This window comes from Malania oleifera, chromosome 1, assembly GCF_029873635.1.
Source record: "Malania oleifera isolate guangnan ecotype guangnan chromosome 1, ASM2987363v1, whole genome shotgun sequence".
NCBI lineage: Eukaryota > Viridiplantae > Streptophyta > Magnoliopsida > Santalales > Ximeniaceae > Malania > Malania oleifera.
In genome coordinates, this window is record NC_080417.1 from 132353540 (window position 1) to 132425628 (window position 72089).

At 38.0% G+C, this 72089-nt stretch overlaps 3 protein-coding genes across 5 annotated transcripts; 1 reads left to right on the plus strand and 2 right to left on the minus strand.

Annotated features, from left to right (window-relative positions):
• Nucleotides 1-6791: 6791 nt before the first annotated feature.
• On the minus strand, nucleotides 6792-8964 carry LOC131144554 (uncharacterized protein At4g28440-like). Its single transcript, XM_058093258.1, has 2 exons — nucleotides 8414-8964; nucleotides 6792-7251 (listed from the first exon to the last, which is right to left on the minus strand). The coding sequence occupies exons 1-2, from the start codon at nucleotides 8667-8669 to the stop codon at nucleotides 7061-7063; spliced, it is 447 nt and encodes a 148-aa protein (XP_057949241.1). The 5' UTR covers nucleotides 8670-8964; the 3' UTR covers nucleotides 6792-7060.
• A 3658-nt stretch (nucleotides 8965-12622) lies between these two features.
• LOC131144563 (D-amino-acid transaminase, chloroplastic-like) lies at nucleotides 12623-35071 on the minus strand. Of its 2 annotated transcripts, none has more exons than XM_058093268.1 (5): nucleotides 34933-35071; nucleotides 34658-34725; nucleotides 17827-18002; nucleotides 16580-17253; nucleotides 12623-13158 (listed from the first exon to the last, which is right to left on the minus strand). In XM_058093268.1, the coding sequence occupies exons 1-5, from the start codon at nucleotides 34967-34969 to the stop codon at nucleotides 13046-13048; spliced, it is 1068 nt and encodes a 355-aa protein (XP_057949251.1). In that variant the 5' UTR covers nucleotides 34970-35071; the 3' UTR covers nucleotides 12623-13045. The 2 variants fall into 2 exon arrangements, with proteins under 2 accessions (XP_057949251.1, XP_057949260.1); XM_058093277.1 differs by lacking the exon at nucleotides 34933-35071 and adding an exon at nucleotides 27687-27753 and having other exon boundaries at nucleotides 34658-34728.
• Nucleotides 35072-35208: 137 nt separating this feature from the next.
• On the plus strand, nucleotides 35209-37514 carry LOC131144575 (uncharacterized). 2 transcript variants are annotated; one of them, XM_058093290.1, is made up of 2 exons: nucleotides 35209-35673; nucleotides 36581-37514. In XM_058093290.1, the coding sequence occupies exons 1-2, from the start codon at nucleotides 35669-35671 to the stop codon at nucleotides 37206-37208; spliced, it is 633 nt and encodes a 210-aa protein (XP_057949273.1). In that variant the 5' UTR covers nucleotides 35209-35668; the 3' UTR covers nucleotides 37209-37514. The 2 variants fall into 2 exon arrangements, with proteins under 2 accessions (XP_057949273.1, XP_057949282.1); XM_058093299.1 differs by having other exon boundaries at nucleotides 35243-35461.
• The last annotated feature ends 34575 nt before the right edge of the window (nucleotides 37515-72089 follow it).

The following is a 72089-nucleotide window of genomic DNA, read 5'->3' on the forward strand; positions in this document are numbered from 1 at the left end:
CAGTACGCGGGGAGGTTCATCGAACTATCTCACTTTGCCCCGTACATAATACCAGTTGAGGCAAAAAAGATACGACAGTTTGAAAAAGTCCCGAGGAGAGAAATACATAAGCAGGTGTCGATACTGAAGTTACAAAATTTTACTGAATTGGTGGATAGGGCCACTATAGCAGAGGTTGGGGAGCGGATGGAGGCTGAGGAGCAGAGACAGAAGAATATATCCACACCTTCTGGTTCCCAGTATGGAGTCAGTCATGGTTTGTGGAAGAGAGGTGGCTACTATAGAGACTAGAGGTAGGAGACTGGGAATTGCGATTTTCAGGGTGTAAAGTCATCTCCAGAAGAAGAGATCCACACCTGATTCTTGAAAGCCCCTAAGAAAATTTGTCCTGCATCCGCAGGGTTCCTCGTTTAACACATTGAAAATGGCATTTCCCAGAACTAAAGTTTAGTATTTTTGCGCGTACTACGCTTTCTACAACTGTCAAAAAGCCAAATATTGAGTAGAAAACCTTACCCTAGATTTGGGATGGTTTCCAACTCAGCCCCACTAACGATCCGCTCTGGCAGACTTGCAGAGAACTTTCCCAGGAGCGTCGTGGTGGCTTTATATTGTCGAACCAGTGGAAATTCGGCCCAAAAACTTAGAGAGAAGGAGGAGAAACTGAAGGATGAGAGAGAGAGAGAGAGAGAGAGAGAGAGAGATTCTACACAGAAAATGAATTGAAAAATCACGTTTAACCCTATTTATACTACGGGATTTGTCGACGAGCCACGTCTGGCTCTTCGATGAGTCCTGTAGAAAGTTTGCTGACGAACTTCAACCCTCATCAACGAATTTCAGGCTTCCAAAAATCCTCTCTCAGTATCTTCTCATCGACGACATGGAACTTCGTCAACGAGATCCTGAAGAACCCTCGTCGACGAGGCCTGAAAAATTTCTTGGGATTATCCCATCCAAAATGCAACGTCATCGACTGCCTCCTTCTATCCCTATTTCCATTTCCCTTTCTTTTATTATTTAAGTACCATTATTCTTCGGGTCGTTACAGATAGGTCAAGTGATAGAGCTGCGTGACCATAGGAAGTTGGGACCCTGACACACAGGGTGAGTTTTTGGACTAGGGAAGGTGTAATTCCCCTAGAGTTGAGTTGTTTTTGAGTTTGTGATGGTAATGTGTATATATATATATATATATATATATATATAATATATATATATATATATATATATATATATATATATATATATATATGTATGTTGATACTCTAGGTATTGTACTTTAACTATATGTATATACTGTCTTCCACTGTTAGGTTGTATAAATGAAATACTTTTTACTCGGTACCCAATGCCGGTCGGGTCATATGAATGGTTAATAGGGTTGTTGATGTGACCGCTCCGATTTTATGAATGTTATATTGAGGACCAAGTGAATATTTTATGTTTATTATTGAAACAAAAAAATTTCCGAAAAAGCGTCACAATTTTTAAAGTTTAAAAGTTTTTAATTTAACAGTCACAAGTATATGGTTTATTAGAATTTTTATTGTTATAGTTTGATGGTTTAATTACAGTTTTATTTGTAGAAATTTTTAATTTATTTTAAGAAGTAAGTGTGAAATTATAGTATTAAATATTATTTTATGAAATTTTAAAAATTCATTTTGGCCACACACTAATAATAATCTTAATATCTTATTGAGTGTCGCCTCACCTCTATCATATTTTACATTTCAGATAACTCTGAAGGGCATACGGAAATCAGGCATAGCAAACATGCGAGTGAGGATAGAAAAATAAAGATTGATTCAAAATATTAGTATGATGCCAGATGATTATGTATTATATAATTTTTCTTTTTTTAGAATAAATGATTGTAATACGATTAATTAGCGCTCTAATTTAATAATAATTGAGTTTATTTACTTCCACTGTAAATCAATGGTAAAAAGTAAATATCCCAAATCTTTCGGGATTGGGGTATTACATGTCAAATATTAATACTGAGCAAAATTCCAAATTCCTCTAGGTTTTGGGTCTCCTTCATGAAACCTTCAAATTTAGGAATAATTGTTCCGTATTCTTTATTCTAATGGTAAAAAATTTCAATATTATTATTTGTTAATAGCATAATGGTGGTGCATGTCAAATACATTTTGATGCATATGGAATAGTATTTAACAATTTCATAAAATAAACTAATATAGTTTTAATTTGAACCACCAGTGTTATGGTCGTGTCTAAGACCGTATACTTTTTTAACAAAAAATAGAAAAGCTACCAAGTACTATTCAATACAAATATCAAAAATTTTGATACCATTTTCTAAATGTCTAAGAAGGTTCACCTTTCTTAACAATTTCAAAATAGATTGATATATAAACCAATATATATATATATATATATATATATTATAATATAAGTGGAATGTATATAAATTGCATCAATATTTCTTGGGCAAATAGTATTATTAATTATATTCTTATTGACCTAGTGATTGATCACATTTATGCCTACTTCCTTCACTAAATTTATGCTTGAATCAAACTTAATGATATGCTTCTAACTACATTTTTATACTTTAATTTATGGTAATGATAAAATATATGAATATTTAATAATAAAGTAAATAATTAAAATTATCATTTTATCAAACATAGAAATAATAATTTGCCACCAAAAATGTATATTAATCAATAAATAAATAGAGATCGAGAAGATTTTTATAAGGATAATGTTTCTTAAAAAAATTATTTTAAAATTTTCTTATAAATATTTTGTTTAAAATAATTAAAAAGTAGCGTGATATAATAAATCTGCAAGCATTTTTGCACTTTGAATATATCAAAATATGTGAATGCACTTTGTATGTATGAAAATATAGACTCTACATGCATGAAAAGACCATAACAAACTTTTGGAAAGTCCGTTTTGACTTTTTTTTTTTTCTACTTGGGAAGAAATGAAGTGCCGGGGGGAGGAGGGGGCAAGGACATCCATCATTCAACGCATGGATGTTTTTTTTTTTTTCTCTTTTATCTAAGTAATTTTGTTTTTTACCTTTATAAGGATTGACTTTTCAAAAATCGGTTTCGACTATCATCCATTTTTCCCCTAATGTTTCAATTTTTTTTTAATACTAAAGTCGACTTTTTAAAAGTCGGTTGAGTATATTTCGGCAAATTTTAGTCTAACTATCCTACTTTTGTATTTATATTATTTTATTTTAATATTTTCGTGAAAAACTCGAAGTGTGATATCAACATAAAATAGAAAATAAAAAATAAAAAATAAAATAAATGATAGATAAGAGGGATCCGGGCATCCCAATGGTGCTCATGCATGTGTAACCCTAGTCATAAAAGTCCCAATTATGATTCACATTCAAGGTTAATTCATTTGAGTGGTCACATTGTCACACTAGTATAATTAAATAAGTTCTATTTGCACGAAAATTAAGTATATCTTTTTGACAATTCAATTCATTTAACTTGTCTAACATTTCAAGGTGTAATGTGTAAAGGTTTGCAAACTTACACCCTCTTCACCAACTTAACTTAATTTTTCATGTTTCCAATGTGCAAACCTTTACACATTACATATATATATATATATATATATATATATATATATATATTTATGTGTACACATAATTAATTTGTAAGTCAATCAATTTATATATATTATAGATAATGCACGTAATATGTACATTACTACATAATGTGTACATCTAAATATGTGTATGAATATAATTAACGTGTATATTTTACCTAATTTTTCTGTATATTATGTTTCAAAAATGTTCTCCTATTTTATAAATTTATATTAAAAATAAAAAAAAATTAATAAATGTATTTTTTTTTTTAAGATTAATTGGAGGGTAATTGCTTGAAAGAAAAAGAAGAAAAAAAAATACAGAAATAATTTTAGGGAAGTTCATGCCCCTCAGAGTAACCCATATATGTTCAAAATACTACTAGGAAAATTTTGAAAGAAATGTGTCTCAATTGGTTGTAGAAAGGAGTACTAGCTATTCTAACTACTACTCAATTTCCTTTCAGGTACATGTGCTTAAAATTTAGAGTCCAAATTCTATTTGTGTGGTCTTTGCACTTAGAAGATAAACTAAATTGCCAAGTTGCATCATAAAAAAAAAATTCATGCTTAAATTTGACTCCATTAAGACCTAACATGCTACTTTCAAAACTTCAAGATCGAATAGCTCGAACCCCTAGTAACCTTACTATTAGAAAATTACATATAGGTATATACCAACATTCAAAGTGAAAGTGAAACCATATAACCAATGTCCTGAATTGTTAACATTCCAATAGTCATGCTTGATTTGCCTTGTGAGGTAGTGACTGTATTTAATTTGACTCAATTTATTAGGGCAAAAAATCACTTAATCGAATGCTACTTTGAACAAGCTAAATTCTATTTTTCGTCATATTTTTTGAAGTTGGTAATAATGTTGAGCATTATTCATGATCTACACAAATAGTCCGTGATTAATAGGAGACTCTTTAAAATATTTTAACAATTCTATCTTTCAAAAATCCATCATAGGGATGATCAATTTAAAATTACCTTCCATGACATGCTAATAATATTGTTCCTTTAGTTTTCTAGATATAAAAAAGTTCATTTTCAAGAAACTAGTTATATTAAACAACAATGGGAGCTTATATTGTACATTGACAATTAGCTCACTATGTCAACCCAAGTCATCCTAGCTAGTTTGATCGAGTTGATGTCTATTCACCTAATTTTTCAATTTGGAGACATCAATTGAAGCAGTCCAACTAATTTTGCATAGACTTAAATACTACTTCATGTGTGAATAAGCAAGTTTTGGATTGTCTTGGACTACTATATTAGTGGCATAAGTGGTAGTTTGATGTTGTTATTGTTTGGCACAAGGACATGTGACTCAATCACCCTCAATTTTACAAGCTATCATTTAATTTAACATTTACAAATGGTTCATGAGAGGTTTCAAGATTTGAGCACGGTTCTTAGGAAGCTGCATTTGGGTTTGGCTTTGAGTTTCGTTAAAGACCATGTGCTCAAAGATGTGTGTCACGAGCGACTTAAGATTAAATTGGGATCAAGTCTACTATCGGATCAGAGACAAGATTGGCTACTAGGAAGGATTTCTGGTTGTCGTTTGTTGAAGCCTCAAGTGTTGGGGTTCATCGAGTAATTCCTGGAAGTGGTTTGTGTATGTTCATCAATGAGAACATTTAGAGTTAGAGTTCTGTGATCCTAACATATGGTTTTGGTGCATGATTATTGAGTTGGAGGTATGGTCAGATTACTTAAATGCGATTGTACTATTGTCATGGGAATGATTTTAGTATGTCTTAGTGATATTGTGGTTGGTCCTGATAATTTTGATTGTGGTGTTTTTGAATATTAGATGCATGATCATTAGATCTTTGATGGTTACTTGAAAGTGACCGAAAATACTTCGGAAAATGATTCTTAGGAGTACACTAAGTGAGTGTCTTACCTCCCCTAGTATCTTTATGGATATTAAAAGAGCAACCTTGAGGAGTGCTCATGGGCAGGCTCTTAACTTTCCTGGAGGACTGTCTTGGGCTTTTGTATGAGATTGAGCCCCATGGAAGATCCATTTGGGTAACAGGATTACACGAAGTACTCTCATCCCGAAGGGTTGGATGCATGTCCTTCTTAACCGCCAGCTATACAGTTGGACAATATCATTTGAAACCCTGATTATGATGAGGTTATGAGAGTTACCTTCAATACTGGAGGAATGTGAGTTATTTCCCTCACCACTTGAATCTGAGTTCCTTTGTAATGACAGTAGGTGGTTCAAGGGTTGTTGTGTCATGAGTTTGACCACTAGGTTGGACACGAGAGTTTCCTTAGATAAGGATGTGTATGACTAGAATGCCTGTAGCCGCACAAAAGTGACTCCTTGATACGAGGATTTTGGCAAGAGTGATTCTTTTTGGCTATTGAGAACTCCACGTCCATGATGTTGCCTATTTGTAGGGATAAGGATAATTACAATAAACAAATTTGATTATTACAAAGTGTAATTTTATTATAAAGTAAATAATAATATAAAAACTCTGTAAATAAATAACCAGAAATAAACAAAAAGTAGTTATTCTCCAATAACTATTTCATGAAGTAAAACGTAATTATTTTAAATAACTATTCCACGTTGAATTGGAATAAAATGACAAAAAATAAATAAAATAACATTTTGAATGGGACGCGTGATGAAATTGAGAAAATTACATTTCCATGTACCATACATGTCAACACATGAACTATTTTTTATAAATTATTATAATTTTATATATTTATTTGACTATATTCATCTTAAAAATAATTGTTCTACAAACTAAGCATAATCTATTAAAAAACACTCACTAAAAGCCAATTTTATGCATGCATTCGTTGCACTGTCATCATCAACCCACCACCAACTGCACTGTGGATTGAAAAAGAATTAATATAAATTATAATTTGTCATAAGCGATGGGCAAATTAATCCCAACAATTCTATAATTTAAGAAACGGAGAAAGGGTTTCAATCCAGACCCCTCGAAGTATGGAATTCCATTTTCCCGAGATGTTCGGTCCGCAAGGAGCAAAAGGCAAAAGACAATGCCCCTCACCTCTTGCACGCGGAGCTTTTAAGAAAAGCATCTTCTTCGCCACTGCCCCCCTACTGTTTTCCACAGGAGACCCAAAAAAAAAGGCAGAAAAGTGAAAAGCATGGAAAACTAAAACAAGCGAGAGCATGATTGAAGCATAATTTTTTCCTGATAAACATTATCTTCCTTTTTTCCTTTTCTTTTCCTTTACATTTCCGTGATGGGTCGGAAGGACACAAAACTATACCTGCCAGTCTTCTCTATTCTATGCATAAAAAAGGTCAAGAACCACAGCACCAGGGCGTTCCCAAAACTATCCCAGCTTAAAACTTCTAATGCCCTTCTTATATATGGAGGGAGGGAGGGAGAGAGAGAGTTACATGCTTATATATCAAGGAAAAAAGATGAGGGTCAGTGAGTCACTCTTCCACAACATTCACCAGTTCATACTCCACCAGCGAGAGATTGTTATCCTCTTTAACCACAAATTTTGCAGGGTCAGCCAGCTCAACGCGCCCCCATTTGTCAACTGCTAGCCTCATCGATCCCTTGAACATGTCTATCTTTGCATTCCGCACAATGACTGTCGCGTCGGGCTTCATCAGATCAACTGCAGCAAATAAACTACCACATCACGCCTTAATGCACAAAGATGCATCGCATAAGAGATAATGGGCTGAATATAATCGAAGCATGATGTATACTGTTCAATATAGATGACTGCTGATAATTACAAATGGCAGGCAGACAGATTAAGCCTCAAATAAAATGAACAGAAAGAAATATTGAACCAAATGATCATCACACAGAAACACACATACCCACACACATAAGCCTGAAATGAGTTATGCTACAAAGAGAAGATGAAATTGATGCAACTTAATTCAAATCTTTGTATTCAAAAACGCAAATCAAATTATTTAGCACAAACATATGTACCGGCAGTGAATGTTCAAGAACCCAGCTGAAACATACTTCCTAAAAGTTTGCCGTGGGTAACATCGTTGTAGTTTTTCACTTATGGTTCTCTATAAAACAAGAATCTGTAATAAATCTTGAAAACACGGCTGACCTGAACAACACTCTTAATGGGAAAGTCACAATGAGAAATTACTCACTTCTTATATCATGTTTCATCATTCATCTACCAGAACATCCCATCCCAGGCATTTTTCAAGTACAAGGGAAATAGGTTCCAACTTCCAAGCTAAAGTCTTAAAAACATTGTGTATGATTCTATGAAAAATAACAGATAAGCCTGAAATAATGCGCAAAAATTATACAAAAAAATTCAGAGTTGACCGTGTAACCCTTCGCAACAATTCACACATTCAAAAATGCAATCTAACCACATTTCTCAAAAGCTACTAATCGACACACAACCTACGCTAATTTCCTGCACACCCGGGAACAGAACCTAAAAAAAAAAAATTACAAATTGAGGGGTCAAAAGCCATAGGGTTTGCACTAATTGAACGTTTAAAAAGACAGAGGGCAGAGGTTTAGTACAAATTGAGGGTTCAAAAGGACAGGGGGTTAGTGTAATTTCAGGGCTGCACCCACAACACACGAAAAATACGCAAAAGAACTCCTTTCATCGAGAAATAGATCATCTCAAAACATAAAATCAAAGAAATTTCCAGTCAAAAATTTAAAAAGATAATTAACTTTTAGGGCTCTCTACTTCCTTAAAACAGCTCAACCCGTTGCATAAATTAACAGACAGTTATAATTTTTTTACACATTCACACGAAGTGCGAAATGTTTTATACCTTGATCATTGCGTGCAGTGAAGACTATGGTGCCGGTCTCGTCCCCGACAAGGCACTCTGAGATTCGAGTCTGGCGGAGGTGGGGCGACACCGATCGGCCCTTCTGCAAGACAGAGGTTGCTGTGAGAACCTTGAGGGTGAGGGTGTGGCCGCTGGTCCCCGGCTTCAGCTGCTCCACCTTCGTGAACACCGGCTTTCTGAGCCCTGGCTTCGCATCGCTCTGATCCGCATCGCTCTGCTCCGCATTCTTCGACATGCCCGCTCCCCCTTCAAAGACTAACCCAAACCCTAATTCTCAGAACCACCAAACACTCGCTCTCACTCCCTTTCTCGGTGTCTGTCCTCTCTCTTCAAATCTCTGCTCAGCAGGAAATGAGATTTATGGGAGGGAGGAAGGCTCGCCGTAGTCGCTTCAGTTGCCAGAACGGAAAGTGATCGGATGGCTCGATCGAGCGCCACGTGTGAACTTTGCACTGGTTTACGTGGGAAAATGGTCGAAAGGGACTTCGGGTTCGGTCCAATGGGTTACGGGTATGTGCATGTCCATGATCGAAAATGGAATTGAAACATTTATGTAATTTAAATTGAAAATAAAATTGGGATAGGGAAGACATTAATGCCAAAAAATTATTATTGAGTTTGTATAAGAAAGAAGCTTCCTACTTCTAAGAAAGGACTCACCCTACTGACAGGGCAGCACTGTAGTCCTTCTACTTGCGAGTCTGGTCCACTCGTCTAACGGGATCACCTGACAAATGTCAATTTATTGGGATGAGACGACGTTCAGTAAGACGAAATATGCTATTGTTAGTGTGTGACAAGTGAGAAAAATACCATAAATAATACATCTGAATAAAACCTGTGTACCTGCAGCAAAATAAATCTTACCTAAGTTGTTTAACATAAACTAATTTTTTGGAATATTATTTTCATAATACTGCTAATATCTATATGTAAGATTATTTTTTGTAAAGTTGATCATACATATATATATAATAACTGAGAAAATTCCTTGGATGGATAACTGAAAGTCATGATTTAACCCCTCATGATAGGGTTGTGTGGCTCGAAGGTGGGACTTAACTTAGTTGGCTGACCAGGGTAAGTCAACTGAACTCCAATAGTCAGATCGGCCCCCTCAACCCATATCTGATGAGGAGCCTGTTCACAATATAGGCACGATCGACTTCTGAATATCATATACTATCTGAGTAATGGTTGCACTCTGAATTGAATATAGCTACGATATTGTGCTCTCCTGGCTGAATATGGTCCCTTAGGGTATGATATTATATATAAATAACTGATATTTCTAAAATACCGCTTTTACCATGATTTTGTAATAACTGAAATAACCATAACAATATATAAAGTGATTTGAATAAATTATAATAACTGAATATCTGAAGTATCTGCATAACTGAATAACTGAAATATCTAGTTAACTGTGATAACTGAATGTTATGGTTCTGAAATTGGTACATCATAATGTTTTGAGAATGTTGTGAAATACAGGTTTCTGTACGTATACTGTAAATCATGGTATTCTGAAAACTGTATAAATTTTGTGCTAATCTAATATTAAACTCATGTCACACAACTAAATAATAATATTATTAGGTTCTGAAAACTGTATATATAGTCTGAATAATAATTTGCTAAAAACATAAGATTTGTACTGAACCATAATAGAATTACCTAATATAACATATTTCCTTTACCTGATTCCTACTAAAATCCCCTACTGTGACGGGTCCTACACCTGCTGGGTTCCCCACTCAACACTCTGAAAGCAACATTTATCAAAACAAAATATCACTATTTCTTTGACTACTACATTTCCTACAACTGCTGGGAAGCCAAATATTGCATAAAAGGTCTTACCCTGAATCTGGGATGAAATCTAACTTTGTCCCACCAATGATTCGCTCAGGTAGACTTGGAGAAAACTTTCCTAGGAGCGTCGTGGTGGCCTCAGATCTTCGATTAGATGACTAACGAAGCCAGAATCGAAGAGAGAAGGAAGAGAAACCATAGAGGAGAGAGAGGGAAGAGATTTTCTGATTTTCCTGTGTAAAAATCTGGGTTTAAGACTATTTGTACCATGGGTTTCGTCGACGAGCCACGTCACCTCATCGACGAAGTCAAGAAGGCATCTCGTCGACAAACTCTCCTCCTCATGGACGAAATTCAGATTTGCCAAAAACATCCTTTTGGTATTTTCTTGTCGAGGAAGTGTACCCTTGTCAACGAACCTAAAACACCACGTCGTCGATGAACGCGAAGTGTTTGTCGACGAAGTCTGCTACTGCCTTTTTATTATTTCCATTTTCCCTCTCTCTTAATTATTTAAATACAATTATTCTTCAGCTTATTACAATTGTGTTTCTCACAGTTTATTCCCACTTAACCTACTCAATTTATGATATTATAATGGTCTGAAATATTATGCTTTGAAGGTGTTAATTGCCTACATAAGTGAATAGTAAATCTAGTGATACTTTTAAAAAATTATTTTAAAATAAATAAAAAAAACTTTGGTGAAATTTCAATTAACTTAACTTCACTCATAAGAAACATTTGTTCTATAAATCGCAAAAGTATGCCACAAATAATTGAATCCCAAAATGACAATTTGCTACTCCAATCAAATGACTAGCTTACAACCTTGCTAATCTAGCTAACTAGTTTACAAAAATAAAAATATTGACTAGTTGTTGTGGGTTGATTCCTTGCACAATCTTTTATTCTTTCTCTTAACCAACTGTAGCCTCATCTTTTTCATGTACAAATTGGTCCTCCCCTATCATTTTCCCTTTGCTTTGCTTTATTTATTTATTTTTTTCTAGAAAATTTTCATTTCTAAACATATGACAAAGCTACAATAGTAGGTCTCTCTGTTTATAGATTGGTGGGTACCAAATTGATAGCGTGAACAAAGGGTTTTTAAAGGAGTGGATGAGTCCAAGATGACTCATTCATATGTATAATGGTTTTTTTTTTTTGCTATATATATATATATATATATATATATATATATATATATATATTATTTTCATGCTTTTACTTCAATCAAATTCTACTGCATAAGGTATGAATGAATGTTCTCTCTTTAGTTAGGAGGTCTCTATCACTCAAGAAATGTAAAGAGTGAATAAAATACTGTTATTTGATGGATTCATCAAATCTCAAAGAAGCTCAAATACTATTGTTAAATACATATTAAATCACTTAGATAAAAAAGATATATTTTTCTAAAATTATTATTATTTTCGTGCATAAAAACACTAAATAGGATGAACATAATATATTCATGCAAGTATTTTATCTTTTTTATTAAAAAAAAAAATTTCAGGAGTTGCAATTGCCTTTCCACTTTATCTTTTCCCCCACCCTTTTAGCCAAAAATGCATTAAATAAAAAGATAGCAACTATATCAGAACTGTTGTGTTTTTGCATATTACATGCTTTTGACAAGCACATACCTTGAAACATTTGTTAAGAAATCAATTTACAATTTTCCCCTCCCTAAAATTTCATATTAGATATTGAATAAGATTTACTATTTTTGAGAAAGTAATCACGTGCAAAATACCTAGTAAAACTTTATCTGAGGATAAACCAATTATATAACCCATTACTTCCTGTCAATTTGTTGATAAATTTGGTGTACCTTTTTTTAGATATTTTTTTGCCATATTTACCTTGCCAAAGAAAAAGAAAAGAAAAGAAAAGAAAATTCTACCATATCCTAGCAGACAAAGGGTCATGGGTGTCGCTTTTCTTGGTACCAAAAATACATATACTGTGTTGGGAAATACAAATCCACTTATTTTCTTCTTTTCTATCTATGGAGAGAGGGAGGAGTTGTGCACATAAATAATTTTTATTTTTAATAAACGATGAAGAAGAAAACATAACATGGGCAAAGTCGAGCACTCAATTGGGTCCATTGCGGATGGAGATCTCCTGCAACAAGCATTCTTCAATGGTTACGCCAATGATTCTAGTGTGCATTTGACAGACATGATTAATTAGTGATGACCCACCCAAATGAGCTTTGAAATTTTTAGCACACTTGAATTGGTGAAAACGAACAATATCAAAGCATCTAGCTATAAACATTCATCAGTATCACAAAAATAAGAGGCATATATTTTCCAAGAAACCCAAATCTGCTTCTGCCCTTCAAATCCACAGAGCTTCCGATTGATTTAAAATAGAGTATAGTATATTTAAAACTTAATATGATATGAATGGCTCCAGATGCCCAAAGTGGGCTGAACTGGCTCCCTTTGTAGTGTTGGAAATGACAGCAGCTTTAACAAGAGAATTACAGAGAGCAAAAAGAGTTGAAGTCGGTTGTGGAGGACAATACCACATACTTCAATTACAATACAATGCTTAAGCAACCTCTTACTCTGCTGGAAAGCATCAACGGTACCTTTCACACAAATGGATAGCTCACAAATTTGGAAACTGTGAAGGACTAGCAGTAAACCAGCAGGCTCGACTCCCAGAGGTGCAGGATGCATCATGCCTTTTGGAGAAGAAAACTAATGAGTAAATTTCATGACAAAACAACAGATGAGCACCTTTGGAAGATGGAATAATGATGACCCCATGATTAAATCAACTTGAAGTGTCCGTCACATACGGAATGCGGATCCTGTTTGTTTCAGGGCCTGCTACCATATCATCCCACAGCAAATCTGAGAGTGCCATAGTCAGTTCTCCTACTCTTCCTGTTGCACACAAAAACATAACCTTTATTTCATGAAATTGAACAGGGAGAATGCAACAACCATCGTGTTAGTATATTATAGTTCAGCAAAAAAAATGACAGTGCCACCTTAAGGCAAATGACAAAGCAAAAATTGATCAAAATTATTGAACATAGTGTATAGTTTTTAGTCTCACATCGGAATGTTAGGATAACCTCACTCTCTTGTATAGCTATATAAATATCTCAAAGTTGTAAGTACGCCAAGTGATATTCACTTCCTTTTATATAGTTCTTTCTCTCTTTTACTTTCTTCTTGGTATCAGAGCAAGGTTGGGTTATTTGTTTATGGTCCAGGTTCTCAATTGAGCCATATGCTCTGCACTTGCCACATATGTGGAGCTTGTGCATCAGAAAGCTTTATTAGTAGTAGGTTGAGTCGTATGCTCTATACTTGCCACTTTTAGTGGATCTTATACATCAGAAAACTCAGTCTACTATTTTTCCCGGTGCATCATTTCATACTGTCACTTTCCAGTTACCATTTTCTGGTGACTCCGTCGACTTTTCTGGCACCCTTTTTCGGCGACTTCCAGCGACTTTCCTAGTGCCTTCCGGCGGCTTCAATAATTTTTTCGGCGACTTCCAGCAACTTTCCTGGTGCCTTCCGACGACTTCAACAACTTTTCCGGTGACTTCCATCGACTTTCCCAGTGCCTTTCGGCGACTTTCTTTGCTTTGCTGTGTTGATACTTTTGCAACTTATTCTTCTTCTTTACAATGGCTACCAAGGACGGTGATATGTCTACCAAGGATAGTAAATCCACCCTTTGCTGCAGGTAACCCTATTGCCCTTTTAAGTAAGTCTGGAACGCCCAGTGGCACACCTGTTTCTTCTCTAAATCTTCCACGCTCGAACTTATCCCTGGCTCAGACTGCTCCTATTCAGAAGGTCAACAGCATTCTACTGAATGGCGGCAACTTTCATGCCTCGTCACAGTCACTTCGCTTATATCTTGGGGGCTGTGGCAAGGCTGAGTGGTTGTTAGGATTGGAGTTTCGCCCTGCTAATACTGATCTGGCTCACTGACAATGGTCCATTGACAATTGTGTCATCTGGGTTGGATATTTGCTTCTATGGAAGATCGTCTCTACAGGATGTTCATGTTTCATGATACATACCTTGACCAAAATGTTTGCCCACACAAGGTGTGAGGCTTGGATTTTAGAGCTCTATCAAGAGCTCCACTAGGCTTCTTTGGGTTTATCTGTGATAGACTTCTTCGGCTATCTTCAGTCTCGGTGGGAGGAGCTTGCCCAGTATGAGCCTCTTTTTGAGTTTCCTACCGAGGCAGCAGCTATTGACTTTGCCAGGACCGTCAGCATACCTATCAGTTCTGGATGGGTTTAAAACCTGAGTTCAAATCATTCTGGACTCAGATTCTGAACACATCCCCAGTGCCCTCTTTGTACGAGGCATTTGCAATGATTGATGGTGATGATTGGCGACGATGTCTTCTCCCTGGATTTGCTTCTTCTAGCGTGCCCGAGCAGGTTGCCCTTGCAGCCCCTACTAGTGCTAGGTCTGTTGACCGCAAGACTCGATTCTGCCAGCACTGCCAACGGAATAATCACACCATTGAGCACTGCTTCATTCTCCACCATGAGCTGCAAGAGCGTTACTTCAAACAGGCCTCTCATGGTCGTGGTCGTGGCAAAGGTCATGGACCTTCTAACATTGGAGCTGTTGCAGAATCTCTTCCTACACCTCCAGCTTCTCTTACTCCTGCACCTACTGCTGCTCCATATTTCTCTCAGCTCCAGGCTCAGCTTACTCAGCTTCAGTTTCAGATTAGCCTCCTTGCCTTTGCTGCACCTACTGCATCCTCCTCTACAACCACCTTTGCTACAGGTAACCCTATTGCTCTTTTAAGTAAGTCTAGCACGCCCAGTGGCACACTAATTTGGATACTGGACTCAGGGGCGAACAACCATTTAACTGGTGAGGCATCTTTCGTTAAATCCCTTGTCCTTTCGTTGGTTCCTACTGTCCACATTGCCAATGGTACCTCTCGTTCCATTCACACTCAAGGCACTGCCTGTTTATCCTCGACTCTATCTTTATTCCCTGTTTATTATATTCCACACTTTTTCTATAACTTGTTATCTGTTAGTTATATTGCCAAACAATATAACTGTGCTGTGGTTTTCTTACAAAACTCTTGTTACTTGAAGGACCTGAGTTCGAGGAAGATTTTTGGCAGGGGCTTTGAAAGGGACGGGCTCTACTACTTTGGCGATCCGCCTTCCTACCCTGCATCCTCTTCTAGCTTTCAGGCATCTATTTTGCCTTCTAATGTTTCCTCTGTTTTCTCTTTAAAAAACTTGGATTTGTGGCATGCCCGTTTGGGACATGCAAATTTTAAATATTTGTGTTGGCTATTTCCAGAATTTAATAAAGCTTGCAAAAATTTTAATTTTTAGTGTGCTACTTGCGAATTATCTAAGCATATTGAGGTGGATATTCATTTCATCAGGGAAAAAGTTCGTTCTGGGATTATCTCTCCCCACTTTATCTCCTCCAAAGGCCAGGTTGCTAATGTTTTCACTCAGTTGGCCCAGGTTTATTACAGACTGCTCTCTTCAAGTTTCGACTTGTCAACATCTTCATTTTAGCTTGAGGGGGAGTATTGAACATAGTGTATAGTTTTTGGTCCCATATCGGAATGTTAGGATAACCTCACTCTCTTGTATAGCTATATATACATGTCAAAGTTGTAAGCTAAGTATACCAAGTGATATTCACTTCCTTTTGTATAGTTCTCTTTCTTTTACTCTCTTCTAAAGTGATGAAAGATGACTATTTCCAAATCTCACCATGGAGACGCCCATTCTATGCTATTCCATGTTGATAGCAATAATATCAACTTTCACAATGTTTTTTTTGCATTGGAATGTCATTATTATTATTTTTTTCATAAATTATTATATCTCTATATTGTTGGAAATTTCTACTTGTGAGACTTTTCCCACAATTGAAAGAGTGGAGAAGAGGCTTATATACATGGATGGGCTCAAGACCTAATGGTTTAAGCTTTTGGATCAACTTGGAGTTCGCTTGATCAAGCCTGCATGAGAACTCCCTCGTACTAACATATACAATAGCTATTCTATTCTGCAAACTAAGTGCAACATTAGTATTTCAATCCACAAGTACGATGCAATGCTTACAATGTATGACAGAACACAAGTTAACAAGTGTTTGTATTTCACGTCTATTAGGCCAACAAATTTGGTCGCCTCCCATTATGTATTTCTGATGAGAAGACAATATCTTCCTAATTTATGAGGGTGTACACAAAAATTAGAAAGCATCCAATTCAGAGATCTCCATGATTGGAAAGTTAGAATCATGCTTAGTAGTACAGGAAGGGGACAGTTACCATCTCCAACGGGTTCTTCGTCCCACGTGACGATGGATAATAGTGGAAGAGTGCTCCCCACAAACATAATTTCAGCCGAGTCTTTGGCTTCTTCCACCTTGAGATTGGCAATTCTCACATCTTTTAAATGCCCCTGTTCGACCAATACTTGTGCTAGCTCAAGCAGCCTTTTTGCAGTGCATCCACCGAGGACCTTGTCAAACAAAGGCAAGATAAGCTCTTTATTGCGGGTTATAAATCCTACATTCATGTTTGGACCTTCTGCAATATAACCTTCCTCATCAATCCATATTGAAGCAAATGCTCCCTTCTCTTCAGCTTCAATTAGTGACAGGACATTTGGCAGATAGTTTACACTTTTCATGGTGGCAAATAAAGGTGGCTTCATTGGAATGGTGGATGTTATCACTTTAACCCCATCTTTACGCTGGGAGAAGTCCTCATTGATGACAACAGCATAGAATGCAGGCATTGGGCATCCAGCAGGGCTGAGCAAGAAATTCCCAGGACCTGCACTCAGCCAGTATCTTAGAGTTCCTTTTTTGCAGAGTGACACTGCTGTTAGCTGCAAGAGAATGCTTCGGAGAGCTGATCGAGAGAAGGGAGAAGAGATTTTCGCTTTTGATGCTGATCTGAGAAACCGGTCCAGATGGACATCCAGCTCATACAGGTACCTGTGAGAGAGAATGAAAATACTGGTGCCTAGCAGGTAAAAGAGAAACGACTGTACCAATAACAGGTAAAAGGGGATAAAACACTAAACAATCCAGCAATGTGAAGTCTAAGCTTTGATAACATTCAATTCAAACATGGCCTAACCAGGTTCCCTCGCAAAGTTTAAATGCTTGTAGTCAGTAGCCTTAAAAGCCACAAAAGAGAAGTATATTCTTTCCCCTTAAAAATCAGGCTGATTCAGAGAGCTTATAACTTCATAGACCAAAGAAGTGTAATTGAAAAAAGAACATACATGCATACACACACACACACATATACATATATACATATATACATATAGATACACATGCACGCACGCACACACACACACATGTATTCTTGAGTAGGAATTAGAACCTCAAAGCATCTGAATTTATGTATTATATTTAAAAAGGAAATATTTGTACCGTAAACAGACAAATTTTGCTCTAAGTGCACTTAACCGTACTTCCCCACTCAACTTTGAAATAACATTGCTTGATATGCAGTTCAATATAAGACAATATATGCATGAAGAAAATAACTATACCTACCCATTGAAAATTATAGCTGTATCAAACACGCCATGCCCTCTGTGAACCATATGATCATCTATTGGAATGACCATCATAGCTGGATCAAGAATAATACCACCAAAAATGCTGGAATACATTGCTGGGTATGGTTTCTCCTTCCCTGAATTCCACTTCTCATGCAGCTTGTTGAGCAACTGGTTGATGCAAAGAAAGGGGGATGGTGGGGTTAATTAAAAATAAGTAATTGGTTGATCCTTGTGCAGCTGAATATAAGTAATGTTTCACACACAAAACATTAGTTTGCTAAAGAAGCAGCTACAAGCTGGTTGCATGTAGATGATTATAAGTGAGACAACGAGAAAGATTATTAGATAGAAACAAAGAGAACAGATAATAATAATTTAGTCAGTTGATTCCACACATTGGAAACCTCCACAAAATTTATGTACAGCTTCCAAACCCAGGAATATAAGTACTGTTTCACATACAAAACATCAGTTCACCAATGAAGCAGCTAAAGGTCAGTTAGATGAAAATGATTATGCCAGACAATAAATAAAGATTATGTAGGACAACCAAGAAGATTATCAGATAGAAACAAAGAAAAAAGATGATATTAGTATAGTCAGCCTACGTGAAATACATATATCTGAAGGAAATTATCTGCAATCAAAGAAAATTCAACAAATTGGGAAACCTCCATAGGATCTATGCATTTCTAACTCAAAAATGATTCCTTTTCCATCTTTTAAGTTTCAACATTCAATACAGAAGGAATTTACCTTAGCCAACTATAGATTTCTAGCCTCATCAAAATGCATTTTGAAACAGAGCTACAAGACCAGAAAATTGCCCAAGAAATGTCATTCTAAGCCAAGAACATACCAACATGGTAGTCTTGGACCATCTACGAGGTGTATGTGTGTGTGTGTGTATTTATTCCCACATTAAGGCCCTGTGTGGAACTTGGAAAACATGAAGAAATGGAAAGGAAAATATAAAGGCATATGCCTTTTCTTGTTTGGTAATTAAGGAAAATGAGAAAGAAAACAAAATATGAAGCAAATCAATGAACAAATTTTAATATTTGATTTTTCTTAATTTTCGTTTATATTTGAATAAATTTTCATTTCTCCCAGCCATTATGGGCCACTTGATTGGCCTTTGGACTTCCTCAGAAATAAAGGGGGGGTGTACCCTCTAAGAAATTAAGAAGGAACAAAGCCTCTTTCGGAAACTGTACTGAAAAAATCAAGGCTTTGAGGGACCAGATAAATGTGTTGCAACATTTAGATCCTTCACCTGAAAACATCAAGCTTACATAGCAAAAGGATTTAATTTGCTTTAAGAATTAAAGAGAGATGAAATATTCTGGCAACAAAAAACAAGAATCCAATGGATAAAGGAGGGGGTGAAAATAACAAGTTTTTCCACTTATCCACCATAACCAGAAGAAGATAAAACTCCATTGACAGTCTCAAAACCGAAGATGAGAACTGGATCAGAGTCAGATTACTGATAAGAGATCAATTCTACAAGCATTTGACAAACCTCTTAAGCTCGTACTCATGAAGGAAATGATCTTTATGGGGAAATGAACGAATCTGGAGTAGTTAATTACCAAAATATTGCAGATTCAAAAGTGTCTCTAGTCTACGGTCAAATGAATGAACCGCTAGGAGCTCGTACAAGAGTTGGTTTGACTGCCCTAACTATGGCAGAATATTTTCGAGATGTTAATGAACAAGACGTACTTCTATGTATTTTTTCATGTTCCTATGCAATGTTATGCACAAGCTCATTTCCAGAATCACTGCCAATAGACTGAGACCCTCCTTGACACTGGTCAGCCCCCATCAAGCTGCATTTATCCTAGGAAAGGTGATTGCTGATAATATCAATGCTACCCAATAAATTATGCAGTATGTCCATGCTGAAAGCTAAGAGGAAGGGAGGTCCCCTAATGGCCCTTAAACCGGACCTTTCAAAGGCTTATGATAGACTAGAGTGGAACTTTGTTCAAAAAGTTCTTAGTGCTTCAAATTCAGAGACAAATTCATCCATTGGATAGTTTAATTTGTCTCTACTCCCACCTTTTATGTCTTTGTAATTGGGATCCAACTGCTCATATTTCAAGTCTTATAGGAGCATCCAGCAGAGAGACCCTCTACCTCCAGTTCTCTTTATATTGTGCCAAGGGGTGCTTACTGGATTGTTTTGTTGCCAAGAGAAGAGGAAATAGGAGGCTTTCGTGGCATAAAGATTGCGAGAAATTGTTTGCCCATATCCCATCAAATGTTTGCAGATGATGTCATCTTCTGCACAGACATCCCTATTGAGGTAGAAAATGCTTTGGAGTCTCCATCCCAATATATGGTTCAAGAGCACCCCTTCTTGGCATGCTATTGTTAGAGCACCAAAACCAAGGACATTACCACAGCTCGAAGGCTCAAGAGGGCCAAGAGCCTAAAATAAGGTGGTAGAGCACCTCAACTCCCCAGACTGAGGAAAACATCTCGGTTCCAAGCCCAAGGAGGCCAAGCCCAAAAAAAAGGGTGAGATACCACCTTGGCTCCCAAGAATGAGGAGAATACCTTGGCTCCAAGGCCCATGGAGGTTTAGAGCAGCTCAGCTCCCCAGACCAAGGATACCACCTTGGCTCCAATACCCAAGGAGGTCCAGAGCCCAAAAAAACAGGTGGGAGAGCACCTTGGCTCCAGTGTCTAAGGAGGCTAAGAAAAAAAATAAGGGAGGGATAGTAGAGCACTTTGGCTTGCCAGGCCGAGGAGATCACATCGGCTCTGAGGCCCAAGAGACTAAAACAATAAAAAAGGAAAAAAGGGCGGCATAGATCTAGTTTACTCCTAAACTTGGAAGACGCTCATCCAAGAATAGGAGTGGGGGGCATCTGATGTGGGAAAAAATTGTCCTATGCTCTTCCAACCGTTATATTTCACTAGACAAAGAGACCTTTGGATTTCCTCAGATAAAAAAAGAGGGGTGTAACCTCTAGGAAATTGAGGAGTAAAATGAAAGGGTGTGTAACCCCCTTATAATTGAAAGGCAGCCCCCTAATAAAAGGGGCATTTAACAAATGAATCCAGCCTATAATAAGGAGGAAGCAAACAAAAGTAAGACAGCTTCACCATACTTATCACTATCACCCTTATTCTATATCTCAAGACAGCTTCGCCATACTTCTCACTGTCACCCTTGTTCTATATCTCCCTCTTTCTCTAATTTAAGCATTGGAGAGATCATAATTCACTTCAAGACCTCCCAAGCTTCATTCTTCTTCTTTTTGATGGTTAACACATGATCCAACAAAACGAAAAGCGGCAACAATTTCCATCTTACTTTCTATCCCTTTGCTTTTCTTGCACAAAATCCTAAATCCAATTGAAGCCTAATATCACTATCTAAAGAAAGAAAATGGAATAAGAGTTCAGAATCATCTAATAATCTTCCTGATTTTGACACAATGATTCTTTCTATATGCAAACTGCATGCATTGATAAAAGCTGTGAACAGAGGATTTCATCTCATAAGCTGCCAGCATCAGCCCAATCGACCATTGACCACTTTAGTTTTTCTCCTCAAGTATAGTGAACTAGTCCATTGGTCAAAACGGTGTTAATAGTGAGAGGTTTAACATCTGCAAGGAAAAAAAAGATGTGTAATTGGGGTTGGGGGGGGGGGGGGGGGGGGCAACATCTGGTACAAAGTCATTTGTAATTTTGAATATGATGGTGGGTTTACTATGGGCTGAGATTTGGAATCAGCATGGCTATATTTTTTAAATCCTAACTGTCTTGGAGATCTAAATTATTTGCCACTGCCTAAAATGGAATGATTCGAGGGAATTAGTATTTCTGAAGATGGTACATGATTACGCGCCAAAACTGCGTAATTGGGCATCTCAACTCGGTCTTTACGGCTTCTATTTTTAATTAAATGTCCAATTATGTCTAATATTTTAACAAAGTGCTGAATTTATCATTCTTGAGTTTTATTGCACAATTTATGAATTTTTGGCATTTTTTTTTATTGCAGAAAAATTCCCACGAACCAAAACCCGCACCTGTTCGTAATTTACGTATAACTTTTCCGTCCGAGCTCCGATTGAGACGATTCAAATTTCTAGAAAAAGAGGAAAGAATTATCTACAACTTCTGTGTTTTGAGTTTCGCGAGAAATGTTAGAGATGGAGCCAAAAGACAGCTAGAAGACAACGCGTTGCAAGCTTGGAGCTGAGTCAGAAAACGCGTGGTGCTTTTATTCTCCATTTATCTCTTTGTTGTAACTTCCAATTTGATTGATTTGTATTGATTATGATGTAAATTCCAAGCCTATAAAAGGAGGGTTGTGGAAGATGTATATTATACAGCACGGAAAGAGTGCAGAAGCGTGAGAAGCTCAAAGAGAGCTGAGAGGAAGAAGGGAGGAAGAGAGAGAGAGGGAGAGAGAGAATTGTAATATTTTCTGGCAAGATAGTGAATTTTGGTGTGTGCCGTGGACGTAGGTCATTATTGACCGAACCACGTTAAAATCTTGGTGTCACTTTGATCTGGATGCTCACAGGTTCCTAACAAGTGGTATTAGAGCCCGGTTGGAGCAGAAAAGCAAGATCGGAAGTGATCCCGAAATTCAGAGCTCTGTCCAGTCGAACAAAACTGTGTTTTGAGGCCACCATCGCATTCAGCTCGCCGAGACGAAGAGAAGGGTGCAATCTGGAGCTCGAATGGAGTTCTGTAGAATCCACACGTGCCACCACGCGCCTTGCCGGAGCAAGACGCCTCTCCACGCACCGGCGAACAGTCCCTCATGTGCTGCATGCGTCTTCTTTGCCCGATCTGCCTCAACCCGACCCAGTCCACTACCCGACCTGAACCGGCAAGACACTCAGACCCGGGTAACCCGAGATCCGGTTCCTGACCCTGGTCTGACATCCGAATCAACGCCACGTCACGCACCATGCCAGCAGAGGTGCCACGTCAGCAGGACAGCCACGTCATCAGTGGGCCCCACCTCTGCCACGTCATCAGTGGGCACGCCTATGCCATGTAGCTGCCACATCAGCAGGTGCACACGTCAACAGATGCCACGTCAGCAAGCTTGACCAGGTTTGACCAAACTTTGACTGAGCATTTTTGGAGTGGTTTTGGGTCCGTTTTTCAAGCGACTTGAACCATTTCTAGGGTTTTCGATCGTTCCGGATCCAATCGCACTATCCATTTGAGCTAATTCCATCTCTAAATTAGCGAATCAAGATGTTGAATGAAAAGAGCTCAAAAATTAAAATGTTCAACGGGAACAGTTTCGGTTTCTAGAAGATGCAGATAGAAAATTATTTGTTTGAGAAGGAATTACACTTACCGTTGAAGGGTAAGCCAACATCCATAAACGAGGACAAGTGGGAGTTGCTTGATCGAAAAGCCCTTGAAGCCATCAAAATGACGTTGTCGAAATTTGTGGCATTCAATATCAAGCATATAACATCCACAAAGTCTCTGATGGATGCGCTCTCTAATATGTACGAGCAGCCTTCAGCTGCAAACAAGGTACATCTCATGAAAAGACTATTTACGATGAACATGTCTGTAAGTGAGAGTTTCAGCAAGCATCTGAATAACTTTAATGAGTTGTCTGATCAACTCGCCTTAGTCGGGATAACGTTTGATAATGAGATTCGGGTTCTACTGATTCTCAGTCAATTGCTTGAAAATTGGAATGGTGTCATCACTGCCATCAGTAGCTCCGCAGGAAAATCGAAACTTGTATACGATGAGGTCGCCAGCATGATTTTGACGGAGGAAATAAGAATGTAGCCGAACCATAGCTCCAATTCGAGTTCAGCCTTGAACATGGAGAGTCAAGGCAGAGGAAACAGGCATGGACGATCAAACAACCGCAGCAGATCTAGGTCCAGACGGTCAAAATCCGGAAATCCCAGAGGTACTCAGGACACAAGTTCTTAGAGCACTAAAGTTATTGAGTGCTGGAACTGTGGAAAGACAGGTCATTACAGGAACCAGTGCAGGAGTCAGAAGAAAGAATTCGAGATGAGGGCAAAGACAGAAGCAAATATTGCTTCCGAGAATGATGAGATGTTGATCTGCTCTTTGGAGAGCAAGTAGGAGTCTTGGGTCTTAGACTCCGGAGCCTCATTTCATGCCACATGCTGCAGAGATTGCCTAGAGGAGTACACACCAGGTAATTTTGGCAAAGTGTACCTTGGCAACAATCAACCTTGCGACATAACCGGCAAGAGAGTTGTGAAAATCAATATAAACCGGTTAGTATGGAAGCTGAAGGATGTTAGGTATATTCCAGACCTGAGAAAGAATTTGATCTCAGTTGGTCAGCTGGCAGATGAGGAATACACGATGAAATTCATTGGCGATGAATGGAAAGTTTCAATGGGTGTACTAAAGATTGCGCGAGGTAAGAAAAGCGGAACACTTTTTCTAACCTCCAATGCCTCCATGTCTATTTTAGTTGCTACAGGAAATAACGATAGCAACATCTGGCACCAACGACTTGGTCACATGAGCGAGAAGGAACTCAGGGTGATACACTCAAAGGAAAAATTGAGTGATCTACAGTCAGTGCAGATTGACATATGAGAGGATTGTATAGTCAGGAAACAGAAGAGGGTTAGATTCCAGATAAACACCCGTGCCCAAAAGAAAAAGGGACTAGAACTGGTACACTCAAAATGTGTTGGAACACATCAGTAAAATACCGAGAATCCTCAGGTGGAGGAACCAGTGGAGTAGATCGTCACACCACCGTCTCCTACTCCAGCTCCAGAGCTTAGGAGATCTACTCGGTCCCATATACCAAACAGAAGGTATATTGATTACTTACTTCCTACAAATGGAGGAGAGCCCGAATGCTGTGATGAAGCATGTCAGGTGGCAGATACGAGCAAGTGGGAGCTTGCGATGAAGGATGAGATGAAATCCCTCACCTCCAACAGAATGTGGAAGTTGCCCAAAGGCCTTCATAACAAGTGGGTGTACAGAATCGAAGAGGAGCATAACAGCTCTAGAAGGTACAAGCCTCAGTTGGTAGTCAAAGGCTTTGAGCAGAAGGAAGAGATTGACTACATCGGCATTTTTACACCAGTTGTGAAAATGACAGCCATCAGATTAGTCCGCAGGAATCGAGCAGACAGGAAGATGGTGACTACAGAGAAGCTGAAGTTGTGTTCAACTTCAGTTGGTCTTCATGCTTGAAGACGCATATTATGAGCACATCATTTATTCATGATACTCTGGTTGAGGAGGTGTTTCTGTCTCCAAGTGGGAGATTGTTAGAGATGGAGCCAGAAGACAGCCATGAGACAACGCGTTGCAAGCTTGGAGCTGAGTCAAAAAACGCATGGTGCTTTTATTCTCCATTTATCTCTTTGTTGTAACTTCCAATTTGATTGATTTGTATTGATTATGATGTAAATTCCAAGCCTATAAAAGGAGGGCTGTGGAAGATGTATATTATACAGCACAGAGAGAGTGTAGAAGCGTGAGAAGCTCAGAGAGAGCTGAGAAGAAGAAGGGAGGAAGAGAGAAAGAGAGAAAGAGAGAGAGAGAATTGTAATATTTTCCGGCGAGATAGTGAATTTTGGTGTGTGCTCCATGGACGTAGGTTGTTATTGACCGAACCACGGTAAAATCTTGGTGTCACTTTGATCTGGATGCTCACAGGTTCCTAACAAGAAATGGGCTCTAGGAAGGTCGAACTTGGCTGTGAACGCAGAGAACAAAAATAAAGAAAAATCAAAAGAGAAAAAAAATATATATATATATGAAATTGAAAAAGTAAAAAATTGGTGGCTTGGAAACCTAATTTTGAAAAGTCCAAATTTGTGGGTGTGTGAGTTGTGAAGCAAGAATTCAAAGGGACAGCTGGGCGTGCATGTGGATGAATACATGAGAGAGGTGCCGCTGGGAGTATTCTTTTAGAGAGGAACATAGGGGCTTCGGCCACACACAGCCAGCCGCCGCAGCTACCCTCTGCTCCAGCAGACCCTCCAGCTCCCAAGCTTCCAGCATCTCCAGCAGATCAGCAACCCAAGAGCACGAAGTCCCCTCTGCTGCAACCGAACACAGCACCACCAGCAGAGCACCAACAGCTGCAAACAGCAACCACTGAGAGCTCCACCACAGCAGCTGCCCACAGAAGCTGCCAAGCACTTCCACCGCACTACGGCTCTGTTTCTCTCTCTCTCTCTCTCTCTCTCACATTCTCTCTCTAATCTTTATTATTATTTACTTGTATTTTGCTATGTTAATGTCATTTTAAATTGAACTTGCTGTATTATTTTAGTTTAATGTCAATTTAAAATACCTTGTTGGAACTTGTTTTTTGATTTACTTTAATTTCATATTGATTATCTTGTTGGGTTATACCTATTTTTAATTTCATTTTATTTGAGACTCTTAATTATTATTGTGTTTTAGTAGGTTGTTTTCCATTTAAGTAGTTAAGATATTGAGTTTATTTTTTTCGAATTTATTGTTGGGTTGAATTTAATTTCTGTTCACATTATTGATGGAACTATAGTCTCCATGTAAAGCTGATGTTGGGATAATTAGTGTGTTTGTTCGGGATAGGATAATTAGTGATGCTGGGACAATTTATGTTCTCATTTTTTTTTTGGTTTGAGATAATTAGTGTGTTTGTTTGTTTTAGTGTAGTTTTGCACTTTAACGTTACTTTAATGATTGTTTAAGTTTAGTAATTTGCTTGAGTCATGTCTATTAAGAGTTTAGTCGTTTTCATTTAAAGTTAGTGTCGAGACTGAATGATTGGTTTGTCATTAGTGTGTTGAAATTAAATATTTGTTTAAGTTAATTGAGGTCTTAACTTTGATTTATTATTTGAATGTGTATTTAGTGAGTTGTCGGTTGATTTTGTGCGCGTTAGGTTCATAGTTTAGATATTGTTTGTTTCAATTCCGTCATAAATATTTTAAAACCCCAAAGATTTCGAATCTGAACCCTGTTTAGTAAAATTTGTTTTCTTATTTTCTTTACCAATTTCGCGCTAGTTTAGAGCTAATTTGCATTCCCCGTGGAGACGATCCGGCCTATTTGGGCTAATTATTATACGACGTAACTCCTATACTTGGGATAGCTTTCGAGCTGCTCATTTTTCAAATAAGTCAGTACAATTAAAGAGTATATGGGTAGAGATGGGTAATGATGGTATACTGCCCACCTTAGTTCAAGTGACTTCTAGGATTTGGGAAGTATCTTCAAGCTCACAGTTTGTTGGATAAATTGGACTTTTGTTTATCTGATTGTGAAGGAAATGAACTTCGGCTTTATGGTGGTAAATCTAAGGTGAGGAAAAGTTAGAAAAAATTAGAAAATTTGAAGTGTTCAGTGAATTACGACAAATAAGGCTTAAAGAGGGGTTTCAGGGTTAGTTTTAGTTGTTTATTTTTATTTTCTATATTATTTGTTCAGATTTTCTTTTTGAGGATTTTGTATCCTCACCTAGACCATATATTCTCTCCCTCTCTCGCTCATATACATAAATATATTTTTTAATTAAAAAAACCAATAAATGGCTCCTTTTTTAGAACTTATCCTCAATTTTCACTTTGCAATGGGGAAAAATACCTCTTTCCACACACCAATACTGTCACGCCCCGAACCCTCCAAGTGGGGCCCGGGGTGTGATGTGATCCAATCACCTCTGTTTGATACCATAACCTCAATCACGTAGCAGAAAAATAAATAAATATCCTCAATAATATACCAGAGTTCTATATAACCATCCCAAAAATTTCCCAACATCCAGTATTCATTTATATACATCTCAGAAAACTAAAAACATAAACCCAAAAATACATCCAAGATATGTACCCTCTCACAAAAATGCTATGTCAACAAACCCAACCCCGAACTCGCTAAACTCGATCACGCAGAGGTCCTGAAAAAAGATGAATTGTATAACAGGTGAGACACATCTCAATAAGACGGAATAGATTAATATCAGTGTGTGGCGATCATGAGTTTAGTGTATGCAAAATATCACCAATTATTAATTAACCACAATTATAAAATCATTCTTAGCCCATACTCACACACACACACACACACACACACAATTATTTATAAGTGAAAGTTTCTGAGGATAAGAAAGATTAAATGCCCATACATATACCTTCCCTTTACTCTAATACCATTACAACTATTAGGACACTCACCTTACTCAGTATAACCTCGGGGTTAGGTTTACAAGCGAAGTATCCGAGAATAGGGAATATTACACGCCCATACATGTAACTTCCCTCTACTCAGGTACCAGACTGTAATTACCAGAGCATATAATTACCAGAGCACTCACCTTTCTCAGCAAGCCCTTAGGCGGAGAGTTTACTTCACCCCAAATACGTATAATACTACCATATTTAATACATTTAATACTTTGTTACTTTATTCTGTATGCTGTTATCTCCATAAAACCCCAACCCAACTCTTCATAATTTCTGTCTTTCATATATTACCCGGTTCTTCATATGCTCTGTTTTCATATACTCTACTCTGTTCTCTTATCACATACTCTGTTTTCCAATTTCACATCCTCTGTCTTCATATATTTAGTATTCACATACACTATTATGTATTTACGTGCACTGTTCTGTTCATACTCTGTTATCACATTTTACATCCTTTGTCTTCATATATTCTGTATTCACATACATTGTTCTATATTTACATGCACTGTTGCGTTATACTTTGGTTAAATATAGATAAAAACCGACATGTTTCCCCCCATGACGGGTTGTGCGGCCCATAGGCTAGACTTAACCCCGGTTGGCCCACCAGAATTAATTCAATTCCCAACTCTTCAGTCTGCTAGTTCAATTGGCTTTTCCATGCTGGTCTAGACTCCAGGGGGAACTCTACCCTTCACAGCTCAATCGACTATCCCATACCAACACTCTCTCTAAGACATGTGGTTGTACTAAACTCTCCAAAACTCTCGCAACGGTACCATGCATACTATGGTCCACCGGAGTTCTCAAACCATACATTACAATTTAACATTAATATTCTACTCTGATTAAACAATTCTAAATACAATATAATCGCAACACATTTTAGTATTTCCAACATATTATACATATTTCATAATTCAACATAGTATTTACATTTTTCTTCATGCCAAACGATTTGAATAATACACATGTTTATATAACTACTGAAATAATAAGTCAATCCATATTCATTATCTATTTTACTAAAAATATAGGTTAAATTATCTCCACAATTGATCTAATACTCAAAATAAGCGTTAATAAGAAAACGGAAATAATTAACCCAACTCACCTTGACCAATTTTTAGAAAATGTATAACAGTTCCAACCAATCATTTCAACCAATCAAATAATCCAGGGAATCCATTACTTAATTCCTGTAGCCTTTTTCTTTACTTTAATTGGTTCATTTTCAAAAATAATAGCTATTAACTCAAACCTAGGCTCAAAAACTTCAGTTTAAACGGTTGGCTTTCAAAACTTGCATGATAATCATATACATACACATATAATTTCTATTTTAATAGTTAGAATTTACAAAACAACTGACTTAATCTATTCCCCTTACCTTATTCACGGAGACTGTGTTTGTAAGATTCCTAAACCGACACCTACGACGTTCAGAGCACAAACCCTGTAACCATATATTTCAGTATAATCAATTAAATCCTGGAATAATAATTATTTTAATATCCCTAGGCTCACACACTCCCGTTAACCAATTAAATTCTAAAAACGGGGGTATGATCCACTTCCCATATTTAAATTTAATCTCTAACATATTAAAAAAAAAAAACTATCAATATGATCAAATCCCCGCAGTTTAATATAATTCTAAAATATTCCCAGAATTCTAATTTAATCCAATCCCCGCAATTTAACTTAATTCCAAAATGTTCCCCAAAAATTCTATTTAATCAAATTCCTACAATTTAATTTAATCTCAGGAATATCTCCAAAAATCCAATTTAATCAATTCCCTACAATTTAACTTATTCCCAAAACACTCCCAAAATCTGATATAATTCAATACTACAATTTAAAAATTAAATACTACAATTTAATTGATTAAAATTTTAAAACGACTCACATAATTTGTACTTCTCACCTTAGCCTCGGAGTGGTTCCTGGAAAGTTCAGTTCAAAAATCTACTCCACTAAACTTGTAGAGAAACGCTCCTAGATCATCGTTGTGGTTTCTAATCGTTAGTTTGGCTGAAGATTGAGGAGAAATTGAAGAGAGAGAGTGAGTTTACCTTATCCCAGGAGTGGTGCCTACGACGCTCCTACGGCAAATTCACTCCGGTTAAATTGACGATGGCGAAGAATGGAACTCAAGGGTATTTTCCGTTCTTCAATCAGCGCACGTTTGGCCGATGGATTAGAGGAGAGAGAGAGGGAAGGCGGAGGAGAGAGAGTTGGCGAGAGAGAGAAACATAAGAATTTGGTTCTCTGCCTCTTGGGGAGATTGAAAAATTCAATCTTCTAAAGGAAGCTTTACTTTATATATATATATATATCACTTATCCTTATATATATTTATGCATATATATAACTATCATATTACTTAATTTAATTAATTCAATTTAATAATATTTAATTAATTAATAATTAATCTGATTTTTTTCCCCGAGTTACTACAAATACACTGGAAAAGAAAATTTTTCATCTGTAGTTTCCTTTACATCCCACTAGGAACTTGAAGAATATTAGGAAACGGAAAGGGAAATATGAATGAATCAACATTATTGGTTATTTTTAAAAAATTATAATAAATCAAGCAATAAAATGGAGAGAAACTTTGGAATCCAGAGGCCTTAGGATAAGTAGAAATAAGACAAAATATATGAAATGTAATTTCAGTAATAGTAGGAAGAATATTGGATATAAAGTTAAACTTGATGATGAAGAAATAAATAACACTTATAGATTTTGATACCTTGGATCTATTATGCAAGCTAAAGGAGAAATTGAAGATGATATAATATATAGATTTAAAGCAGGTTGGGTAAAATGGAGAAGTGCTTCAAGCGTCCTTTGTGATCATAGAATACCCTTAAAATTAAAAGGGAAGTTTTATAAGACGGCTATAAGACTAGTTATGCTATATGTATCAGAATTTTTGGTGACGAAGAAACAGAATATCCAAAAAGTAAAAGTTACTGAGATGAGAATGCTTAGATGGATGAGTGATATAATACTAAAAGATAAATTAAGAAATTAACATATTTGCGGTAAGTTAGGTGTAGCTCCTATAGAAGATAAGATAAGGGACGGATGACTCAGATGGTATGGACACTTGCAACGTAGGTCACATAATGCGTCAATGAGGAAGATTGAGTTAGTTACTATGGAGGACAGTAGAAGAAGTAGGGGTAGACTTAAAATAACTTGGATGGAGATGGTGAGTAAGGATTTAATAGCCCTAAATTTATCAAAAGAAATGATCCATGATCACATAAATTGACGGAAAAAAATTCATATAGCCGACCCTACCTAGTGGGACTTAAGGCTTGGCTTTGTTGTTGTTGTTGTTGTACCTTAGATCAAAAGTAAGGTTGCTCCTTTGTGACCGGATGGTTACAGGTTTGAGTCCAAGGAAACAATCTCTTAGGATAAAAGCAGGGGTAAGACTGTGTACATTGTAACGACCCTCCCCCTACCCTCACAAAGTAAGGAGCCTTGTGGCCTGGGGACGCCCTATGTCAGTAACCTTCAATTTTTACTAATATTTAACCATAGTTGAACAAAATTTATTCTTAATAGTATTTGATATAGAGAAAAAAATATATAATAAAAAATTATCCTTCTCATTTTCCTTTATTGAAAAAGAAACTATATTGAAAAGCAAAAAAAATAAAAGAAGATTCAAATAAGGAGAACAAGCTGTCCTTAACTTCAAAAAAAAAAAAAGAACAAAAACTTATATCATCTTAACAAAACATTCCAATCTATGACAATATCTTGGAAACAGCAACCCCTAAGACAGCCTACATTGTAAGCCCACCAAGAAGCCAAGTACTGAATCCTGTCCCAAATAAATTCCACATAAAATATCCTCCTTATAAAAATTATAGCATTTATTTCCAGCTCAATTCCCCACAACAAAGTTCCAAGAGCACATCTTACGGCCTTTTAGCATCCTTACCTTTTCCAAAATGGCAAAAGAAATAGTCAACAGATCTTTCACTAATTTTGGGCACACCCATAATTCTGCACACACCCCAAAAAGAGAATTCCACAAGTTCCAAGCAAAAGAACAATACATAAAAAGTGAGAGACATCCTTTGAGCTAATTCCACACAGTAAAATTCCTGCAACAAAGCTTCAGAAGGCATCCTACTCTGTGGAGAACTCTTTGTTTTAAATTGATTAAGGACCACTGGTCAAACAAAAGCCTTTGTCCTAGAAGGAACTTCACCCATAGGAAAGACCACATTAATCTTAATAAGATGAGAAGAGAAAAAATAAAAAAAATAATCCCTAAAGAATCCAAAGACCAAACTCTACCATCACTCCTAGTACTAGAGATATGGCAACCCTTCAGTAAAAAGAGTAGAAAAGACGGCACCTCCACCTCTCCATCATTTAAATCCCTTCTAAAGTGATTATCCCAAGAAAAGAATCCCTATCAGAATAAGAAAAGAGGAAATCAAATTTCGATGGGAAGAGAGGCAATACAGCGAACAAAGGAAGAAGATAATGCTGCCCTCCCCCCACCCAAGCATCTTTCCTTAAACCTAATATGATTATCTCTCCTCACTTGAAATTTTATCAAAAGAAGAAAAGAAGTAAACAACAATAAATCTAAGATGATCTTAAGGACCCTCAAAAGAGTTCGTAACACCTCAATTAGCACCCTAGCTATTATTTTGTAAGTTGTATTTACTTTTTATTATTATGTGCCAAAGAGAGTTCACCTTCAAGGGAAACCTCCACAGACAAATTGCCAACAAGGAAGTGTCTTTAGACACCAAAGTACAAAGACCCAATCCTCATTCTTCTATTTAGACCTACAGACCACCTTCCATGTAACAAAAAATGATCTCTCCTCTTCATATGCTTGACCCAAAAAAATAAAAATCCCTCATAATCCTCTCCATCTTGTGAGTTAACCCTCTAGAAACTTAAAAAGGGATAAAAAAATACAGTGGGATGGTATAAAAACTGGTCTGCATAAAAGTAGTTCTACCACCAAAAGAAAATAGAACTCCTTTCAATGCATCCAACTGCTTAGCTACCATAGACACTGCTAGAGCTGCAAACAAACTGCTCACGAGCGGCTTGCAAGCTTGACTCGGTAAGAGCTCATTCTAGCTCATTCATTATGTAAACAAGCAATTTCCAAGCCCAATTTTACAGCTCATTTAATAAACAAGTTGAGCCTGAACATGAATAGACTCGGCTCATTTCAGCTCAATTATAGGCTCAGCTTGGACTCATTTAATGGGCTTGAATTAGGACCATCTATGAACTAGTTTAATAAGGTTGAATTAGCTTGATGGATTGTAGTCGGCCTTAAAGTTGGGACTATTTTTACATAGGATTATTTAGCTCAACTTCATAACCTTAGTTTAGTGATAAGACTAATGCTTAAGGTCAATAGGCTAGTTTGGTGGGGGGAAAAAAACTTTAAAGTAGTATTAGTAAGAGTGCCTTTCACCTTTTAGCCTAACAAAACCTCTAATCTGTCAAAATGAGAGGTTTCAAAAGCATCAAACTATTAGTGAGAATCTCCTTAGCTCGACTTGGTAAGGACTCGTAAGCCTATTCATTTGCTTAATAAACAAGCTTGGGCTAGCATATTAAAGATCGGCCTGAGCTCGGCTCAAGCTCAAGTTCGGTTAAGAATTTACAAACAAGCTTGAGCAATCCAAAGCTCGGCTTGGCTCGTTTGCATCCCTAGACACCGTCAGATACCAAAAGGATAATGAACAAGGCTTGCCACCCAAAGGAATTGCTAAATAGACCAAAGATGACTCTAAAACACCATATCTAATGATGGAAAGTTGAATTGTGGCTCATATTCAAAAAGTATACACTTAAAGGCTGCTACAAATTGGAGGGCTCAAGGGCATGTGAAGTCCTTAAAGCTTCCATGCACGAGACCTCCCTATCTGCTTAAACTAGTTAAGTGTGGGTGTGTCGGAGGGTGCCACCAGCCCCCGGGGGGGAGGGGGGCTTCGCCCCCATGCAGTACCGTAAAGTATGTTTGAGTAAGGGTACAATATATCTGTATATCTATGAGGGTATTTTGAGATTTTCATATGAGATTATATATACACATTATAGTCGACGGTTGAAACCCTATGACAATTTTTCATTTGATAGTAAAAATTGCATAGGGACTCCAAACCACGTAAATTTGTATTTTTTTTCTCCCTTTTGATTTGCTCTAATTTTTGTATTTGGTATGTGTGTGCAGGCATAATCTTAGGAAGTAATTTCACAATAGGAAGTAGGCTCCAAAACCCTCTCCTCACCACTCTTCCCCAAAGGAACTCCTCCTTATTTTCCTTCTCTTTTCTCCAAAAAAATTTGTGATTCATCTGGAGACTTGCTCTTCATTGAACATTAGACAAAATACTCTTTTCATTTAAGAACGAAAATCAACTTTTTCTTGGGAATTTTCCCCTGGACGAAATATTTTTCAAAGAAAATAACGAAAATATATAAAACCAGGGAAAAACCACCAATGGACTAAAACAAATTGCTGTCAATCGAAAGATTTCAGTGACTCGGGAAATTAGAATCGAGCCGAGTAAAATTGAAGCTGGGGTTGAGGATTTTCACCTCTGATGAAGATAACACAGGAACTCTTAAGTCGCCAGCATTTTCAATGCCCGGTGCAGTCTTTGCATCTTCAAAAACAATCAAACAGAGTCCCAATTGAGATCAATATACCCGTCATAGAATCATACTTGCAAAACAACACAGGAAAAAAAAAACACACACACACACACACAAACAAACAAAAATCAATACGGAGAAAACAACGCATATAACACCAATTGAGCTCCAAAAAAAAACCATGTATGAAAAATCAAAAAGGAAGGAAGATAGATTGCCTTGTTTCTGATCAGAAAAAGAGTCGCAGGCGTCCATGGAGGGTGAGAGAGTGAGTGAGTTGATGGGATTGAACCAGTATAGATTCAAGAAAGCAAGCAACAGTTTTATATCATGGAATTGTTTTATATTCCCGGGACCGCATCAAACGAAAACCCGCTTAACAACCCATTACTAATTAACCCATAAAGGCCCAACTACTGGCCCCTGCCCACAGGACACGGCCCACACGCCACACAGCCCACACGACCACACCCCCCTCGGCCCCTCCCACTCCCAGGCCAGACCCAGTCGCGGCAGTCGCCCAATCTCAGAACAGATTAGGGTTTCAAATTTTCAAATTTTCATTTTCTCAGCTGCGCAGGCTCAGCTACATCCCAGACTCCCAGTATCCCACTCCCACGATTCCCACACTGCCAGTGCCAGAGCTCAAGTCGCTGGAGTTGCTCGCCAACTTGGCAGACGGCAGACCACTCGGCGTCTTGGCCCTCGCCCAGTCGCTGACTTTCTCACCAGCCACTCGGCCAAGCTGTATGTGTGCTTAACTGCAGTGTTTACACTGCCCCCACTCCCTCCCTTTTATCCTTTTCTGCAATAAAAGCCCTTCCGTTTTCGTAGACAGATCACTAGATCTCAAAAGTAACACTAGCAGTCTCGCGCCGGCACACCCACACGATCACTGCCCACTGGCGGCTGGCCATCAGACTTGCTATATTTGCTACTATATTGCCTTTCTTCATGGAGTATGTCGAATGATCATTTTTCTTTGACATCTGGTTTTCTGCTTTTCCTTGGAGCCTTTTATCTTATTCATCGACAAAAAAAAAGACGTGTGTGTATGTATAAATATAATTCTTCATGTACAAATAAACAAAAGATGTGTGTGGTGAAATTTTCGTTTAGGGTTTAAAATTGCAGCTGGCATTGTTTAATTATTTTCAATAAAGTTCAAATTTTCAATTCATAACATAGTTGTACTAATTGTTGAATTAGTTAATAAACTACTTGTTCATTCTTACTTTATTTGTTTCATTGTTTGGTAACCCTGGTTAGTTATGTTAGTAACAAAGCATTTGATTTCCCATTTTTCTAATCACAAATTGTCATATGCAACTTAAATTATTAATAAAATAATACTAAAATTATATTTGAGAATGACGAATTATCTGTTTATGAATTATCCAATTCAAATTCGCCTAATCCGTCATTTAAAAAGTCGAAATAAATTTTGATTTCTTTATCCGATAATCCGTCTAATCTGTCACGGATATCCGTCTCGCTTTGTCAGGTCTAGTCCATTATACTATCATGCTATTTTTGTAATAGTAGTAGTAGTAGTAGTCTATTCTGTGAGCATATTCATATCGAACATAATAAAATAGAATTAAATTCATTCATAAATCCAAAATATGATATTGCTAGTTCTAACTTTATTGAACTCATTTGCTTGGTTTTACAAGAAAAGAATTTTTTACTCATTTTCCATTATATTTTCTTTCATATTAAATACCCTTAAAAATAAATATTTATTTTAATATAATTGAAAAATTAGAAGCCCATATTTATTTCATTGCAGTCAGCATGTACGTTAGTATTATCAAACTTTCCATTCTGAGCCTTGTTTCCTTGTTTTTCTTTTCCTTGTTGCAGTTACAGATCTCATCCCTCCGTCCACATGGCTGATCCAAAGGATAAGGGTCAGGGCATTGCAGGAATTTGGGGTAGTGGATACTATCTCCCCCACACTGATGCCGATGCCACTCGAAAGATCGATGAATTGATCGCCCCGATCCGTTATCTGGGTGTAAACATGCTTGGTTTTACGGTCGAAGGGATCAATGCAATCGGGCTGACTACGCAAGGATTTACCAAGATAACGCGTATTTTCAAAGCTTACAGTGAACCGAATGTTCTGGAAAAGCTTCTGAAAGAGGCGACTCGCGAGACTGTCCTTACCAACGCCCGCGAGATTACCTTGAAGCAATTTATAGACCTTTGCCAATGGCTAAGAACACCTGAAGGGCAGAGGGTCGCCCAGGACATTCAACGCGCCGTAAAAATTAAGAGGAAGGCGGGGAAATCTGAGAACATCCAAGGGTTTGCCTACGCCCAGATCCTGCAACTTCTCCTCCAAGACATGTCTGCCGAAGCTAGGACGATCAGGACTCAGCATGAAGCCGCCATCGCTGCCCTCCGTAAGGAAATAATGATGCATGAAGCGAGTATGCAGGCCGAGCTTGATGGCCTTGGGGCGAAGTATGATCCTCCGGCCGAGTAAGCTGACCCACCGGTGCGTGAAATGGGCCAGCAGTGCTATGATCTGTATGTTCGTGATGCAGAGATGCGGGGTGTGCGCCCCATGCCGCGCACCGATTATGAAATCAAATAAGCAGTCGTTTACTCTGCCTACTCTGATTTTTAAGGATTGTATTGTTTTTGTATGAGTTGCAACTTGCAATTAAACAAAACAAATAGGTTTTTGCAAATGCTTTCCATTTTTTAAAGCCCATTAAAGACTGCAGGCTAATCATCCAGCAAATACTATTGTAGAGTTATAAAGAATGTCAATTTTCTGTTTTGAGCCCCTGATATGACTTCTAAAAACTTTAATAGAGTTCATTAGTTTCTCATCTTATTTGTGAAGATACTTTCTAAAATGAATCAATAGATTTAAATTGTGCCATGCACCTCTCCTCTGAAATGATAAACGTTCTCATTGGCACAAGGTTTAGAGCTATGATGTTTTCCATTACTGCTAGTGTTTTTATATGAATTAAGTTTTTGTATGGTGATCCCTAATGAGAGGGGAACCCTTGAGCAACCCTTGACCTAAGTGGTAAAGATGTTACACTCAAATGTGAAGGTCATATATAGATTGAAGTTGGAGAAATAGTCTTTATAAATGTAAAGGAAAAGCCGCTTGGGTAGGTCCCAAGGGCTCATCCAAGTTGGAATTCCGGTCAGTCTTAAGATTGCTTTTATTGAGAAATTTTCTTTAACACTCTAAATTTGTCTAAAATCGATATGTCATGCATTTCTAGGACCTAAGCTCCTTTGTGTAAATGCTTTTCTGTAGATTTGGAGAAACAGCAGTAACCCATATATCACATCATGGAACTTAAATGGTAACCCACTTGGAGTCATGTGTTACAATATTAGCACATCAGGAATGTTGACAGCCAGAAGACTTGAGTGCTGGAAAATGAAAAGAGTTGGGTTGTCACTTTTGGTTCACGGCAGTGTTTTAAAAAGTTCAATTGAGACTCGCCTCAAGGCAAGACATACCTAAAACGCCTTAGCTCAATCTAAAATATCAAATTCCAATCTAAAATATCAAATTCTAAAAATGTTTACGCATTACATGATGTTTCTTTTTTCTTTGAGTGGAACACAACATTATGAGTCGCAAAAATGGTTTGAAATAGTTTTCCTGATTTTGTATTCAGTGTGGGTACAAGCTTTGCAAACAAGCTTTCAATCCATATCACAAACCCAATAGGGTACTTGGTGTTAGGGTGTGGCTCGTAATGGAGTGGGCAGTCGCAGCACCCAGCCGCAATCGTTGATGTCAGAGATCGACGGCCACCAACCCTTCACCTACCCAGCCCACCACAGCCAACCACCTTTGAATTACACCCCCTTTTAATGGCTATATAAAGGAGATGTGTGTGTGTAATTGTGTGTGGGTCAAGATGTGAGAAATTGTGCATGGTTGTGTGGGTGGCAGGAACAGAGAGTTCAGTGTGTGCAGAACAGTGTGAGGCAGTGTGAAATTGTGTTGAGAGAAGGGAGAGTCAAGTTGAGGGTAGTAGCCTTATCCTCCTCCTTGTATTAATTTCCCGATTATAGTGATTTTGTGTGTGCTCCGTGGACATAGGTCAATTTGGCCGAACCACGTAAATCCAGTGCTCCATTTTTATTGTTTATTTTTGCTCGTGTGTGATTGTTGCTCCTAGCTCCACCCCAACAATTGGTATCAGAGTGAGGTTGGAATAAAATCGCCAGATCAGAGCAAAATTTCTAGATTAGAGCCTATGTCTAGTAGCTCAAAACTCAGTTTTGAGGCCACCAACGTGTTTCTCTCGTCGAGACGAAGCCAACGGTGGTAACCGGAACTCGAATGGAGCTCACACAAAGCTACACGCACCGCCAACGGAAAGACGACGTTGCCACGCACCCACCAACAACCAGCAAGTGCCCTTATGCGCTCCCCGCGCCGGTAATCTCCCGACGAGGTTGAAGGTTGAAGACAACTGACATCAGTGTCCGCGTCAGCGTGCCACATCAGCGTACTGTTAGTGCCATGTAAGCGTACATGCCAGAGCCACGTTAGCGCCTAGTCAGCCAGGATCTACGACACGTCAATAGTCAGGACCCTAGTGCCATGTTGACAGCGCCACGTCAGCAGGTGGGCCTATAGTGCCACGTTAGCAGACAACATTATTAATGGCGTCAGTAACGCCATCAGAATATTCCATTAGTCAAGAGGGAATATTCCGTTAAAGTTGACCGAGGTTTGGCCAGAATTTTGACCAAGCTTTTTAGAGTCTTTTCAGATTCGTTTTTCAAACGGCTTGGACCATTTCTAGGGTTTTTGACCATCCTGGATCCAACTGTGTTGTTCGTTTTATGAGATTCAGAGCAGAATGACAGGTGTTGGCATTTCAAAATTTGAGGTGGAGAAGTTTGATGGGCGGGACAACTTTAGCTTGTGGCAAAGCACAGTGAAGGATATTTTGGTTCAACAAGGCCTAATCAGATCGCTAATAAGAAGTCAGATGATATCAAAGATGATGATTGAGCAAAAAAGGAAATGAAAATGGTTAGTACCATTCGTTTATGCTTGTCATGTAAAAACCCAAAAAAAATTAATTAAAAAAAATTATTATTAATTAATTAATTAATATTAAGAAAATTAATTAAATTAAGAAATTTGAGGATTGTGGATATATATATATATATATATATGTATATTTAATTATATATATATATATATATATGTATATATGTAACGACCTGCTTAATTTCTATGTTTTTACTTATTTATATACTATGACATTTAACATGCTCTAATACCATACTGGGGTTAACCCAACCATAAACCTAAGCAGCTAGAAGCAAAAATCAAATAAACATAACCATATGTAAATATATACAATACAATAAAGTACTAACATGTTTCCCAAAATATACACATATATCTGTTCCCCAAAATACCCTCAACTATGCTTGGATATACAAAAATCCTCCACAATACTCACTTCACTAAGTGTGCACTACTGAAGCCCATCTATCTACGAGCCTAGTCTACTCGCCTACCTGGATCACCTGAAAAATGATTCAACACTAGGATGAGCCAACGCTTAGTAAGACGAAATATGCTATTACTAGTGCGTGGTAAATGAGTTACAATATTATGAAAATCTGTTTTCATATAATCATGTGTAACTGAATATGTAAATACAGTATAAGTGATAAAATCCACCACCCATTTCCATGTTGCTTAACATAATAGTATTGTAGGTTACTATTCAAAATACTTCTAGTGTATATAAGTATGTTCCCTATTTCTGTAAATCTGTATATACGTAATAGTAATTGAAAACTTTTCCTGTGGATAACTGTGTGTCATGATTTAACCCCTCATGACAGGGTTGTGCGGCCCGTAGGCGGGATCTACACTGGCTGGCCGACCAGGGTAAATCACTATTGTAACGACCTAGAAAATACTGATATTTAAATATTAAAGAGAGAGGAAAATTGAAACAGGAACAGAAGGAGGCAGTAGGCTTCGTCGACGACATCGCATTTTGGAGATAATAATAATAATAATAATTTCAAGGAATTCCCAGGAAATTCGTCGACGAATACAGGGTTTCGTCGATGAGAAACTACCAAGTGAAGAATGGGCTGCTCTGAATTTCGTCGACGAATACATGGTTTCATCGACGAATTTAATGAAGGACTCGTCGACAAGGTGACGTGTCTCGTCGATGAATCTGGCAGTATAAATAGTAGGAAAATCGGGATTTTTATCATTTTCAGCGCCCCTCTCTCTCTCTCTACGTCCCTTTCTCACTTCTCTCTTCGTTTCCGGGCCTATTTCTCGTTGGATCGAAGATCTGATGTTACCATGACGCTCCTGGCGAAATTCTTTGCAAGTCTGTCAGAGCTGATCGTTGGAAAAGTTGGGTTGGATTTCGTCCCAATCTCAGGGTAAGGCATTTTATTCAGTATTTGTCTTTCCCTCAGTTATAAGAAATGTTGTAGGTAAGAAAATACTTATATTTTGTTCTGGGGGATTGTGTTTTCATGATGTTGAGTTAGGAACCCTGCGGGTATAGAGCCAAAATTTTATAGGGGCTTTTTAAAGTTAAGGTAAGGGAAATATGCTATGATAGGAGTTTTTATAATACTATCAGAGATTTTATAGACACATATTTATACCAGTTTATTATACAGTTTTTATAGAATATGAGTTTAAATGCTTGTGTGACCTGAGTAGATTTTCATACGATGAAAAACTTATATAGCATTTATAATATATCATACTATACTGATGACATAGATACAAACAATATATATAGTTTATGCAGCGTTTCCCAGTATGTGGAATTATATAGGATATACAGTTATAGATAGATGTTCACAGAGAAATCTACATGCATATACAGCTTTTATAGAAATAGTTTCATGATACAGAGTATATAGACAAAGTATACAGATAGATATACAGAGGTAGCATCAAGATGCTACAGATATAGTATACAGAGATTATAGTATTTACAGTACATAAAGATAGCGTTATGGTAATTTTGGGTACATGATGAAAACAATAAAAAAGTATATATATGTATATATGTATATATGTATATAGTATCAGATCCCTGTGGAAAGATTACAAACAGATATAGTTACAGAGCATGGTACCGTTGCTATATATAGATAGAGTGCAACCACATATTTCAGATAATGTGTGGGTACCGTCTAACCCTGCTCGGAGTGGATGCAGCTCCCTAGTACGCTGGGTGGAGGGGGCCGGTTAGATGAGGTAGCAGCCAGGCCCGCGCTTAGGAGTGGATGCAGTTTGGCCGGGCTGAGGTAGTGTAGAGTATGATGACTTACCTGGAGGGCCGACTAGGTTAAGTCCCGCCTACGGGCCGCACAACCCTGTCATGAGGGGTCAAATCATGATGTACAGAGTCCTAGAGATAAAGCACAATTATGTATATGTATACAGTTTTACAGTATATGATAAGTATAGTATGGTATTATCAGTATGAAAAGTAAAAAATACAGACGATATAATATATTTTAAATTGTAAAAGAAAGATATGCTTTACAGATTATTTATTTCATTACAGTTTAGTTACTACTTAAAAGTACTCTTAACTTTGTTGCCACACACTAGTAATAGCATATTTCCACTTACTGAGTGTCGACTCACCCCATTGCTTTATCATTTTTCAGGTAAGCCAATAAGGCGAGCAGATCAAGCTCGCGGGTAGAGAGAGTGTTGATTACCCTGGTTATAGGGTAAGTTTTTGACAGAATTGTGTATATTTTTGGGTAGATGATACTAGAGGGGTTAGTCTTGTATGACTATAGTAAATATACATTGGATTTTGGTATTGTATAGTATATATATGTGAATGGTTGTATGATTTATGTTCCCGCTACTTAGGTAAGGATATATGTATATATAATGGATAAAATTTGAGGATGTGACAACTATACTCCATTGGTCTGATCTGCCCACCTCAACCCATATATGATGGGAAGCCTGTCCACGTCAAGGACCTAGGTGATCGACCTACTACCACGTATTGTCTAAATAGGTTGTTACACTCATAACATAACATAAAATCTGTAGCAGCGGTACTGTGCTCTATAACTGCATAGTCCAACAGGGTTTGATACTATATAATATATCTCTATATACAACTATCTGATTTACTATGATTTTGAAATAACTGTAACAACCATGCTACTGAATAAACTGTAACTATAATTCATACGTCATAATATTAAGAACTGTATAATCATAACATTGAAATTGCATAATCATAATACTGAAATTCGTATAATCATGGTACTGAAATTCGTATAATCATGGTACTGGAATTCGTATAATCATGGTACTAGAATTCGTATAATCATGGTACTGAAATTTATAAAATCATAATACTGAAATTCGTAAACATATCTCCGTACTATATTCATGTTCTCAAGCCACACCATACTTTAATACATAATTTTCATAATTTAATAAACTGTATAATATTTTAAAAATACTTAGCATAGTATATTTCCCTTACTTGACTACTAGAAAGCCCCTATGGTATACTGGCCTAACACCCGCAGGGCCTCCTATACAACACCCTGAAAATAACATTTTTCAGAACAAAATATCAGTATTTTTTCGCCTACATCATTTCTTATAACTGTCATAAGGCCAAAAATGGACTAAAAGGTTTTACCCTGAATTTGGGATGGAATCCAACTTCGTTTCACCAACGAACCACTCCGGCAAACTTGTAGAGAACTTTGCTAGGAGCGTCGTGGTGGCTTTAGATCGTCGATCCGACGACTGGCGAGGCCGAAATTGAAGAGAGAAGGGAGAGGGACCGTAGGAGAGAGAGAGAGAGAGAGAGAGAGAGAGAGAGAGAGAGAGAGAGAGAGAGAGAGCACTGAAAATGTGATAAAAATATGATTTTTCACTACTTATAGGGCCAAATTCGTCGACGAGACACGTCACCTCGTCAACGAGTCCTTCAATAAATTTGTCGACGAAACTTACCCTTCGTCGATGAAATTCAGAGTAGCTCAATCCTTCGCTCGGTATTTTCTCGTCAACAAAATGGGACCTCATCGACGAGATTCTGAAGACCTTCGTCGACGAAGTCTATTGCCTCCTTCTGTTTCTGTTTCTGTTTCCATTTCTCTCCCTCATTATTATTATTAAATACTATTATTCTTCGGGTCACTACAATATATATATATATATATAAGTATATAATAAAGTTTAAAGTAAAGGATAAAGGAAAGAAAAAAAAATTTCTTCTTCTCACACTCAGACAGGAAGGAAAAGAAAGAAAGAAAAAATTCTCTCAGCTCACATTCTCCACTCCTCTTCTTTCTATGATTTCGTAGCGGATTCTCGCCCAATTGGAAATCCGATACCACCGAACTCCATTCTCCGCCAACGACATATCTACCGAAGTGGATTTGTCATAGGAGTAACGTGGACATATCTCCCGAGGTAAAGCAAATTCTCATTCTTGTCTCAATTTTTCTTAAATTTTAAGCCAAATTGACGATCGGACACTACCATAAGAATCTATGGAAGATTCTTTATAAGTCTAGCGGAGCAGATTTCCCGTGAGATCGTTGTAGGAATAGCCCCAAAACTAGGATAAATGGGTTATTTAGAAATTAATTGGTATTTAATTATTGTAAATTATGAAATGTTAAAAAAATATTTTATTAGGGTTGATTTGATTGAATTAGGGCTCGGGTGAGCGCTGTGGGTATAATTTTGGGAACCCTACAGGCGTGGTTCTGGAAATCAGGTAAGGGGGAATAAAATTATATTAGTATTTTATTAAGGTGAACCGGTCATTTATGAGTGTATGAAATTTATTATTTATCTATATCATTTTTTGGAATAGCCTGATTATTGGAAAAATGATGATTTTGGTTTAAGGTTATATTTGGGGATAATTGCTTATGATATTAAAACCATGTGGCATGAGAACAATTACTTTATAATAAATTGAATATGAATTTTTGTGGTATTTGGGTTTGCATGTGGGGGTGTTTGGAATGATTATGACATGATGAATGAATTATTATGTTTGACTCCCGTGTGGAAATGTATTGATCTGTTAGGATACTGTGTGGGAAATGAATTGATCTGTTGGATTCCTATGTGGAAATGCATTGATGCGTCTGTGTGAACTAACTGGTTTGGTTATTCGTATGCATCTCAATATAACGTTGGCATGAGGAGGTTGTTATATTGCCTAGATATAAATCATGATATGCCATTGGCAGGTCGAGGAGCTTGTCATATTGTCATTTATATGGGGTAGGACATTGGTAGGTCGAGGAGCTTGTTCTACTGATGTATGATGGGTAGGTCATGGGGATTGGATACTGGTGAATAGTGGTGCCTGTGTGGGCCACGTTATATCCTGTGTGGATAATGGCACCTGTGTGGGTCATGTTATATACCCTGTGTGGGTAGTGGTGCCTGTGTGGACCACGTTATATCCTGTGTGGATAATGGCGCTTGTATGTGCCATGTTATGTACCCTGTGTGGGTAGTGGTGCCTGTGTGGGCCACGTGTAGATAAGAAGTACGTAGGTGCCTGTGTGGGCCACGTACTGATATGTACGTAGTTGCTCTGTGTGGGTCACGTACTGAGGACATTGGAAGACGAAGTATAAGTTGCGTGATTCATGTGTGGATGTGTTTTGCGCATTTGAATTTGATTATAGCATAAAAATAATGGTATAGCACATTGTGAATGCATGTGTGTGCATGTGGCAAGGTAAACGTACCACCGAGGGCTTGCTGAGAAAGGCGAGTGCTCTGCTAGGTAGTTTCTTGGTATTAGTGCAAAGGGATGCTACTTGTATGGGCGGGTAGACATCGGAAACCTTCACCTTTAAAATAATAAAGATGTGTGTACTGGCGGCGAGGGAATACTTCACCTGAGGGCTTACTGAGTAAGGTGAGTGCTCTGATAGGTAGTTTTTAGTACCAGAGCAGAGGGAAGCTACTTGTATGGGCGGGTAATCTTCCCTATCCTTGGGGACTTTCGCCTGCATAAAAATTATGTACTTGTGCATATTGGATGTGTGTATGATATTAGATGTCGGGGATGTTATTAATGACACATTTTCTCAGTTGTTATCGATATTATGTGAGAAGCAGTTTATTTTGATATGTACATATTAAAACTCATTTGTCACACATTGTTATAATTTATTTCACCCTTATTGAGAAGTGTCTCACCCTAGTGGATTAACAATTTTTCAGGTTCTTCTGGAGATCGGGTTTGAAGGTCAAGCTTGAGATTATTGTTGGGGTATTGTGAGATACTAATATATGTATAGATATATTTGTACGAGATTATGTTTTAAATACTGGTTGTGGATATAGATATCTGAATGTTGTAGTGTTTGTTTTTGGGTTGTTATATAGAATTCTGGTATTATTTGAGATTATTTATTTATGTGCCGCTGCGTGCATGTTAATTATGGTATCAGATGTAGGTGATTGGAACACGTGGCACCCGGGCCCTACTTGGCGGGTTTCGAGGCGTCACATGTCAAATGAAGTCAAATATTCTGTGTTAGACAAACTTCACCGATGGAGCTTTGGAAGAAATTTGAGCAGCGGTATATGTCGAAGTCCCTTACTAATAAGTTGTTTCTGAAGAAGAAACTTTATCAACTCCGAATGAACTAGGGAAGTAGTCTTTTTTATCACACAAATGATTTCAATAATATTTTGACCCAGTTATTGAGCCTCGGAGTGAAAATTGATGAAGAGGATAAGATGCTTCTACTTTTGTCGTCTCTACCAGCTTCATTGGATGGTCTGGTAACTGCATTGCTCATGGGGAATGATACCTTGAAGTTGGATAATGTGATGACATCACTTCAAGATTCTGAGATGCTAAAAAAGCTGATTGTGACTTCTCATGAGCAGGCTTTGGTGGCTAATAGTGAGAGACAAAGAAGAAGCAAAGATTAAAAGCTTGGAGGTAAACAATGGTGTTCAAAATCAAAAGGACGAAATACGAGCGAGGTTATATGCTATTGGTGTGATAAAAAGGGCCACTTCAAAAGGGATGTGAAGATCGAAAATGGTATGAAGAAGAAAAAAAGACACGGGATGGTGTCAATGTATCGGAGCATGCCACATGGCATGATAATGATGAGGTCCTTGTAACGGCAAGCAGCTTACATCAACAAATCAATCAAAATAATGTGCAATGTCGATATTGCAAGAAGTACGGTCATATGAAGAGGGAGTGCCGAAAATTGATGGGAAAGAACACGAATGCTTGCAATAGTCCAAACGATAATGGATGAGTTTTGGACTCTGGGAGTTTAGTTCATGTTTGTTTTAAGAAAGATTTTTTCCGTTATTTCAAAAAGTTTGCGGTACGATATCTGTAGAAACCCAAACCAAAAAAATAAAGAAATAAATAAAAGAAAAGAGAAAGGAAAGGAAAAAGAGGACTTTGGTTTGGCTAGGGCCAAAACTGTCGCCGATTTTGTGAGGATCAGAAAAACCGTCGACAGTTTTCCTGCAGGTAAACAACCGAGAGCTGTTTTAAAGCCAAACCATTGACAGTTTTGTCAAGCCCAGAAAAATAGTCGACAGTTTTCCTGCGGGCCTGTTTACTTAAAGGTGAAGTTATGTTTTAAACTTTCATAACTCACAACTCTCTCTCTCTCTCTCTCTCTCTCTCTCTCTCTCTCTCTCTCTCTCTCTCTCTCTCTCATCTCTCACTCTCTCTCTAGCCTCGAGAACTCTCCACTAGTGCTCTTCAGTTCTCTTTCCCTTCTCTCAGCACGTAGGCCATCGATCTTCGGCAGATTCGTGCGATTAGGTTCTCGTGGTTTTGAAGGTTTTAGGTTTTTTTTTTCAGGAACAGGTAAGGAGATTATATTGTGTCAGTTGTTTTTGAATTATGGACGGATTAAATTGCAATACATTTACAGAAACGATATATATGATTTTCTGAACGAATCGAATATATGGAAATGGTTGTTTTGACTTTTATACGTTTTTGGGGAAAACTAACGTGAAAGGTTTGAACATCTCATGTTTTCAATAAAATATGTAGTTTGAGTTAAGTAAAACCCTGGAGATGCTCATACCCCTGTTTTCAGCAACTTGTATAATTTCTTAAATAGTTTACCTTATTTATGATTTATCAGGTGAAAAATTATGTGGCATGAGTATGGTTTAATTGGCATAAATAAACAGACTATGCAAACTACTGTGATGTGACGGCTATAAGCCGATATGTGATATGACAACTATAAGCCGCGATGTGATATGACAGCTAGAGGTCGGGTTATGATATGTTGGTTGTTATATTGAGACAGGATATAACAGATATGTTATAAAATAACGAACAACTTATGTTGTATATAGATTTATAGAAATAATTATGATTTCAGTTTTATTATGTAAATTATCATATATGATTTAAGACCCCTGTAGATATGCGATGTGATATTACGAGCATGGTACCGTAGCTATGAGTTGACAGTGAGTGTAATCACATGGGGATGGAAGTGTGATACGGGATAGTCAATTGGAGACCTGGGTACAGTACTACCCCAAGGTAGTTTCGGGGGCCCCATCCGAAGCAGTGCTGGGTGACCCTTAAGGGTAGGCACAATCGTACTTACTACCTTTTCTAACTCAGTTATGGTGGACCGACCATATGTTGAGTCCAGGCTTCGGGTCGCACAACCTGTCATGGGTGGAAGCATGTCGTGTGAGTATGTGAAAGTGTGATGATGCTAGTTCAACTGTTCAGGTTGTATCTTTTATGCATATATGAGCAAATTTACTATAAATGGGCTATATTGAGCTGACAATTTATTATTCTGAAATTATGTATTATCATATATATTGTGCAGTACAATTTTAATGCCATTTTTATATATAGTGAAATAATGAAAGCTTTATATTCACACGGGAATTCATGCTGACCACACACTAATAATAATATAATCCATCTTACTGAGAAGTGTCTCACCCCATTATACAAATCATTTTTCAAGTCCTTAAGGGAATCGTGCCTAACTTACTACGGGGTAGGGATTAGACTTTTGGGGGTGATAGACAGAGTTGGTGAGCCACTAGCTGTTGCATTTTGTTATTTTGTTTGGTTGTATTATATAAATAGGTAGTTGTATGTATGTATTTGGGAATACTTAGAACTCTGGTAAAGTGTTTTGATGTTTCAGAATCTTCTACTGTATGGTTTTTAATTCTAATAATGACAGGTGTACCCAGGATTCCCTAGTTAGGGCGGGTTGCAATATATGTGTGTGTGTGTGTGTGGTATCAAAGAGTATTTATATTTTTAGCAGTTAAATTTTTGGGTCATCACAAGTGGTATCAGAGCCTAGGTTGCTAGGTTCTGCAGACTATGTCAGATGATCTTACTAGAGTATAGGTTCAAGTAGGACAAGGATAGGAATGGGTAGAATAGGAATCTTGAGTTTTGCTTCATAAGCGTGGAGACAGAAATTCCTTGACGGACTTTTGTATTTTTTTGGATCAGTCGACGAGTTCAAAAAATCACGACAATCCATTGATGGTTTTGTTTTCGAGTGATAGGGCAGGAACTTGAAAACTAGAACGAGAATATGAAATTGGCAGAGTATGTCGTAAATTAGGGGAGAAGATTTACGCTGGTATTTGGAATTTATTTAAAGTGACCATTTTAGTGTTATAATTGCATCAGACATGTTAGGATATTAGAATTCTAAATTCGTTTTGATTCTATCTTCATGATGGATCGCAGGGACAGTAACATTATTGCCGGAGGAAGTAGTAATGAGGGGGCTGCCCATGAGGGTTGTAGCGATTCTATAGTGGCGCTTCGGGATTTCGCCTAGTAATTTATGGCTGAGGTTATATGGAGTTCTCGGGGGCAAAATCGTCCCACTGCTGAGCTGGGAGGTTCTATCGAATAGTTCACTCGCCTGAAGCCTTCTACCTTCGCAGGAAGTACTAACCCGATTTTTGTGGAGAATTGGATTTGGGAAATAGAAAAAATCTTGGCCGTATTGCGATGCAAAGATGAGCAGAAGGTGCGATATGTCACGTTTAAGCTGACTGGAGATGCTGAGAGATGGTGGGAAGTGGTAAACCTGTTAGAGGAGCAGAAACTAGTACTGTAACGACCCAAAAATTCATACTTTATATATATATATATTACAGCTATAAACTATATTACTCTGATACCCCTATAATATCTATTATAACATCTCGGTCCCAAAGTGGGCATCGAGGAATCCCTGTTCATAAGATAATACACATATGCAGCAAAAAACATAAAAACATATAACCATAATTATAATACCAGAATTCAGTATTTTCCCAAACATATATATACATCTCTCTAGTATTCACCACTAGATCATCTAGTATCTGCACAAAACACACCTCCTAGCATATACTTACCCTAAAATAGGGCAGCCTTCGGCATTCCTTGGAAATTTCTTTTAAGGTAGCTTCTTGAATGGTCAGCTCCCCCATTCCCTGCAGCCGCCTGGCTTGATTCTCCCAAATAAATATTATGGTTAATTGCTTCCAATTACAAACCACAGATCCAAGCATTTCCAACCATTGGATGCCCAATACTAAATCAAGTCCTGCTAAGGGTAGAGAGAATAGGGAGAGGTAAAAATCAGTGCCTTGTAAATTTACCAGTGCCTTATCAAAATGCCCTTGGCATTCTAGTCGCTCTCCATTAGCCACCCGGACGGTAAATGTTTATGTGGGTACTATCGGTAATCTCAGTATATTTGCCAATCGATCACTGATGAAGTTGTGCGTTGACCCAATGTTGATCAATACCGCAACTTCGTGAGAGACCATCTTAGCCGTCATGCGCATGGTTCTTGGCGTCGATCCTCCCGTTAATGCATGTAACATGATTCAGCATCAATTTATGGTTCCTACACCTCCCCCGTTTCTCCACCGTGGTCCTCATCTAGTGCATGATGAGGAGTGACATCCTCTAATTTCACGTTGCCAGCTCTTGCATATCCTTCCAAGAGTAATACTTGTGCTTTTTAGCATTTATGTCCTGCTGTGAAGCATTCATTGCAGTTGAAACAGAGGCCTTAAGTTGTCCTCCTTTGCATCTCCTCCCATGATAAACGTTTGATTGGAGCCGCTGAGATGGCAAGAGCTACACGAGTGGTTTGTGGGAGAGCTAGAGGGGCTCTTGTAGGTGGTGGTCATATGAACCTCAGCTATCGCGCCAGCTGGTCATCTTTCACCCATGGCAAGTTAATAGCCTCCTTGAGGGATTGCGGTTTAAACATCCGAATCCTATCAGCAATCTCAACCTTCAAGCTACCCATGAACGTCTCCATCAATGCCTTCTGCGTCCATCCACGCACCCTGTTGCCGAGCTTCTCAAACTCGCGCTGATAGTCTCTTAATGTCCCCAGCTACTTTATCCTTGAGAGAGCTTCATCAAAATCTTCATATCCTGATGGTCTGAAGCGAGCCCATACTTCTTCTTTGAATCTCTTCCATGAAATCATGTTTCCTTCATCCCATAATGTTCTACGAATCCACTGCCACCACTGATTGGCGTCCCCTTCAAGGTGGTAAGCAGCCATGGGAACTTTTTGATTTTCGTCAGTGCCCATATGTTCGAAAAACTGTTTCACCCGATTAAACCACTCCATTGGATCGTCTCCAGAGAATTGTGGAAATTCTATCTTGGCCGATTTTGGCGAAACGATCGGTCGACCTCCATATTGGTTTTCTTGGTGGTGATTTCCATGACTTGAGGACTCCGTGTTAGAGAGCAAAACATTTGAAAGACAATTGAGAGTTTCCTCCAAATGGTGAAGTTTGTCAGTCATACCAAACTCCATTCGATGTAGTCCCTCCTGAACTGCACCAAGCCCAAACTCCATTTTTTCATTACGTTCCTTGTTGGTTCCCATGTCTCTGATACCAATGATAGGTCCCAAAATAGATATTCAAGTGATAAATTGAATTGTTTTCTCTTCGGGTGAGAAAGTACTGCAAGGTTTGAATTAACTGATTTTCTGATTCCTCATTGATAATTTTTGGCTGCTTAAATAAGCAAGCCACATACAAGAAAACTGAAATAAAAGAGAACTAAACACACGTAAAACAGAGCATACAAAGACACGTAAAAATAGAGCATAGCTGACGGAAATAAAAATATTGTTTTTCACTGCTCCATCCAACGAGATTTGCAAATAATGTTCTTCTATGCATTCCACAATAGTCATTTCCCTAATTCATTGTTGTTAGCATATATATTAGTATTATCAAGTCATTTCCCTAATTCATTGTTGTTAGCATATATATTAGTATTATCAAAGTTTCCATTCTAACCCCTGCAACTAGACTTGATAAAATGAATAAAAATCTGTTAATTTGAATCGCATCCGATCCATTTTAACCAACTTATAATCATCTGTTTGTTAAATGAGTCGAATATAATTTTTTATTTTATATCGCCTCTTTAGTGGATTGGATCAAGTTTATTCGAGGGATTTCCACACTTAAAAGTTCATTACTAATTAACCCATAAAAGTCCAACACTGCAACATCCTCGAACCCCCCCCCCCCCAGCCCACTGCCCACATGACCCACGCTGCCACACACCACACAGGCCACATTGACATGGCCCATGTCCCACACAGTCCCTACTAGCCACATGGATTACTGGAGTAGTGTCTAGGCAGAAGTGCAGCTGCGCAGCCACATCCTAGAAGTTTTTTCCCGGTTTATTTTTTGTTTAAATATATTAAATAATACCTTTTTTGGGAAAATAGTTTTCAGAATGACTTTGACATAATCTCGCTACTTGATCTAGCGAGATTTAAACGACAAAGGGAATTCATATGTTGACGCGTGGCGGCCAAATCTCGTTGGATGGAGTAGCAAGATTTAACAAATCTTGCTACTCCATCCAACGAGATTTGCATGGATTAGAAGAAAAAGGCAGTTCATGAGGTACTTCTTGAGCACTGGCACCTGCAGCACCAGCCAACCCGACCACGACAGGTAATGCCCAATAAGGCATATGCACCCCAGCATCTAGGAGTGAGCAAACGGTCAGTTTGGCCAAATTCGGGCAATTAACCGAATTAACCGAAAATTTTGATTAATAATTGTTGTTAACCGAATCGATCGAACTGCCAAACCTCACCGAACCAAACCCGACCGAATTACCTTTTCGGGTAATTCAGTTAACTGAATTTAATCAAAATTATTTATAATTAATTGCTAAAAATAGTATATAATTATAATTAATTGCGGAAAAAAAAAAGGGTGAACATGTTGGGGAACATGAATTGATTTCCTTTTAGGCTTCTACCACATGACCAAAATAACTAGGAATGCTCCAAAATCCAGTAACTCTACGAGACTACGACAATCAGAAATCTTTCTTCCAACTCACCTCATTGCTGCTGCCTGCTGAATAAAATCCCATCCTCCGTTATGGTGTCACCAGCCAAAAGCATTTCTTGAGATCGAAACACCGGTGGCCATTCCAGTGATTTAGTGAACCTAAAATGCCTTAAACCTCTTCCTTCGGCGATCCCATTTGACGGTGCATGAGAATTGGACGGTTCCCCAGAAGTCGATCCGAAGTCCCCAACTGAACTCTTCTCCTTCCTATAGTGCTCCCCCATAAGATCATCCTCCTCCGACGAACACCATATGTAACAACCTGCTGATTTAACTGGGTTTTTTTTTTTTTACAATCACATTCTATATGCTCTAATACCATACTGGGGAAAAACCCAATCATTAACCTAATTAGCAAGAAGCGAAAATCAAATACACATATCCATATATATCTATATACAATAAAATACCAGAGTGCTAACATGTTTCCCAAAAATATACACATATCACGGTTTCCCCCAATATCCTCAAACGGTGAGGGGTATACAAAATATTCCCAAAAATATACTCACTCTCTCTCTGGCAATTAGTACTGTGACCTCTCTATCTGCGAGCCTAGTCTGCTCACCTACCTAGATCACCTGAAAAATGATTCAACACTGGAGTGAGACAAAGCTCAGTAAGACGAAATATGCTATTACTAGTGTGTGACAATTGAGTTACAATAGTGAGAAAATCACATTACTATATAGTCATGTATCACTGTATCTGTAAAACACAATACTAGAAATATAATCTTCATCTTTTACCTGTTGCTTAACATTTCTGTACTTTAGGTTTCTATTCAAAATACTACTAATATATGTATACATTTTCTATTTTTGTAGAGCCGTATAAACATAATAATAACTGTAAACTTCCCTGTGGATAATTGTGTGTCATGATTTAACCCCTCATGACAGGGTTGTGTGGTCTGTAGGCGGGATTTACCTTGGCTGGCCAACCAGGAATAAATCACTATACTCCAAGTCTGATTAGCCATCCTCAACCCATATCTGATGGAAAGTATGTCCACTCGCGGGCTCTATGTGATCGACCTTTATACCACGTATTAGCTGAATAAGTGGTTGCACTCTATAAACTGTATGTAGCTACAGTGCCGTGCTCTGTAAACTATATGGCCCAACAGGGTTTGATACTATATAATACATCTCTATATATACAACTATCTGTTTTACCATGATTCTGTAATAACTGTATAAACCATGACGCTGTAGAATATCAACTGTGTCTCTGTAATTAACTGTAAATTTATATGTCATAGTACTGTAAAACTGTATAATCATGGTATTTCTGTAATTGCTGTAAAATACATTCACGGTCTATATATTCTGTAGAACACATCTCTGAAAATACTATAAAGCATGCTTCTATACTATATACATATTCTCAAGCCACACAGTAATTTTAAAACATATTAATCACATTTGGCAAATTGCATAAATCTCTACTGTAAACAATACTTTGGTGGAACATTTATAATTTCATACTGAAAACATATTCAAATAGCCTAGCATAGCATATTTCCCTTACTAGATTTCTACTAAAAATCCCCTATTATAACGGGTCCAACACCCGCAGGGTTCTCCACTCTACACCTTGAAAATCATAATTTCAAAACAAAACATTAATATTTCTTAGTCTATATCATTCTCTACAACTGCCAGGAAGCTAAAAACTGAATAAAAGACCTTACCATGAATTTTGGGATGAAATCCAACTCAACTTTTCCAACGATCAGTTCCGGAAGACTAGCAAAGAACTTCGCCAAGAGCATCGTGGTAACCTCAGATCTTCGATCCGGCGAAAAACAGGCCCGGAAATGAAGAGAGAAGTGAGAGAGGGACAGAGAGAGAGAGAGAGAGGGGAGAGAGAGCGGCGCTGAAAATGATAAAAATCCTGGTTTTTCACTATTTATAGGGTCATATTCGTCGATGAGACACGTCACTTCGTCGACGAATCCTTTAGTAAATTTGTCGACGAAATTCAGAGTAGCCCGAATAGTCTCTCGGTATTTTCTCGTCAACGAAACCCTGTGTTCGTTGACAAAATCCTGAAGACCTTCGTCGATGAAACCCTGTGTTCATCGACGTAGCTTGAAAATTTTCCTAAAATTATGATTATCCCCAAAATGCAATGTTATTGATGAAATTTACTGTCTCCTTCTGTTCCTATTTCCATTTTCCTCCCTCTTTATTATTAAAATAATATTATTTTTCGAGTCACTACACCATAGTACCATATCATCAGACACTAGCGAAGCTGAAGAGTTGGTCCTAAACCCATTCGTCACTTGAATTTCGTACTCCATGCCTTGGGAATACTCCGGACCTTCGATCTCCGGCTGCCTTAGCGCCATGAAAACGATGCACAACGCCAGGCAAAAACCCTAGCCCTCCACTCCGCCTTTTTTCCCCCCTAGCCGAGCCCCATCCCTTTAAGGCTTTAATATATAATAATTTATATTTAAAATTAATTAATTAATAATTCGGTTAATCAGTTAACCAAATTAATATGTTTTGTTAATCGAATTGAAACTCAATTCACTGAATTTTGGTGAAACCCAACTGAACCGATCGAACCGATTTTTTTACCTGAACCGAACCTACCAATTTTGGCCGGTTAAATCGATTAATTTGGTTTTTCCCGAATTATGTTCACCCCTACCAGCATCGAGTACTTACCCTTTGTGTCTCTCAGCGCCAAGAAAAGCGGCGTCGTTTGGTGCAGCGGTGGCGCCAAACTGTATATCGTCGGCCCCTTGTACAGCGTAATCACCGTCGCCCCCGCCATGCACAACACCGTCCCCGCCACCTTCGCCACCCTGTCCTTCCTGTTCAACTGCACCTGCTCTATTCTGCAAAATTCAAAAAACGCATACACATGTTAAAAAATATTTATCCCGATTTGTTTTCCGACGAAAGTACAGGCGGTGTTTGATCGGATTGGGTACGTCTTTGGAATACGTACCTAACAAGGGCGAGGAGAAAGAACTGAAGAAGAAAAGAAAGAGTGATGGCAGGCCTCTCCTTCCTGATGATTCACGAAAAGAAAAAAAAAATGAAGAAGGCAAGCCATCTCCATGATGATGAAGTACCCAAGGGACCTCAAAACACAAGCACATCAGGATCTTCAACGCAGATCTATCAACAAAGGGAAGACCTTGTTGAAGAAGACCAACCAACAGAAAAGCCACATCATTCGACCAAGAGATCACCATGTCAAAGCCAAAAGTTCAAAACGGAAGCCAGATCACCAGGAGTACAAGGTTATGCTGGAAACTCAATAAGAGAACATGAATTTCCAACACCTTCAAAGTATGCCGGAAACCCAATGGGAAAAATAGAAGAAGACAAGGAAGAGATTTTTTTTTAATATAAATATATATAACTAAAATATATGTAGATACATAAACATAGATAGTTAGCTACAGATGAACTAACAACCCCCTGTAGAATCAATTCCTCACCGTTAGAGATTAATTCCTCAAAACAGAACTAAAGCACCATCACTGCAGCTTCCGGGCTGAACCAGAGAACTTCAGAACCTCATTAGAAAACACAGCCCTTCAAGCAAAACTTCACAAGATTTACAACTCAAGTCTGCATCAGGAAGCAGCAACAACTGAAGTTTCAGCTAATTAATAATCTGAAATCATACATAACAACACCACTCTGCACACTCTCAGCAGTCAAACCTCCAATATCTTCTTTCAGAACCACCAGCTAAAGAACAGAACTGAGCAACACTGAGCAGAACATATCATAAATGAACTATTCTGGACTGAACTAAACTGAAAAGCCTTTAGCAGCAAACTTCTCACAAACTGAGACTGAGAGAAACTTAGGACAACACTTCCTAACACGCCAACACTCCCAGCAACCAAAAATCTAAAACTTCTATAGCTCAGCAGAACAAACAGAGCAGATCCAGAATCTATCCTCCACTGAACTGAACTGAACTGAAAAACCAGAAGAACTACAAACTTCTCACAAACTCTGAGACTGACTTCAGCCTTATTCTCCCAATCCATGCAAATCTCGCTGGATGGAGTAGCGAGATTTACTCCATCCAGTGAGATTTGAGCATCACAGGTCAACACATAAACTCTCTTTAGCGTTACTTGATTCGGTGAAATTTGTTTAAATCTCGTTGAACCAAGTAAGGAGATTATGTTACAGTCATTTTAAAAATTATTTTTATAAAAAAAATATTATTTAATATATATTTTTTAAAAATAAAAAAAATAAGTAAAAGAAATTTTCATCATTTAATATTTGTAGCCTAGGTAAAGCCCAAGATTTAATATTCTTAGCCTCGGTAAAGCCCATTTTGTTGCCATTAGACATTCCTAATTAAATTCATCGAAACACTCATTAGGATCAATTTTAGGAAAATACCATTCTATTCTGGAAGCTCGTAGCATTGATCCTGATAAGCTCCAATTTATTGCTTCCTCTCGCCGACCGGGAAAAAACTCCACATCCCAGTGATAACTCATCCCACGATTCCCAGTTTCCCACACTGCCAGAGTTCAAGTTTTCTCTCATTCTTCGTTTGGTTTAGGGTTTCATTTTCGTTGCCATCGCCGTCGCCGACTGCAACCCACGGCCCATCGCTGCTTCAGCTTCACGATTCAGGCAGGGAGCCGTCGCTGACTGCCACCCACAGCCCAGATCGAGTCGCTCGCTCGCTCGAGTCACTCGCCAGCCTCGGTCCTCGCCTAGTCGGCAGTCACCTTTACACTTACAGTTACAGTGTAGAATCTGTAGATCTGTAATCTGCCAAGTGCCCAGCTGCTGCAACCCTGGTACCAAGGAAATTGCCTGTGGAAGCACTGAAGCAGGTATGGCTTGCAGAATACAGATTACACTGTAGGTCTTTGCTTAAATAATAAATTTATATGAAATGATTTATATTTATACACTAGAAATAGTTTAGATTGTTTCATATTGATCTGTTTAGTTATCTAAATTGATATTTTCTTACCATGCTACCTCATTTGATTAATTGAGAAATATGTAACTCTGTGAGTCTGTGATCGATTATTTGACGACTTAAAAAGTTTTTAAAAATACAAAAAAATAGAAAATTTTTCATTCATTTATAAATGACAAAAGAAGAAGAAGAAGAAGAAGAAGAAGAAGAAGAAGATGTGTGTGTATGTATAAATATAATTCTTCATGTACAAATAGAGGAGTCGAATATGGCAGCCATTCGCCATGAATGTGCCTAATCCGCCACTTAAAATTTTAATGTAGCTCTCTGAGTAATGTGGGTCCATATGGAATATGAAAAATATTCAGAAAAAAAAGTAAATAAAATGAAAATTATTTATTTTTCTATGTGATTATTAAGTAAACTAAGAAAGAAAATAAAAATATATCAAATTAAATAGAAATTTAATTTTATGTATTATTATATTTATTTTTACTTAAAATTATTTTAAATATTTTTTATTTTTATAAGAAATAAATTTCTTTTTTATTTTATTTTCTTTATATTTCCTTAAACAAAATTATAGTTGGATCTAAATGGACAGTTTAATATTTTAAGATAACTTAATAAATACAAATCTTTAGTTGTGTCGGCCCAGGGGTGTGTCTGAAGAGGGGGAGGGGGGGGGGGGGAGGGTGAATAAACAACTTTCGCGGATAATGTATTTTTCTACAAAATAACAAATCTTGGCAACATACAAGTGATTTTTATCACAATAAATTGCAAGGTAAATAACGCAAAAAAATAAAGTAAATGAGAGAGGGAGAAGAGCTTAACATCAAGATTTTATAATGGTTCGACACCCAACCTACGTCCACGCCTTGGGACCTACTAAAGGATTGTCATATACTATCCAATCTCCTTTCAACACGGAGAAGCCTTTACAAATCGGAAACCAATCCCAGTTGCTCACCAAGAGCTGAAACAAGGAGTTCACCAAAAACCTCCTTACAAATGGTTCCACAAGAACCTCCAATCCCACAATCAATCAATAATAATAAATGTAAAGAATACAGTCAATACACAAAATGCTCCTTCTTGAACTGAGGATACAAATCAAATCCTCACACTACTCTCTTGAGCAAGTAATGTATAAACAAGAATGAAGAGCAAGAGAGCTTTGAGCAAATGTAAGAGCTTTGAATGCAACTACCAACTTAATCAACAACCAATATTTTATCTACGACTTTAATAAATGCAAATGGCTGGTATTTATGGGCAAGGGGACGAGCTAGCCGTTGTCTAGCCATTGGGCATTTATTGATGCAAGACAAAGCAAAAAATAGCTGTTTGAAGTATATTTATTACGGGTCTGCTCGTTGTTAATCGTCGACGAATGCCATGGATTTGTCGATGAGTCGCCTTAAGTAGTCGACGAGTCACCCTCTTTCGTCGACGAGTCACCTGGACAGAAAATCATATTTAGTTATTGGAGTTTTTCGTCGACAACTCAACCACCATTCGTCGATGAGTCACCTAGGTAGAAACTCAACTTAGGCTACTGATTGCATTCGTTGACTATTCCCCTATTTTTCACACTAATAAGCCTCTAAGTGAAGTAGCCCATCCTAGGACAAGTGTAAATGAGATATATTTGTTCTAGTGATAATTTAAGCTTGTCTTAATGAGGATTTAACTTAGTATAAGATGTCTTGTTTAAGAAACCACATCTTAAAGCCCATTTTGACATCTTATGCAACGTGTCACGAGCTAAGCTTGTTCAGGGCATTATGCTTGCCTGTGACTGCTTGCCTCGTGTGTTTGGGATGGGTTTCCATCATGTAAATACTAGTGTAGGGTTATTTTCCAGTATTTATTTCATTGTAAGTCAAATAAGGCAGTATGACTCCTCGGTCACTTTGATGTTTCCTAGTGCCAGAGTGAGAATAGCCCAGAAAGCTCTTTAGGGGAGGGTGAGTGTTCATCAATCATTGTAAAACTCACTAGCAATTGTCAACGTGCTTAGCCTACTTGCCTCCCTTTTTAAGTACAACATGTCAACGGAGGATTTGTTAATGAATTACGTTTGCTTCAATATTTACTGCTTGGTTGCCACGGCTTTCATGAATTGATTATTATTTTAGCTGCTATCTAAATGAATGTTAAATGAAAGTACTTTGTGGACGAATGTTGGTAAATGATAGGCTGGCTAGTTAAGCAAGAGTGCTTTAGCTAGCGCCGCACGGCCCTTCACAACGGTGTGAAAAAGGCGGACCGTGACACAACGGTATGAATAGGTATGTATGTGAAAACTCATTTTTGATGTCCTATACTAACATGAACTATATGCACATGCATTTTCTCATCTCTTGCAAGATATTCGTACTAACATCACAAGCACAAGAGTTACAAGAAAATTCCTACCTCACACACAACCCAATACATATACAAGACTTCGCATATGCTCCGGTTGGTTGTGGTTTGGGTGTTCCTTGTGTGGGCTTTAACTCACTTGCTTCATCAAAGTTCATCTGATCTTTATGCTTGCTTTGGTATCGTCATGTTTACCTGAACTGAACTTGAGTATATAGATTAGTTAACTGAGGGTCACTAATGGGTTGTTATCATCAAAACCTACTGGATTGGGATACTTTAGCCACTAAGGATAACAAGTTGCATGCCATTTTTTACAAATATATTTTTATTTATTTATTTAATTATGTATAAATTTTTGATAGATTATTTTAACTTTTTATATTTTTAATTCAAAAATTTCTTAATTTGGCTTTGGAATATTGGAGGGTGAAAACAAATCTTTGTTTTGATGCTGAATGTATATGTATATAGTATATGTCACGGTTTGTCGTGAATATTGTATTAATATTACTATAGCGACAATTACTTTTAGTTATCACGAACAACTTGATAAATATGTGTCACATGATTATAGTCCTATAAAAGAAATCTTAATTGAAAATAACACCATTTGTAATATTTTCTTTTTTCTTTGGGTAGAAGCCAACATTGTCGAGTGTCAACAATAGTACTTAACACAAATGAAAAAAAAAAAAAAATTCATACAAAAATGTTTCATTTATAATCTCTGTTACTTGAATAACTCCATAAAATTTAAGTTGAAAATTGAAGATACATTTTTAAGAAGAATAAGCTTGGAATCATGTTTGAATAGATAGAACAGAATTGAATTCATTCATAAATCCAAAATATGATATTGCTTGGTATAAATAGAGTTTTAACTTAACTCTATTGAACTCTTTTGCTTGGTATTACAAGTAAAAAAAAAAAAAGAAAGAAATTTTTTACTCATTTTTTCTACTTTACATAGTGATATATGTCATTTATAAATTTCACAAGTTTCTCACAAAATCCTAATTCCTACCATTATTGGTAAAATTTGTGATCTCTCACAAAATGTTTTGCTATTTAATTAGAATTATGATTCTAGCCAACTATTCTTTTTGGGTGCACCAATAATCATATTTAATCAAAATCAAGAATTACAAACATTGCTTTCAAATCCTACCTTTCCAAATAGTACTTTATACCGTATTTAAGATTTAGAAATCAACCCTAGGTTTGATGTTGAAGAGATGTAAAAATGATTTACCTGTAATCTACTGTTGTAGAAATTTTAGCCGACCCCATGTAGTGGCACTTAAGACTTGGTTTGTTTGTTGTTGTTCGATGTTGAATGAAATCGCAGAAACTTTAGTCATAAATTCCCTTTTTAAAATTATGAACTCCATGCTACCAAACATAATGTATGGAGATTCATGTTAGATTATTCGGTTCAAATCTTGAAAATGAATGAAGTGGATTTGGCAAGTGAGATAAATTGCGGAGAACAGATTCACATATTATTCATACAATATATTTTTAGGAATTGTAAAAATTGCTTCTCCACCATGTTTGTTGTGTTTCACGTTAGGGTCCATTTGGATGAAGGATTTTGTTAGGAGAAAAGAAAGGAAAAGAAAAATAAGGGGTAAACTCAATTTCCAGTATAATATTGCTCGCATAAACTTGTCCACCTTCGAATCCTTATAACTATGAACCTTATTTCCTTGTTTTTCTTTTCCTTGTTGCAGGTACAGATCTCATCCCTCCATCCCAGATCTTCCATCCAGATGGCTGAACCAAAGGACAAGGGTAAGGGCATTGCAGGAATTGAGGGTAGTGGATACCATCTCATCCAGCCTGATCCCGATGCCACTCAGAAGATCGATGCATTGATCGCCCCGATCCGTGATCTGGGTCTAAACATGCCTGATTTTACGGTCGAAGACATCAATGCAATCGGGCTGACTATGCAAGGATTTACCAAGATGGCGCATATTTTCAAATCTTACAGTGAACCGGATGTTCTGGAAAAGCTTCTGATAGGGGCGATTTGCGAGAATGTCCTTACTAGCCTCCGCAAGATTACTTTGAAGGAATTTATAGGCCTTTGCAAATGGCTAAGAAAACCTGCTGGTCAGAGGGTCTCCCAGAACATTCAACGCGCCATAAAAATTGAGAGGAAGGTGGGGAAGTCTGAGAACATCCAAGGGGTTGCCTACTCCCAGATCTTGCAAGTTGTCCTCCAAGACATGTCTGCCGAAGCTAAGACGATCAGAACTCAGCATGAAGCCGCCATCACTGCCCTCCGTCAGGAAATAAAGATGCATGAAGTGAGTATGCAGGCCGAGCTTGATGGCCTTAGGGTGAAGTATGGTTCTCCGGCTGATTATGCTGACCCACCGGTGCATGAAATGGGCCAGCAGTGCTATGATCTATGTGTTTGTGATACTGAGATGCGGGGTGGGCGCCCCATGCCACGCACCGATTATGGAATCAAACTGGCAATGGAGAATTCCGAGAATTTGGTGCACCTGAATCACCAAATTAAGTTCTGTGAGAATGAAACTGTCCAGAACTCATTGAAGGAATATCTCACCAAGAAGATTCATGGATGTGAAGATCGTTTTGAGCTGAAGGCGGCCTAGACTTTGCGGGCCTATCTGGCTGCAGTCGGTGCTGCGCAAGTTACGTCAGCTCCCCCTGCCCCAGCGGATGTCCCTGGCACAGATGGTGCCAGTCAGGATCCCCCTGCAGCCCAGGTTGTTGATGAAGAATCTAAGACTGATTCAACTGCTGCCGACTTGGTTACGGCCGGAGAGAAGGCAAGGGGGGGAAAAGGTCAGGCTAGGGGTAGAAAGGTAGGTGGATCTGGTGTCAGTCGTAAGAAGCAAGGAGCTGATGACGATGAGAGTCAAGGTGCTCGTGTCCTTCGCACCCGAAAAGGTGCAGACTCTGCCAATAAGTAGGTCACAGTTTGAAGCGGGCATCCGGAAGATCATTGGAGGTGGTGAGATGGTAGGTTGTTCTCGTGCGTCAAGTATGTACTATGGGGGCGGTAACTCCAATGATGCTGTCTGGTTGCTCGCCAAGGCTCGTTGCAATGAACCTAGAAATCTTCTGTCAGATAGATGGTTAGTTCTTGGTGCGAGGCAGGAATTGTGTCTTCCTTGTGATCTCCAGGTCCCAGATGGGGATGGAGCTTGTCTAATGAAGAATTTCAACAATGACGCAACATCGGATCCTTTTCTCCGATGTTTCAGAATATAGAAGAAGTCTGGATTGAAGAGGTTACTGGAGCGGGAGATGTGGAGGTTTTATGATGATTTTGGAAATGGAGCTATTGGTCCGAGTGGCTTTCCATTCCTCACAGTGAGAGTTGGTTTCTGTTCGAAGCTCCTTCCTTAGGATAAGGCTCTTGACAAGTTGGGGAAAGGAGTTGCCCTGGGGAGAGCTGTGATGATGATGGATGCACTTGAACAATCTGCATCGAGCCCGCTCTATAATGTTCTTTCTAAATTCACCTTCCTGAATAGGTGTCAAAGGTGGTGTCAGTTTAGAAATAACACTATCAGGGCGAGCTCAGATTCGATAGAATGTGGAAGGAGGTGTGTGACGCCAAGGTCATAGTCAAGCTGGATTGGTCAAAATTTGATCGGGAATCCTTTGAAACACCTCAAAAAGAGATTGTTCTTTTCACGAGATTGTTCTTTTCACCATCCTTTCTAGTATATCATTTTCTTAAGTTCTTCCTTAAAACTCAATGCAGAAGGACAAGCTCCTGGATAATTTTGTCTTACAATGTCTTTCCTGAACTCACAATCCTGGTGCCGGAGGTGGACATGGACATGAGATGGGATAGAATAGCATTTCAGATATAGATATGGTCTGACTAATGTACTCCCCTCTCTCCTCCTGATGGAGAATTGGAGTAATACGTTGCTTCTTAGCTGTAAATGATACAATGCTAGGATAAGGAAATGAAGGTCATCTTGAAGATATTGAAGTTGCTTGAATTGCTGAGGTAGAAGCAGTTCTCTCCAGTTCTGCAAGATGATAGAAGGGCTTGGACTAAGAAGCTATCTGTGTGCTTCAGGACTGTCTGCTAAGGTCACTTTTCCACCCATGGTCTTATTTTCCTTACATTGAAGCTTCCTTAACATGAAGCTTAGTGTCTCAACCTCCCACTTTTTTCAGAAGTAGGTCTGCATCTTGATCCCAACATGGCAATATGCCAGGCCTCTTCCACTGCAATGGTGGCAGATTACTGAGGTGTTCCTGAGACATAAACAGCATACCTTTTGGAACTACAACTGTCATTAGCAGATATTGCATATCATTCTCATTTGTTTCTGTCGGGGTTTTGAATTTTCTGAAAGCATCAGATTGAAAAGAACTATTTTTTTTTTGCAAGCATGCAATATTTTTAGAGCCTAAAAGGACCACATGCAAAAAAAAAAAAGAAAAAAAAAGGTCAACTTGCAATTAAAGAAAACAGATAGGTTTTTGCAAATGCTTTCCATTTTTTAAAGCCCATTAAAGACTGCAGAATAATCATCCAACAAATACTATTGTAGTATAAAGAATGCCTATTCTCTGTTTTGAGCCCCTGAAATGACTTCTAAAAGCTTGTGCGACTGTGTCACTGATGAGAGATTGCTTCAATAATTTTCTCATACAAATGACTGGAATTTAGTTAAAAAATGTTTTACTAAATGCCAATGTATTTTCGTTAAAATTTGTTAAGTGAATGTATATTTTTAGAATTTAAGGATTTTGTTCTATTTGTGTCGGCAAAAATGAAGGCCAATAGGAACCAATTTTGGTAAAATATAAATATAATCATTGTGCTATGCACCTCCCCTCTGAAATGATAAACGTTCTCATTGCCACGAGATTTAGAACTATGATGTTTTCCATTACTGCAAGGTGTTTTATATGAATAAATTTTTTGTATGGTGATTTGTAATGAGAGGGGAAGCCTTCAGGGTTGAGGCCCTTGACCTAACTAGTACAGATGTTACCCTCAAATGTGAAGATCATAGATTAAAGTTGGAGAAACGGCCTCTATAAAAGGAAATGCCAATTAGGTGCCCTTTGGGTAGATCCAAAGGGCTCGCCTAAGCTGGAGTTCCTGTCATAAAGAAAAAATGTGAAGGAAAGGCCAGGTACAACCCTCCCCCAACACCCTTGTGGCAGCAGGAAGTAAACTGGTCCCCTAGGTTCCATTGTGGATAATGAATATTTTTGAGAAAAAGCATGGAAAAGAAAATAAGAAATATTTTCATTACATCTTCTCTCTATATTGAAGTATTATTAAAAGAAAATAAGAAATATTTTCATTACATCTTCTCTCTATATTGAAGTATTATTAAAAATTCAATTTGTTTTAATATGATTACAAATTAAGAAATGTTAAATATTAATGATAGGTAAACCTAATTTATTGATTTATCATATATTTTGTTTTCTCTCTTGCTTTCACCCTCCCTAAAGCCTCTTCAATCGAGGATGACTCAACCAAAAGCAATGCTAACCCAATTTTTTAAGTCCAACTGTTGTTCCTGCACAAGTGATGTCCCTCATGATATACAAAAAAGCTGGCTATAGAACATATTGGTCGGTCTTTAAGACAGTTGTTATTGAGAAATTTTCTTAGACACGCTAAATTTTGTCTAAAATCAATGTGTCATGCATTTCTAGGACCTAAGCTCCTTTGTTTAAGTAAATGCTTTTCTGTAGATTTAGAAAAACAAGTGTCAAAAGGAAATAATGCATATGGAACTTAAATGCTAACCCACTTGGAGTCATGTGTTACAACATTAGCACTTTAGGAATGCCAACAGCCAGAAGATGTGAGTGCTAGAAAATGAAAAGAGTTCTCTCAAGATCCTATTGTTATTGGTTAAATTTTGTTGAGAATTTCACTTGTGAACTTGTCTCACATTAGAAAATTAGAGTGAATGATGGGTGCTTATATACATGGTTGGACCTAAGACCTAATAAGTTTAAGCTTTTGGGTAAGTTGGTGTTCACCTATGTGTATCAAGCCCATCCATTGGCTCCTCCGGTCATAACAAGTGGTATCAGAACCGATGGTTCGTAATTCTGAGTGAGCGACATTGTAAAAAGTTGAGACGTGAAGCTAATTCTCCTGACGTGCTAACAGTTGGTGGACCAAGTGTATGGTTGAGGCCAATAAAGATCATCTAGGCTGCGGATGGATCCAAATAGGGTCAAGACGTGGGAAGTTGGATTGGTTTGGAGGCCATCAAATGCAATTCGAGGCATGTAAGGCACCAGCGATAAGGCCCACTTGAGCAATTGTTGGAGAATTGGGCTTACTCCCAGAAGTTGGAACTCACAAGTAAGGGGGAGATTGTTGAGAATTTCACTTGTGAGCTTGTCTCACATTGAAAAATTAGAGTGGATGATGGGTGCTTATATACATGGTTGGGCCCAAGGCCCAATAGGCTTAAACTTTTGGGTCAAGTTGGTGTTCACTCATGTGTATCAAGTCCATCCATGGGCTCCTCCCACGTCAGTAGTGGACCCCACACCCATGCCATATCAACAGACGGTTTGTCAACGGTGTCAGTGACGTCGTCATTAATATTCCGTTATAGTTGACCAGTTTTGACCGAAAGTTTGACCGGGTGTTTCGTAGCAATTTCGGGTTCGTTTTTCGAATGAATTGAGCCATTTTAAAGGTTTTCGACCTTTCCGGATCCAATCGTGCTATCCATTTAGACTAATTCCATCTCTAGATCAGTGAATTGGGATGTTGAACAAAAAGAGTTCAAAGATCAAAATGTTCAACGACAACAATTTCGGTTACTGGAAGATGTAGATTGAAGATTACTTGTTTGGGAAGGAGTTGCACTTACCATTGAAGGGTAAGCTAACATCTATGAATGAGGACGAGTGGGAGTTGCTTGACCAAAAAGCTCTCGAAGTTATTAGAATGACGTTGTCAAAGTCTGTGGCATTTAATATCAAGCATATATCATCCACCAAGTCTCTGATGGATGTGCTTTCTAATATGTACGAGCAGTCATCAGCTACTAATAAGGTGCATCTTATGAAAAGATTATTTACTATGACCATGTCTATAGGTGAAAGTTTTATCAGACATTTGAATAATTTTAATGAGTTGTCGGATCAATTCGCCTCAGTTGAAATTACATTTGATAGTGAGATTTGTGCCCTACTGATTCTCAGTCAGTTGCCTGAAAGTTGGAATGGTGTTGTTACTACAATCAGTAGCTCCGCAGGGAAATCAATGCTAGTATACGATGAGGTCATCAGCATGATTTTGACAGAAGAAATCAGAATGCAGTCAAACCATGGTTCCACTTCGAGTTCAGCCTTGAACATGGAAAGTCGAGGTAGAGGAAACAAACATGGGTGATCGAACAACCGCGGCAGATTTAGGCCTAAGCCGTCTAAATCCAGAAATCCTAGAGGTTCTTAGGACACAGGTTCCCAGGGCACAAAAATTATTGAGTGCTGGAACTATGAAAAAACTAGTCATTTACAAGAACGAGTGCAAAAGTTTGAAGAAAGAATATGAGACAAGTGCGAAGACAGAAGCAAAATGTTGCTTCAGAAAATGATGATATATTGATATGCTCTTTGGAGAGCAAAAAGGAGTCTTGGGTGTTAGACTCTGGAGCTTCATTTAATGCCATTTGCAGCAGAGATTGCTTAGAAGAGTATACATCAGGTAATTTCGGTAAAGTATATCTTGGCAATGATCAACCTTACGACATTACTGGCAAGGGGACAGTGAAGATCAAGATGAACGGGTCATTATGGAAACTGAGAGATGTCAAATATATTCCAGACCTAAGGAAAACTTGATCTCAATGATTCCTTACCAAGTGGATCAACCTTGTTTGAATATTTGGTACTCGCTTTGTATTATTAATGATCCTCAAAAGGGTGAGTTATTATAAATCAAGTATTTGTATTGTATTTCAAAGTCTAAATCTCTTTAGGTTGTGTTTGAGAGCATAGATTTTAAGTTTTCAATTTGAATTTGTATAAATTTAGTCAAAATTCTATACAACTTTGATTGGCATGTAACATGAAATCCCCACGTATTTAAATTTAAGAATCAAATTTAAAACTTTCAAACACAAGGTTAGTGTTTTTCTCTTAAACCCTTTGGCATTTTTTCTCTCTTTAGCTTATCTATTGTGTTGTGTTCCTTCTTTTGGGTGCATTTGTTTTAATCTTGACTTGTCCCACGTTGCTTAGAAAGTTCTCTGTCAAGACTCTCTCTCTCTCTCTCTCTCTCTCCCTCTCTCTCTCTCTCTCCCTCTCTCCATTTATATATGCATCATTTGACTTTTACAAATAAACACCAAGTGGATCGCACTCTGACTATCATAGAATGCGTGTAACCTATCCTACATAACACCAAGTTCCTGAATTAGTCTAGTTAACCACAAATCCTCCTTACCTGCCTCTGCAAAAGCTATGTATTCAGCTTTTGTAGTAGACAAAGTTGTAGTAGATTGCAACATAACCTTTTAACTAATGGAACCACCAGCCATGGTAAAAATGAAGGCAGAAGTAAACCTCCTCTTATCCAAATCACCTGCATAATCAGAGTCCACATAATGCTGAACATTACAATCATCAGTACTTTCAAATAGGATACCATAATCAGAAGTGCCACGCAAATATCTGAAAATCCATTTCACCGCATTCCAATGCATTCTACCTGGATTAGCCATATATTTGCTTACCAAACTAACTGCATATGACAAGTTTGGTCTACTACATACCATAGCATACATTAGACTTCCTACTGCTCTGACATAAGGCACACTAGCCATATCCAACTTATCCTCATCAGTAGAAGGACGCAATTTGGCAAACAACTGAAAATGAGCAGTTAGAGGTGTACTTACCGGTTTAGCCTTATCCATGTTAAACCTTTCCAACACCTTCTCAATATATTTACCCTGTGACAACCACAACTTCTTTTGTTGTCTGTCCCTCCTAATTTCCATGCCAAGGATCTTTTAAACTGCACCAAGATCCTTCATCTCAAACTCATCCTGTAACCTAGCTTTCAACACATTCATCTCATCAATACTGTTAGAGGCAATCAATATGTAATCCACATATAACATAAGGATAACATATACACCACTATTAAGCAATCTGAAGTAAACACAACTTTCATAACTGCTTCTAACAGACCCAATCCTCAACATATAAGAATCAAACCTCTTATACCAATGCTTAGGGGATTGCATTAAACCATAAAGAGACATATTCAACTTACATACCAGGTGCTCTTTACCTTGTTCCACAAACCCCTCCGGTTGCTCCATAAAGATATCTTCCTCCAACTCACCATGAAGGAAAGCTATCTTTACATCCATATGTTCCAAATCTAAATCATGCATGACAACCAATGCTAACAAAGATCTAATAGAAGCTTGCTTAACAACAGGAGAAAAGATTTCATTATAATTTATACCTTCTTCCTGTTTGTATCCTCTTGCTACTAACCTGGCCTTCTATTTTATCCCTTCTGATTCTGAAGTAGGTTCTTTCGTTTTGAAAACCCACTTATAACCAATTAGGTCCTTGGGCTTTTGAACCAACACTCAAGTGTCATTCTTATGAAGAGACTCCATCTCCTCAACTATGGCTCCAAGCCAACTATCTCGTTTAGAACTCTGAACTACTTCCTGATAATTATAAGGATCTCCACTACTAGTAATCAGAGCAAATGCAACTAAGTCCTCAAACCTATACCTGACCAGAGGCTTAACATTCCTCTTTTCTCTGCCGGTGGCTAGTCCTGTAGGCTCATGTCTATCACCTATTTGAGGAATTTCTTGAGGACCTAAAGCCTATCTCACTATATCCTGTGCAACAAAATCAATAACAGTAGTCCGAGTATTACTCATACCTGAATTTCGATTACTGTCCAGCTCCACCTAAATTGGTACTCCCGCTGAATCAGACTCCACCTTCTTATTAGCATTCTCCTTCAATATGGCTTCGTCATCAAAGACCATATCCCTGCTAAATAACCACCTTCCGTGCTATAGGGTCCCATAACCGGTATCCCTTCACTCCTTCTTGGAAACCAAGAAATACGCACAGTTTGGACATAGAGTCCAACTTCGATCTGTCTTGTTCCTGCACATGCACATACAATGGACAACCAAATATTCTCAACACAGAGTAATCTACTGGCTTACCTGTCCATACCTCCTTAGGAACCTTTGTGTTAATAGCTGCAAAAGGAGACCTGTTTACTAGGTAGCATGCCATACTCACTGCTTCTGCCTAAAATGACTTAGGAAGATTAGGCTGAATTCTCATACACCTTGCCCTCTCTAGTAATATTCTATTCATCTTTTCAGTCATCCCATTCTACTGTGGCCTATGTGGAACTGTATAATGCCTAGTGATCCCCTTTTCTTTACAGAAGTCAATGAACTAGCTATTTTTGTACTCTTGTCCATTGTCAAATCTCATAAACTTCACCTGTTTCCATGTTTGCTTCTCTACCCAAGCTTTTCATGCCCTGAACTTACTGAATACCTCACTCCCATGCTTTAGAAAATACACCCAGACTTTCTTGGAAAAGTCATCAATAAATGAGACAAAATGAATAGCCCCACTGTGAGACTGTACCGGTACTAGACCCCATACATCTGAATGAATGTACTCCAGCACCTCCTTGCTCGTATGCTTTCCTATTTTGAAAGTCACCCTGCGCTGTTTACCAAACAAACAGTATTTACAGAACTTAAGCTTGCAACACGAATTACCTCCCAGTAAGTTTTTCCTGTGCAACTCCTGCAAACCACACTCACTTATGTGACCCAGCCTCATATGTCACAGAGTAGTATCATTTGTATCTGTATTTGAATAGGTACTAGTTGTAGCTCCACCTGTCACTATGCTACCCACTAGAGTGTACAAATTGTTCCTTAGATGACCTTTCATTACTACCAATGAACCTTTAGCCACTTTCATCACACCATCCCTAGCTGAAAAAGAGAAACCATTACTGTCCAAAGAGCCAAAGGAAATCAGATTCTTTTTTAGATCTAGAACATGCCTCACATCCCTGATGGTTCTAACCATATCATCAAACATCCTGATTCTGACCGTTCCATTACCAAGAATACTACAGGAAGCATCATTACCCATTAACACCATTCCTATAGAGATTGGTTCATAGGAGTCAAATTAGTCCCTATATGGATACATATGTTAAGAGCACGCCGAATCCAAAGTCTAGGTATCGGCTAAGTAAGTGGAACATGTAGTAATCGCCAAAAGATCCCCATCAAAAACTGATTAACTGATCTCCACTACAGTAGCCTGCTCAATATTCTTCTTGTTCTCTTCCTCTAAATCTCTTTTCCTCCTTAGATAGTCCTTCTTTCCCACAATAAAAACAACCACTCCTTCAGTTCCCACTCTTACCCCTGGACTTGGATCGAGATTTCCCTCGATTCCTATTACCCTTGCTAGAACTCTTGCCCCGCTGTTGGCTAGACTCACCCGTAGCCACCAACCCTTCTCCATGTCATGGATGAACTGGTTTGTGAAAATTCTCACTCTCCAGTGTTGGGA

Bases quoted from the DNA above. Each gene is read 5' to 3' on its own strand.
- LOC131144563 (XM_058093268.1), bottom strand. From the start codon at position 34,969: ATGGACGCCTGCGACTCTTTTTCTGATCAGAAACAAG. The intron at 18,003-34,657 runs GTGAAAATCCTC...TGCATCAACCAG, and splicing joins CTGTGTTATCTTCATCAGAG to TTGCTCAACAAGCTGCATGA. The intron at 13,159-16,579 runs GTAACTGTCCCC...TGTGTGCAACAG, and splicing joins CGAAGAACCCGTTGGAGATG to GAAGAGTAGGAGAACTGACT.
- LOC131144554 (XM_058093258.1), bottom strand. From the start codon at position 8,669: ATGTCGAAGAATGCGGAGCAGAGCGATGCGGATCAGAGCGATGCGAAG. The intron at 7,252-8,413 runs GTATAAAACATT...TATTTGCTGCAG, and splicing joins CACTGCACGCAATGATCAAG to TTGATCTGATGAAGCCCGAC.